At 38.1% G+C, this 72,089-nt stretch overlaps 1 protein-coding gene and 3 long non-coding RNA genes across 6 annotated transcripts; 2 read left to right on the plus strand and 2 right to left on the minus strand.

The window, feature by feature from the left end:
• Positions 1-3,508: 3,508 nt before the first annotated feature.
• Positions 3,509-36,226, plus strand: LOC146509263 (uncharacterized). Of its 3 annotated transcripts, none has more exons than XR_014876477.1 (3): positions 3,509-9,154; positions 31,232-33,255; positions 33,346-36,226. It is a non-coding gene; the product is annotated as an uncharacterized LOC146509263 (long non-coding RNA). The 3 variants fall into 3 exon arrangements; XR_014876476.1 differs by having other exon boundaries at positions 3,509-4,326; positions 8,616-9,154; positions 31,232-36,226; XR_014876475.1 differs by having other exon boundaries at positions 31,232-36,226.
• Positions 10,923-17,110, minus strand: LOC146509264 (actin filament-associated protein 1-like; the record flags this gene model as incomplete). Its single annotated transcript, XM_085174812.1, has 9 exons — positions 10,923-11,730; positions 11,810-12,000; positions 12,081-12,245; positions 12,973-13,102; positions 13,855-14,094; positions 14,879-14,993; positions 15,275-15,420; positions 15,923-16,134; positions 16,942-17,110. Coding segments are annotated over 9 exons (1,584 nt in total), but the record flags the coding sequence as incomplete, so codon positions are not given.
• A 6,205-nt stretch (positions 36,227-42,431) lies between the features above and the next one.
• LOC146509265 (uncharacterized) lies at positions 42,432-45,396 on the minus strand. The gene is made up of 4 exons (XR_014876492.1): positions 43,722-45,396; positions 43,404-43,540; positions 43,095-43,317; positions 42,432-43,004 (listed from the first exon to the last, which is right to left on the minus strand). It is a non-coding gene; the product is annotated as an uncharacterized LOC146509265 (long non-coding RNA).
• Positions 45,397-70,990: 25,594 nt separating this feature from the next.
• Positions 70,991-71,299, plus strand: LOC146509266 (uncharacterized). Its single transcript, XR_014876610.1, has 2 exons — positions 70,991-71,071; positions 71,199-71,299. It is a non-coding gene; the product is annotated as an uncharacterized LOC146509266 (long non-coding RNA).
• Positions 71,300-72,089: the final 790 nt, after the last annotated feature.

The following is a 72,089-nucleotide window of genomic DNA, read 5'->3' on the forward strand; positions in this document are numbered from 1 at the left end:
AGAAATATTATCATTTGGCAGAAATACTATGTTTCGGCACAAATACTCTGGTTTAGCACAAATATTATAACATAGCAGAAATACAATTATATAGCAGAAATGCTATATTTAGAAAGAAAAATATAATATAGTAGAAATACTATGATTTAGCAGAAATACTGTAATCAGCACATATACTGTAACATGACAGAAATTCCTCCACTTAGTAGTAATACTATAACATAACAAATGTTATGATTTGGCACAAAAACCATGATTTGGCAAAAATACTATGATTTAGCAGAAATACTATGATTGAGCAGAAGTACTAAGATGTAGTAAAAGTACTTTGATTTAACAGAAATACAATTATGGTGGAGTAATACTTTAAAATGGGAGAAATATTGATACACACACACATACACAGAGCCTAAAGGGAACAGTATTTGTGCCATGGAGTGTTAACAAGAATGTGAGGTCCATATTAGAAAAGCTGGTAAAATGATAAAAGTTTGCAGAATTATAATAAATGATGAATATGAATTACTGGTCTGTGATAGTGTATTAATTTGTAGGGAAAAAAACACGTTGCCCAATGTGGAATCGAACCAACGACCTTTGGCTTGCAGACCCATGTCACTACCAACTGCGCCACTGGGAAAGAGAGCCGGGTGCCTGGAAAACAGGGTGATGAGCAGTCAGAATGAGATCGCGGTGAGAGGCGAAAAACGCCGTTTTTTGGAGTTACAAAACGTCATGTAACTCAAAAACTAGGTGGACTAGAAGCATAATTCTTGTACTGGGTGAATCAGCGGACTTTGGTGTACTTTGACTGCGATTTTCATTGCTCTTTGTACAACCGTCGCTGAGACATGACAAGAGAAGAAACGGCAGACCTCAGATATGATTGGCTGGCTGGGAAGCCGTGCAGGCTCTGATATGTAAATTTCAGGGCTAAGTGTCTCAGTCCTCACAGAGGATTGGCTGCCTGGGGACCTGGCAGTAATATATAGAAATAGTATGATTAAGCAGAAATACTATAATTTAGCAGAAATACTATAAAAAGCAGAAATACTATATTAAGCACAATTACTATATTGTCACGGTATGGCATGGCAAAACGTGGGGGGTGTGGGGAAGGAGGACCCAGGCGCGGTGCTCTGTGTATAAACAGTGCGTTTATTTACAGTGTGTGGAAATAACACCAAATTCCAGTGCTTTCCCCAGACTCCCGTGTCGTGTCTTCTCCCAGTGTTTGTGCTCTCCGCTCCCGTGTCTCAGCACTCCCCGTGCTGGCTGCTGTCTGGCACTCCACCCCTCTCCTGGGGACACAATAGAAGCAGCCGTCAGGACACATACAATCGCGGGCAAACACACACACTAACCAAGCACAACTGGATGACTGACGTGGAGTCTCACGTAATGATCCCGCGTCGGTGGAAGCTCCAAGACTCTCTTAAGTAGCTTAAGGCTTAAGTAACCAGAACCAAAACAAGCAAAAACAACAAACAACAAACCCTCCCAGGTCACAGTCCCAAAGTCAGACCGCGCATCCCGCAGCGGCGCAAAAAAAAAGCGCCGCTCTCCTGCTCGCCGAGTTCCGGCGCGGGCTCCACCCGCTCACCGAGCTCCGGCGCGGGCTCCACCCGCTCACCGAGCTCCGGCGCGGGCTCCACACGCTCGCCGAGCTTCTCCTGCTCACCGAGCAGCGGCGCGGGCTCCTCCATCAGCGGCGCTGGCTTCTCCTGCTCGCCGGGCAGCGGCGCTTGCTCCACCGGCTCGATGAGCTCCTCCGGCAGCGGCGCTGGCTCCACCGGACCACCGGGCAGCGGCGCTGGCTCCACCGGCTCGCTGAGCTCCTCCGGCAGCGGCGCTGGCTCCACCGGCTCGCCGAGCTCCTGCTCGGGCAGTGCGAGCTCCACCGGCTCGCCGAGCTCCTGCTCGGGCAGGGCAGGTCCGGGTGGCGACGTAGCAGCCGGTGAAGAAGATGGCAGAAGGGTGACTGCAGGCGGTGAGATGACGGCGGTGCCACAGCTGCAGATGTTGAAGCAGCGAGTGGTGTGGAGACCTCTGACGGAGGTGATGTTACCTGCGCTGTCGGCTCGTCCACTGCAGACACAAACACAGATGGTGAGGGAAATGGAAAATTGTCCGTACTACTCACCAGAGCCGACTCTTGAGAAGTTCGTGGATTAGGCTGCGGTGAGGAAAGCCGGCAGCGCGAACGTCGTTTCCGTGTAGACGTCGGGGCCGGCATCTCAGGCTGTAAATACACCAGCGGTCCGGGCCGGTGAGCAGCCTGAGGAGGAAAGTGGAGGTGGAGGGTGGAAAGCAGGAAGTCCAGGACAACAGGATTGAGGGAGTCCACCAGCCAGGGGAATTTAACAAGTGTCTCCACATATGTACAAGCATAGAGCAAACGGGGAAGCAACACCAAAAATACATAGTAATACATATAACTAGTACATAACTGCACAGGGATCCTGGGTTGCTCAGACCCAGAACCCTGACATATATTAAGCACAAATCCTATAAAAAGCAGAAATACTATAATTTAGCAGAAATACTATATTACGCACAAATCCTATATTAAGCACAATTCGTATAAAAAGCAGAAATACTATAAAGAGCAGAAATACTATAATTTAGCAGAAACACTATAAAAAGCAGAAATAGTATAATGTAGCAGAAATACTATATTAAGCAGAAATACTATAATTTAGCAGAAATACTATATTAAGCAGAAATACTATATTAAGCAGAAATACTATAAAAAGCAGAACTACTATATTAAGCACAAATCCTATAAAAAGCAGAAATACTATCATTTAGCAGAAATACTATAAAAAGCAGAAATACTATCATTTAGCAGAAATACTATAAAAAGCAGAAATACTATCATTTAGAAATACTATAACACACACAGAAAGAGAGAGAAGCCAGTTTTTAGGTCAGTCAAGCAGCCTGGGAGCTGCTAAATTTGAATCCACCAATCAGAGAGGCTGTGTACTTTTTCCCGCCAAAAGAGGTGCAGCCGTTTTTACACACACAGCAGAGAGACAGGATTTTTGCAGTCTATTTCTCATAGTGAGGACTACCCTCCAAACAAATGGCCATAATTTCCTAACCGTAGGGGCTAGAACGGTCATTCTTACACCGTTTTGTTCAGAAGAGATGGGGGAATCTTCAAGTGTTGACAATTTATCATTAAAATATGAATTATTAAAGATATTTGACTTGTAATGCACCATAACTGAGTAGAGGCCAAGCGAAAACAGCCTTGACTTGCCATCAAACAACGCTTTCTAACTCTAAATCTATTTGGAGTATCGATATCATTCTTTCACCGTAAGAGACAGCAGGCTTTGGTGAACAGTCATGGAAATTTTCAGGTCTCTGTGGAAATCCATTAAAAAGATATGACGAGAGAAAAAAGTGGTTCATTTCCAGAGTTTGAAAGCTGAAGAAATCTGAGCGAAGGACGAATTTCCTACCCTCAAACAAACGTCTAATTCATGCTCAGAATGGTAATAGGTGAGAAAATAATTCTTGAATTGTGAGCGTCAGGAGGGTCTGAAGATATATCGGGACAAGCCTCATGTCTTAACTTCGCTCCGTTAAGGAGATATGACGATTCGAATATGCCTCTCATTACAGAAATCCAGCAGTGATTTTGAACAAACTCTCCATTGACTTTCTATGGAGAGTTTTCCGGCTTTGTGTTGGTCTGAGGAGATTTGCCAAGATTCTATAAATTCCACAACAATGATAGTGACATTTTCTGAAAGCCAGCAAAAATACCTACGTTTTGATGTATAATTTGTGGAAGTTGAGTGAAAATTGAGCAAGTAGCAAGAAGTTGTTCGGACATGAAGAGAAAATTGCCAAAGGTACAGCAGCTCACTTAGAACCAACTGCATAGCAACCATAACAACGCATGTATTTTGTGAAAAATCACAATTTTGCAACTCAAAACTTAAAGAGGGATAAGATGAAAACGGTAACAGATATGAAAAAGCTGAATCATACATGAATAGCTCAATAATTTGTGAACATTTTAAAGTTTGAATGGTTGTTCTAGGTGAAAGTATGAGGAAGTAGTTAAGTTTAAAAAAAAAGCAAGTTTTAGCAGAATTGCGGAAGTTTTCCATTCATTTCAATGGGACAAATTAAAGGAAAAAAGCTTAATATTTTAAAAAGTATAATAGCAAAAAATACCAAAAGATATAGCGCACATTAGCAGAAATAGCAGAATAGTTTAAAATTTGAACGGTGAAAATCGGCTGAAAATTGTGGAAGTAGTTAAGTGCCAAAAAACGTACAAAAAGTGGCAACTAGAATAATAAAGTATAAAGAACTAGAAAAATTTGCATTTCCTGCGAAAATGCAGTGTGGATGCTTTAAAGCTGAAGCTGTCTGCAAAAACTAGCTGAAAAAGCTGAAAAGTTGCAGAAATTGTAAAAACTTTGCATAAGCAAAGGAACTTTGCTAAAAAGTTATAACTTAGCAGAACTACAATATCTTAGAGGAAACATAATACTTGGCAGAAATACAATAGCATAGCAGAACTTTGCAGAAATATTGTAACTTACCAGAAACATGATAACTTCTCAAATATACAAGAATTTAGGAGAAATAGTATAGGATAACAGAAAGAATATATTTAGCCAAAAATACTTAAACATTATGGAAACACTATGATTTAGAAAAATAGTACAACATAGCAGAAATACTGTGATTTACCAGAGACACTGTGATGAACTATGAATATTGTAATTTTAAATGAATACTATGTTTTAGCACAAATACTATAATTTGACAGAAATACTATCATTTGGCAGAAATGCTATGTTTCAGCACGAATACTCTGGTTTAGCACAAATATTATAACATAGCAGAAATACAATTATATAGCAGAAATGCTATATTTAGAAAGAAAAATATAATATAGTAGAAATACTATGATTTAGCAGAAATACTGTAATCAGCACATATACTGTAACATGACAGAAATTCCTCCACTTAGTAGTAATACTATAACATAACACAAATATTATGATTTGGCACAAAAGCCAGGATTTGGCAAAAATACTATGATTTTGCAGAAATACTATGATTGAGCAGAAGTACTAAGATGTAGTAAAAGTACTTTGATTTAACAGAAATACAATTATGGAGGAGTAATACTTTAAAATGGGAGAAATATTGATACACACAAACATACACAGAGCCTAAAGGGAACAGTATTTGTGCCATGGAGTGTTAACAAGAATCTGAGGTCCATATTAGAAAAGCTGGTAAAATGATAAAAGTTTGCAGAATTATAATAAATGATGAATATGAATTACTGGTCTGTGATAGTATATTAATTTGTAGGGGAAAAAAAATGTTGACCAAGGTGGGATTGAACCCACGACCTTTGGCTTACAGATCCATGTCACTACCAACTGCGCCACTGGGGAAGAGAGCGGGCGCCTGGAAAACAGGGTCATGAGCAGTCAGAATTAGATCGCGGTGAGAGGCGAAAAACGCCGTTTTTTGGAGTTACAAAACATTGTGTAACTCAAAAACTAGGTGGACTAGAAGCATAATTCTTGTACTGGGTGAATCAGCGGACTTTGGTGTACTTTGACTGCGATTTTTATTGCTCTTTGTACAACCGTCGCTGAGATATGACGAGAGAAGAAACGGCAGACCTCAGATATGATTGGCTGGCTGGGAAGCCGTGCAGGCCCCAATATGCAAATTTGAATGCCTGAGCCCTCAGATATGATTGGCTGGCTGGGAAGCCGCGCAGGCTCTGATTTGTAAATTTGAATGTCTCAGGCCTCACAGAGGATTGGCTGCCTGGGGACCTGGCAGTAATATATAGAAATAGTATGATTAAGCATAAATACTACATTTAGTAGAAATACTATGTTTTAGCACAAATACTATAAAAAGCAGAAATACTATATTAAGCACAAATACTATATTAAGCAGAAATAGAACAAAAAGCAGTAATACTATAAAAAGCAGAAATACTATAATTTAGAAGAAATACTATAAAAAGCAGAAATACTACAATTTAGCACAAATACTATATTAAGCACAAATACTATAAAAAGCAGAAATAGTATAATGTAGCAGAAATACTATAATTTAGCAGAAATACTATATTAAGCAGAAATACTATATTAAGTAGAAATACTGTATTAAGCAGAAATACTATATTAAGGAAAAATCCTATAAAAAGCAGAAACACTATATTAAGCACAAATACTATAAAAAGCAGAAATACTATGAAGTAGCAGAAACACTATAATTTAGCAGAAATACTATATTAAGCAGAAATACTATAAAAATCAGAAATACTACAATTTAGCAGAAATACTATATTAAGTAGAAATACTATAAAAAGCAGAAATACTACAATTTAGCAGAAATATTACATTAAGCACAAATACTATAAAAAGAAGAAATATTACAAAAAGCAGAAATATTATAATTTAGCAGAAATAATATATTAAGCACAAATACTATAAAAAGCAGAAATACTATAAAAAGCAGAAATACTATGATTTAGAAGAAATACTTTATTAAGCACAAATCCTATAAAAAGCAGAAATACTATAAAAAGCAGAAATACTATATTAAGCACAAATACTATATTAAGCAGAAATACTATAAAAAGCAGAAATACTATGATTTAGCAGAAATACTATATTAAGCACAAATACTATATTAAGCACAAATCCTATAAAAAGCAGAAATACTATAAAAAGCAGAAATAATATAAAAATAAGAAATACTATAATTTAGCAGAAATATTATATTAAGAACAAATAGTATAATTTAGCAGAAATACTGTATTAAGCAGAAATACTATATTAAGCACAAATACTATAAAAAGCAGAAATACTATAATTTAGCAGAAATACTATAATTTAGCACAAATACTATATTAAGAACAAATCTTATAAAAAGCAGAAATGTTATAATGTAGCAGAAATACTATAATTTAGCAGAAATACTATATTAAGCAGAAATACTATAAAAAGCAGAAATACCTTAAAAAGCAGAAATACTATAATTTAGCAGAAATACTATATTAAGCACAAATACTATAAAAAGCAGAACTACTATTTTAAGCACAAATCCTATAAAAAGCAGAAATACTATCATTTAGCAGAAATACTATAAAAAGCAGAAATACTATCATTTAGAAATACTATAACACACACAGAAAGAGAGAGAAGCCAGTTTTTAGGTCAGTCAAGCAGCCTGGGAGCTGCTAAATTTGAATCCACCAATCAGAGAGGCTGTGTACTTTTTTCCCGCCAAAACAGGTGCAGCCGTTTTTACACACGCAGCAGAGAGGCAGGATTTTTGCAGTCTATTTCTCATAGTGAGGACTAAACTCAAACAAATGACCATAATTTCCTAACCGTAGGGGCTAGAACGGTCATTCTTACACCGTTTTGTTCAGAAGAGATGGGGGAATCTTCAAGTGTTGACAATTTATCATTAAAATATGAATTATTAAAGATATTGACTTCTAATGCACCATAACTGAGTAGAGGCGAAGCAAAAACTGCCTTGACCTGCCCTCAAACAACGCTTTCTAACTCTAAATCTATTTGGAGTATCGATATCATTCTTTCACCGTAAGAGACAGCAGGCTTTGGTGAACAGTCATGGAAATTTTCAGGTCTCTGTGGAAATCCAAAAAAAAGATATGACGAGAGAAAAAATTGCCTCATTTCCAGAGTTTGAAATCTGAAGAAATCTGAGCGAAGGACGAATTTCCTACCCTCAAACAAGTCTAACTCATCTCAGAACGGTAATAGGTGAGAAAATAATTCTTGAATTGTGAGCGTCAGGAGTATCTGAAGATATACTGGGACAAGCCTCATGTTTTAACTTCGCTTCGTTGGGGAGATATGACGATTCGAAAATGCCTCTCATTACAGAAATCAAGCGGTGATTTTGAAGAAACTCTCCATTGACTTTCTAAGGAGAGTTTTCCGACTTTGTGTTGGTCTGAGGAGATTTGCCAAAATTCTAGAAATCCCACAACAATGATGGTGACATTTTCTGAAAGCCAGCAAAAATACCTACGTTTTGATGTATAATTTGTGGAAGTTGAGTGAAAATTGAGCAAGTAGCAAGAAGTTGTTCGGACATGAAGAGAAGACTGCAAAACCTTCAGTGTCTCACTTAGAACCAAGTGCATAGCAACCATAACAACGCATGTATTTTGTGAAAAATCACAATTTTGCAACTCAAAACTTTAAGAGGGATAAAAATAAAATGGTAAAAGATTTGAAAAAGCTGGTTTATACCTGAATAGCCCAATAATTTGAGAACATTTTAAAGTTTGAATGGTTGTTCTAAGTGAAAATATAAGGAAGTAGTTAAGTTTCAAAAACAAGCAAATTTTAGCAGAATTGCAGAAGTTTCCCATTCATTTCAATGGGACAAATTAAAGGAAAAAAGCTTAATATTTTAAAAAGTATAATAGTGAAAGATACCAAAAGATATAGCCGGAAAGAGCAAAAATAGCAGAATAGTTTAAAATTTGAATGGTGAAAATAGCACAAAAATTGTGGAAGTAGTTAAGTGCCAAAAAGTGTACGGAAGCAACTAGAATAAAGTATAAAGAATAAAGAGAAACAGGAAAACAATAGTGTGGATGCCTTAAAGCATCCACACAATAAAGAGAAACAGGAAAACAATAGTGTGGATGCCTTAAAGCATCCACACAATAATAAAGTATAAAGAATAAAGAGAAACAGGAACTCAATAGTGTGGATGCCTTAAAGCATCCACACAATAATAAAGTATAAAGAATAAAGAGAAACAGGAACTCAATAGTGTGGATGCCTTAAAGCATCCACACAATAAAGAGAAACAGGAACTCAATAGTGTGGATGCCTTAAAGCATCCACACAACTAGAAAAATTAGCATTTCCTGCGAAAATGCTGTGTGGATGCCTTAATGCTGAAGATGTCTGCTGAAAAAAGCTGAAAAAGTTGAAAGGTGGTGAGGAGGTGAAAAGGCTGAAAACTTTGCAGAAAAGAGGTGAATAAGCAGAATTTGTGCTGAAAAGAGGTGAAAATTTTGCTGAAAAGAGTTCAATCAGCAGAATTTCTGCTGAAAAAAGCTGAATGAGCAGAATTCTGCTGAAAAGAGGTTTTTGCTGAAAACAGCTGAAAAAGCTGGGATTTGTGCTGATAACAGGTGAAAAGTCTGAAAACTTTGCAGAAAAGAGGTGAATCAGAAGAATTTCTGCTGAAAAGAGATGAATCAGCAGAATTTGTGCTCAAAAGAGTTTTTTCTGAAAACAGTTGAGATTTGTGCTGATAAGAGGTGAAAAGGCTGAAAATTTTGCTGAAAAGAGTTCAATCAGCAGAATTTCTGCAGAAAAGATGGAAAGGAGCAGAACATTGCGCTGAAAAGAGGTGAATGAGAAGAATTTGTTCTCAAAAGAGTTTTTTCTGAAAACAGCTGAGATTTGTGCTAATAAAAGGGGGAAAAGGCCAAAATTTTTGCAGAAGAGGTGAATAACCAGAATTTGCGCATGCAAGCAGGGAACATGTGCGGCAACTGTCACAGGTAGGATTCGAACCTCCGGGTCTCACGGCAACTGCTCAACCCTCTGAGCCAAATGAGTTCTGGTCACAAGCAAAGATATGATAAGAAGAAAAATGTGCACTGTGGAGCAGAAGCTTAAATTAGCAGAAAAGAGGTGAAGAGGAAGAACTACTTTGTTGTGAAATGAGGTAAAGAGACTGAAATTTGTGCTTAAAACAAGTGAAAAAGCTGAACTCTGAAATTCTTCCGAAAGAGCTGAAGAGGCTGACATTTTTCAGCTACTCATTGAGCCAAACTGGTTCTCACGTAACAGAAAAACGGTGAAAAAGCTTAAAATTCTAATAAAAACAGCAGAAGAGGCTGAGATTTGTGCTGATAAGAGGTGAAAAATGCTGAACCAATCAGAGGTACTGCTTCTGTCTGCTTCATCAGGCTGTGTACTTGTATGTATTTCTGCCATGGAGCGTTAACAAGAATCTGAGGTCCATATTAGAAAAGCTGCCAAAATCATAAAACGTTGCAGAATTGTAACAAATTATCAATATGAATTACAGGTCTGTGATAGTGTATCAATTTGTAGTGAAAAAAAATGTTGAACAAGGTGGAATCGAACCCACGACCTTCGGTCTGAACATCCGTTTCATTACCAATTGCGCCACTGGCAAAGAGAGCGGGCACATGGAAAATAGGGTGATGAGCAGTTAGAATTAGATCGCGGTGAGAGGCGAAAAACGCCATTTTTTGGAGTTACAAAACGTCATGTAACTCAAAAACTAGGTGGGATAGAAGCATAATTCTTGCACTGGGTGAATCAGCGGACTTTGGTGTACTTTGACTGCGATTTTCATTGCTCTTTGTACAACCGTCGCGGAGATATGATGAGAGAAGAAACGGCTTCATTTTCGCAGTTTGAAAACTGAGAGGAGGACAGATTTCCACCCCTCAAACAAACGTAATTTATGACTCAACGGTAAGATGACTGTAAAAACTGCTCCGATCGTGAGTGTCAGCAGTGTCTGAAGATGAATTGGCACAAGCCTCATGTCTTAACTTTGCTTTGTTAAGGAGATATGACGATTTGAAAATGCCTCTCATTGGAGAGTCCCAGCGCTGATTTTGAACAGACTCCCCATTGACTTTCTATGGAGAGTTTTAAGACTTTGTGTTGCTCTGAGGCGATTTGATAAAAATCTGTAACTTCCACAACAGTGATAGTGACATTTTCTGAAAGCCAGCAAAAATACCTACGTTTTGATGTATAGTTTGTGGAGGTTGAGTGAAAATTGAGTGAGTAGCAAGAAGTTGTTCGGACATGAAGAGAAACTTCAGGAAGCACCAGCTCTCACTCGGAGTTAATTGCATAGCAACCATAACAACGCATGTATTTTCTGAAAAATCACAAAGCTGCAACTGAAAACTTAAAGAGGCATTAAATGAAAACGGTAACAGATATGAAAAAGCTGAATCACACAGGAAAAGCCCAATCATTTGAGAACATTTTAAAGTTTGAATGGAGTTCCTAGGTGAAAGTATGAGGAAGTAGTTAAGTTTGAAAAACAAGCAAGTTTTAGCAGAATTGTGGAAGTTTTCCATTCATTTCAATGGGACAAAAAAAAGGAAAAAAGTGTAATATTTTAAAAAGTATAATAGTAATAAACACCAAAAGATATAGCTGGAATTAGCAGAAATAGCAGAACAGTTTAGAGTTTGAACGGAGAAAATCGGCTGAAAACTGAAGGAGTAGTTAAGTGCCGAAAAACGCGAGCAACTTGAAAAAGAATAAAGTTTAAAGAGAAACAGGAACTCAATAGTGTGGATGCCTTTGAGGGCATCCACACAATAATAAAGAATAAAGAGAAACAGGAACTCAATAGTGTGGATGCCCCTCATAGGGCATCCACACAATAAAGAGAAACAGGAACTCAATAGTGTGGATGCCTTTGAGGGCATCCACACAATTATATTCTCAGAGAAAGCCAGTCGCGTTGTGTAGCATGACCTCTGACCTTAGCCTTCCTGAGGACATGTCCCCGGACTGCTGAGGGCTTCTGGCTGCCCTGCTGCCGGTAGAGCAGTGAGGCGCTGTTGACCGGCAGCGAGCAGGACTCGGTGTCACTGGTGTCACAGCTGGAGAATGGAGAAGACTCGTGTGTCCGTCGCAGCATTGCTGGTGACTATACAAGACAAAAATATGAAGGAAACATGAGTACACTAACGTGTCAGCACAAACTTATAAAGTAACTTCATACTCACCTGGAGGCCAGAGGAGCCAGCTTTCGGCTCGATGGTGAGGCCCAGGGTGACACCTCCGCTAAGGGCTTTCTTCAGGCTCTCTTTCACCTCAGTTAGCTCCAGCTCCAGGTTCACCCGCTCCTCCTCCTTCAGTTTGCACTGTTCTTCCAACTTCTTCAGGCGCTCTGATAGTGAAATATGTGAGCGTTTGCCTAATGTGAAAGAGAGGAGAAATATTACTTTATTAAACTTGTCTTTTAATGACAAGCACGTTTCTATCTCTCTCTCTTACCAGCCGCTGCCTCCACAGCAGCACGAAGGTCTCTCCTCTCCTTCTTCAGCTGAGTCAGGTGGTTTCTGATTTCCTGCTTCTTCTTCATCAGCTCTTCCTCCTTTGATTGCAGTCGCTTGGCATCAGCCTCCACACGGTTCTTCCCATACTTACACTGGTCCCCATCTACACAAGAAAAGTCGGGTTTCAAAAAGTTAGAAGCCAGAGACTGGGGTCATTTGCTAGCAGAGAGAGAGAGGGGGGGGGATGAACTGCTTAGAAACCCATTGATCTCAGTGCCATACGCAGGAATTAATTGCCAAGCCTATGTTTCAGTGAAAAATACACTCATTGTGAATAACTATGAAGAATCAGTCATATAAACCGCTGCTAATAGTTTCAAATTTAGCACTCTTATCTGTGGTACTCTAAACCCAACATGAAACATTTGGTGTTTGCATTCTGACATTTGGAGGAATTGCAAGCTACACTAAGTGGTTACAACCCTCCTCGTTCACACATTAGGCAAAAAATATTTTTCTGAACCACAAGGATTAACTCGACCACATTTCGCTCTCTTCCAATGAGCTAGGGTCTGTTTCTGCTATCGCGCCTCTTACCCTGGAGTTGGCAGGAGGCTCAAGGCCCACATGCGTCACATGGACTGTCTCGAGTGTAGGATAGGTTTAAAGGCTTTCAGTTATTTACTCCCCTCTACTTAAACCAACTGTAATTTAGATATCCTGCATTTTCCACATTGCTGTGGAACAGAATTTTGCTTGAAAGCAATCAGCGGTGAGAAGCCAGACACACTGTCTGCTATTCCTTACAGAGCAAGACCTGACTGGGAAAGGTGGGTGATATTTCAATTCAAGATGACTTCCTGTTGGTATCTTCAAATCTCAAAACTTACTGGAGTTGTTGCGCTTCAGAGACGCAGTCCCATTTGTGGCAATGACTCCATTCTTCTTTGGCTGGTTCTTTGGCTCTGGCTTCTGTTTTGATGCCACCCCATTGGTTGTTGCTCCCTTCTTTCCCTTTAGCTGAACAAACAGGAAAGACACAATTCAAATGACCCTTCAAATAGATGTTAGCAATGCCTATAAGCTATACACATACAAAACTGTACCAACATGCTCTTCCATAAAAAAAAAAAATAAACATTTCAAAGAAAAATGTGTAACTGTTGTTTATGCCACAGGTTTTCTACTTGGATTGCACTCAATATCACAAAAGTTACAAACACTTTTATTATTTCATTAATTTTCCTACACTGGACTACTGTAATTCAGTTATCACTTTGTTCTAAAAGTTTCACAAAAAGTCTAAGCTGATCCAGAATTATGCAGCCAGATCACTAACTGGGACTGGAAAGAGAGACTATATTTCTCCCATATTAGCTTCTTTTCATTCCTTCCTTTTAAATTCAGAATTGAATTTAAATCCTTCTCTTGCATTATCAGACATATCTAAACAACTGCACCTTATTATCCTAACAGATCACAGGAGACAGTTTCCTTTTCGGCTTCAGGAGACAGGCATCATCTCTACTTTTGTTGTTTGGTGTTCATAATGACACAGGAAGAAAATCAGCAAACAAACTCCAGTTCACACTAGTTTCATGTTGGCCTATTAAATACATAAACATAAGAGATCACTAAGTAAACAAACAGCGAAGGAGAATTAAAAACACTAAAAGTTAAGAGGAGGTTAAAACAAACCCTGAATTGTTAGACAGTTAATATGCAGAAATGCAAAAAGAAACATGAAGGTTATGCAGCAGAGTGTTAGTCACCTGAGCGGAGTCTTTCGTTTTAGAATCAGCAGACAGGAACTTAGAGGAGATTTTAGAAACAGGGGTTTTGTAGTGACAAGCAGAAGAAGATGCAGCAGTAGAAGAAGAAGCCTTGGGAGGACAGCTGGTGACTAGCTTGGGTGAGGGCATGTTCTCATAGAGCTCAGTGTTTTCATAGTGCAATTCCTCTTTCCGCTGGCGCCCCCCTGTGCTGGGAGTGGAGTACTGCATCTCTGGGTCCTTGGGTTAGACCAGGTGAGCATGCAATAAGCAGAAGATTTAAGAATAAGGAGATGCCATAAAGGGGGGGGGGGAGGGGGGGGGGGAATAAGGAGAACAGAAAGGAAGAAGATGATAGCAGCATTACTGCAGTATGTGAAATTAAAGAGCAATTGCTTTGACTTAACAAATTTAGTTTAGCTTCCCAAAATGGAGAGTACTGCTCCACGACTGAAAACATATTTAATGTTTCCTCTTTTTAATTGTTGATGAGCTTTTATCCAAGTCCTATAACGTTAAATCACAGGTTACTCTTTACTCCTTTATTATAGCATCTTTTATGAATAAACAATGTTATATTCTCTGTCTGCTTGTCTTTATTAGTTTTATATCATTATTATCATGCAACAGTGTAATTTTGCTCTTCTTTGGGTGCAGACAGACTCAGCCCTCAGGTTTATATGTAAATCTGTCAGGAGGTCAATGAGTGCAGAAGGTAAAAGCTGTGGTATGCAAGGGGCCCGAGCACCATTATTGCAAATAGCAAAGTACATACCATTACTTGGTCTAATTTGATTTTAGGAAAGAAAAAGATTTTTATCATGCAGGCTCACTGGAACTTCTGAAAGTGTCATAACAAAAATGACACATTTTCCAATAATATGTTAATGATATGCAAAAAATGAAAAGCAAAGAAAGAATCAGCCAAGAGTTTGTAAGCAAACTAGAGGGTGCTGAAGTGAATTATCTCACACTTTTTTCATTGCAGTACATATGCAACATCAGCAAGCAGTTGTGTCCTTACCATTCCATTTATGGGCACATCATCATAGTGTAGTGCCATACCAGTGGGGCAGGCATAGCCACTGACTGGGTTGTCCAGATATGGGTTAGGAGACACGGCACGCTTACTGGTGAAACTAAACATAAAACATCACGATTGAGGCTTAAATATACAGTGCCCTTCATATATCTTCATTACCTGCGATTTTTGTATCTCTTAGTCTACAAAATAGTACAAACTATCGTATAAAAACAGGAAAATGAAAAAAGCCGGACATACTACGTTTCAACATATAAGTCATTGTGAGCTAATGAAATAAGAAATAAAACACATTAAGCACTAATTCTTTAAGAGTTCTTCCAGGTATTAACCAGAGAGAAAAAGATTCATGTGAAATGATGTGGATGCATCTCTCACCAGAAAGACTGTTTGGCAAGCTGGATGACGTTAGCAGTGGTCTCAACATCAATGTAGTCATAGTGCAAGGTGGCTGGGTCTGTGGTAGATCCAGTCTCAGCTAGCAAAACCCCCAACCAGCGACTCATCTCCTCAGAGGAGGAGGCCTGAAGGCAAAAGTCAGAGTTACAGAATATGCAATCCCGCCAGTGTCTGTGAAGAGTTAAATGTTTAAAAAGAGAGAAGGTTTATGATTTAGTGAAGGAGGACAGTAGAAACAGGGTGAGATGGAGGCAAATGATCCCCTAAAAAGACCAGCCAAAACAAGAAGAGGATCCTTATAAACTTTAAATTCCTTATTATTATTATCTGTTTAAATGAAGATAATAATAATTGGATTGTTTAAGGATAGCGTGCAGACTATGTGAGGAAATAGAATCAAAACAAACTGGATGGCAAATGGAGGAAGTTTGTGAAGACCAACAACATTAAACACAAAAATCACTGTGGGTGGAGGAGATATGGAGCACTCGAGAGGAAGATAAAAAATAAGGAGCAATATTTTCCTGCACCAGCTTAAGTGTGATTTAGTGGTGTTTGAGGCATTTCTAATTCCCTCAACAAAGTTTTTTTTCTATGAAAATCTCTCAAGTATGTAATCAAACTCACCTCCAGTACGGCCACTTCTTGGCTGTTACGAAGGAGGCGGAAGGCAAAGGGGTGTTTGTGATCAAGGCCGGGGCTGACCTCACAGCCTCGGAGGGGCAGTGAGGCTATGTGGCTCTTCAGGTCATCCCGGTCCTTGTGAAGGAGCAGCTGGTTGTCCTTGAGGCGGCACCAGCGCTCCCTCCAGCGGTTATTAGAGAGAACATTCAGGTAGCCTGTCAGAGCAAACACAGTCAAGAGGATACCATCTGAAAGAAGCCGTTACAGTGACAATATTTTTACAGGCCTGTCTAGTTGGGAGACATTTTAGTCGTACCTATTTGAGCCTAAATGAAGGAAATAATAAGACATAAAAGGCATTTCTATTTGTTTGTCCATCACTGGTCCTTATTGCACACAATGGGGTTAGCATGGACCCTTGAGTACATGGGTACTTCAGCATCTAGCTAGTGCTACTAGCTACTCAACAAATATCAGCAAACACACAAACTGTTTCTGGGCAGTTTGTCACACATTGTGTTTGGTAGCTAAAGGTACAACTGCTATATTTCCCAGGGAGAGAAAAAATGAGAGATAACTTCACTTTGAGATGGAGAAAGATGTAAGAAAGAACACAAGACGGTGGGGTTACACTATCCTACTAATCTAAAAATGCCAAGAAACACAACAAAAACAGGATGTCCAGAAACATGCACTTCTAAATGAATTTTTAAAAAAAACTTTTAGAATCATTGTTTTATAATACATCTGAAAGCATAAGGAAATCAAAGCAACCTGTCTGAACTGTTTACTTTCAGGACCCTAACATAGCAATCTTAAGAAAAAACTTCCTAGAAGTGAGTTGCACCACTCAGCAGCCATTCTGAAACGCCTCTGGCATTACTTTGAAACATTTTCTTAATTAACCAAAATTCCAAAGATTCATTGGGACATAAATGCATTTATAGACCGGTCAATCAATCAAGATCCATATAAAAGCCATACTTCTACCATGTCAGGATTATTGCGTCTCTCTCTCTCACCACATGTAGGTACGTCTTCTTCAGCTGATGATGTCTGTTCATCTGTGGAGAGCTTCTTCTTTCCAAGTCCAATGATCTTAGTGATTTTCTTACTTGCTCCCTTCCCCACAGTGCCAGTCTTCTGCTCCGACTTTGTATTTTTCTTTCCTTTTCCTGAGAGAACATTTTGAAATTAATTCCTTTTTTACACTGAAGAGTAAATTAGTAAAAAGAACTCTAACAATCCTTGCTGAAGGACTCCTGCAAGCTATGAGGCAATCTATGATCTTGATCTCAGCACAGGAAAATACCAAGAGAGATGTTGATTCAGTTAGGTTTGGATGCTTTTGTAATAATGTAAAAAAGAAGAGAAACCTTAGATTCTACTATAAACAACGCCGAGTTCCGAACGGGTTTAATCAGACCCTTGTGTTCAAAAAAAGCAATGTTGGAGAATTAAACTCATTTCAAAATCCCAACATTCCCTCTGGTCTGAGTGTTCTGATTTGAGCTGCCCTAGTTTCTATTCAAATAGCAAAAGAGAGTTGAATGACTGTGCACATTCTGCTGGAAAGAGGGCTAACGGTGAAAAAAAAGGTCATGAGAGGCTATGTCTGAGTCGCTCTGTCTGTGTAAGGAAAATAGCTTCTGCTTGACTCTCTTGCTTTGCTGATACTCTGGTCTGTGATGTATCTGAATGAGTGTAAATGAGAGTGAGAGAATATAAGAAAGACAAAAGAAAGATGTGTGTTTTAATGTGTTTGTATCTCTACACTAGAAAGGAAAAAAAAACTTGACTTTTGACCTCTCTCTACTGTCAGACATCGAAGTAAAACAGACAGTGGAGAACAAGCGGGGGAGGGAAATATAAAGCATTCCCCTTCACTTATGTCATAGCCAACGTCTGGACTGACTCTAAACACACATGTGTACACAGAGATCTGTATAATCACTGAGGCTAGTTTGCACTTGCACTTGCACACACACACACCCATTAATACTTAACAGGAATCAGCACCTGGCTGCTAAAAACAATGAATAGCAGTTCAAACTGATATGATATAATGACAGCAACTCCCTGTGTTAACTTCCTCTTTGCAGTCAAAAATTCCTGATTTGGCATTTTTCCCACATTGCATTTTCCTCAATGCAAGATGACAATTACCATGGCAACTGTCTTAATTAAACAGTAAGCTGTCTGCAGTCAATTTAAGATGCAGGGTCTTTCTTGCAATAACAAAAGAATACAAAGACACAATGCAGGGCTGAGGTGGAGCGTAGACACACAGTTGTAAAAGTAATTTTAAAAAAAACTCTGATCAGGCTAATTTAATTCCAGTAAATCAGCTTTTTTTGTTACCTGCCATGGAAAGAATGTGGCTGATTAAGATTAAGAGAGTTCTTGGACTGAATAAGAGAAGGAGCAAAGGATGAGAACTACTAACTATTTTTTGGCAATTATTACAGCTGATGATGTTGCTGTGACGATACTGCATGATTAATATATGTGAATTCTGCTCCAATCAGTCAGAGAAAAACCACATCCAAAACTTCCTGAAGTCTTTAAACATGGTTTGCAATACATTTTGGTGTAACAGAAGTCACATTAATAGTCGCCAATGTTCCCTCTAAGCTGCGCACGTGCGCAATTGCGCACTGCTGGCACGGTCTTTGCGCACAGAAAATCTGCGTTGCGCACAAAAAAATCCAACCTGAATTGAAATTAAAATTAATACTTTAACAATTCTGTTTTGCAGTGTTAGTCAGTAAGTGACTGGCTGCTCCCGTATGGGATTAGAACGATCCCACCTTATACCATACTCCAGCCAATATTGTGATTCACGTTCGTATACGCAGCCAATCAACGTCGCTGACAGGCTATGACAGCGTCCTTATGTGCCGACACCAGTAGTGATGGGATTTCCGGCTCTTTTTAGAGATCCGGCTCTTTCGGCTCGGCTCACTAAAAAGAGCCGGCTCTTTCGGCTCTGAACCGGCTCTTCAGGTTGTTTTGTTGCTTTAATTATTTAATCATTAACAATAATATAAAATTATGCAGAAAAGGAATTACTAATGTAAAAAAAAGTGGTTTTATTTATATATGTTTATATATGGCCCCTAGAGACAAAGCACGTACACACTCTAAAGCATATACAAACTCCAAAAAGCACGTACAAACTCCAAAACACATTTCTAGCGTTTACTGAACTTCCAAAACAGAGCTACCCAGATCACTTAAATTACACAATTGAAAGCATGTGTGTATTGTTTGTGTATTTATAGACAAGCACTCATATTTATTCAAATAATTAAAAAAAAAATTAATTTACCTGTTACTACCACACACCAAATCCGGTTGTTGATACTTCCTGGCTTGTGTAGCCACTAGGTAACAAAAGCTCAACACTGCGCCCTAGCATCCTGGAGCACTTCTGTTGTCTTTTGTAAGTGCGTCTGAGTTTTTATGCGTTTTGGAGTTTGTACATGCTTAGGAGTTTGTACGTGTTTTGGAGTTTGTACGTGCTTTTTCTCTAAGGGCCACCATAAATATACTTTATTTATTCACTCCACATAAAATGTAATAAATAAATCATATAATACAAAGAACAACTATTTACATTTTAGACTTTTAACTATTTAAATTTTCAGCTTTTTCCTTTTAAACAAATTTAACGTGAAACAACACAAAACACTGCAAACCACAACACAATTAAATATAAATTAAAATATTAAAACAAAAAGAAGATGCACATTCTCTGTCATATGGGCCTGCATGATTTCTGAATCCTTTATCATCTGCAACTGAAAATAGTGGATGATTATGTGGGATTATGATATTATTTTATGCCATGTTATACCCCTAATTAAAGATTGTGAATTATTATGTAGTTTTAGTTTGCATTATGCTCCTGAATTAGAAGAAGGTGATAACTATTACATTTGGTAAACTGATTTGCATTACATTAGACTGCTGATTTATTGTGAATGAATGATATTGTTTTGTGATGCATTATACTGCTGAGTTAGAAGAAAATATTGTTCACAGAAAGTCATCGCCTTATTTGTCTGATTAGAAGAGAACAGAGCATACTGCCCCATCTCATCAGGAGCAGATAAACAGGGAGCCAAGGTCGTAGCTTAGGCGCTGTATGAGAAAGAATGTGAATGTTTAGGCTTTTATGATTAGGTGGGGGCCACTAGAGGCTATAAGAGTTTGATCAAGGCTCCACCATTTTGAGATCTGATGCTGTCTGCTGTATGGTGTCTATCTGCCACGCGTGTGTTCATTAAATCATCGTTTGACTTGACCCGGCCGGACCAGTGTGGTTATTTTGGGTTTTCCTCCTGTATCCATCCCCAATATTTGAATCCGTAACAGTTTTGGGGGCTCGTCCTGTGGTATTGGGATGGAAGTTTTGGAGGTTTGGACGGTCCGAGGTGGTTGAACGGGCAGGCACGAGCCAGTGGTCTGACGTGAGTGGGCAAGCCGGCACATTTAAAGGTGAGGCACAACCTGTTGAATGTAAATCCAAACTGTGCCAAATTGGACTGTATAAATTAAAAGTCTACTCACTGAAATTACTGGTGAAGGCCTGTTTTGATTTTGATGAAAAATCTCATGAGTTTTGAAACTTGAAATAAGCTTAAAGGTAAAAATACTGAGTTAGAGTCTCAGGTAAAAGTAAAAATACTGAGTTAGAGTCTCAGGTAGTTTGATAGGGAATTGGTCATTTTGTGAGTTAGAGTCTCCATTGGTCTAAGGATTGCATCTGTGTTGGTCATTTTGCGAGTTAGAGTCTCCAATGTCCATAACGTTGCATCTGCCTCAGTCATACTCTTGTTTTTTGGGTGTTGTCTGTTGTTTAAAAGTATTATAAATTTTGTGAGAACGGTGGTTAGAGTCCACTAGGAGGCGCAGTGCTCAGAGGTAACGCTTGCCAAGGCCAGGGACGCCTAGGCCTTGTCCTCTTGGAGGGATAGTCAGTTGGTCACTGTGGAGCTTGGGGCACTCCAGAATAACTAGGAGTTAGAGTCTCCTTACCGTGTTGAACGGTATCTGCGCTTTTTTGGGCACTGTAAATTGAGTTAGGGATTTTAGAGATGAGGCCAGATACAGTTAGAGTCTGATACTGGTTAATTGATTACAAAAAAGTTGGACTTTCTTCGGTTGGACCCGTTAACTTAAATTTGTCAAAATTGTGTAGGCGCTAAAACTTTCAGGCCTGAGAGTGATTGTAAATATAAGACGTCTTTGTAAAATAATAGAGAGTTGAGTGTGAAACGAGGCTGTGTGTGTGACGACAGTGCACTGCAGCGCTGCGAGCTATTTTGTGTGAACATGCAAATGAGGTGGCTGCTGTGAAGCCCACAGAGGACTTCCTGTTTAGCGTGTTATTGAGTTTTATATACGTATGATTTGCAAACAATGATATATGCCTGTAATTAAAACGCTGATTTTGCTGATTATAATATTACAAATAAAGTTTTGAATGACTACGGTGAATGTTTAATGTTTGGCTGGGTTTTGATATGGGAGAGACGGCTTCGCAGCTGCTGGGGGTAAGTGACCGGAAACTTGCATGCCCATAAAAGGCAACTGCCTGACTGTGTGAACTATGCACCAAGAGAGAGAGAGAGTAAAATCTAGGCAGATGAACCAAATGGATGTTGTAAGAAAAATAGTAAATGAATGTTTTAGTCTCTTAATACAGGTGGATTTCTCTCAACCTGGAGACCTGAGTACAGCAGCAAAAGGATAGATTAACAAAATTGGGACGACACACAGGCCAAGCTCTGGCTTAAAATTTTACAGCTTGACCTCTCACTTTGTCCCTACATGAAAAAGAAGCTTAAAGGACATCTTCTCCTCCAGTTATCGGCTACCATCACTGGAAATTTTCAGGCAAGTTTTTCACTGAATTGTTTTTGGCACCATGTGTCCCTGAATCTCACAAGCAAGCTCTAATTCCTGGCTGAAGACATGGAATGCTGTTATTTAAGGTGGGAGATCAAAATTTGGGAAACAAAATTAAAAACACACACAATTAGAGAAATGCCTTGTTGGAGAAAAAAAAAAGTTAAAATAACCCACCCAAAAACTCACACACACGCAATGAAGAAACAGCTTACATTCATGAACACGTGAAGATTTTCCAGCAAGCTTAAAGCAGCTAAACTTAACATACACCTGATGTTAAAAGATAAAGTTTATCCACTACTAACAAATAAACTCTCTGGGTTGCAGGACAACTTGACTTCAAAAAGAAAGACACTGGTAAATCACAAACCAGTGATGAAACAACAAATTTAGTGGTTAAAAGAGTCAAATTGTGACGTGATTACTATACCTTTCTAATGTGACGTTGTTGTCCCTCACTCTCTTTCTCTCTGGCTCTGTTCCTGTGCTACTGCAAGTGTAACTAACGCCCCTCCCCCCTCTGCCCAGCGCAAAGTACAGGCCGCGCGTGCGGAGTTTAGCAGAAAAAAGGGCGAGAGAGAGGGTGAGAGAAAGAAAAAAAAAAACCTCACGGCTCCCAATAAGGAGCCGGCTCGCATCGTTCACTTCAAAGAGTCGGCTCTAAGAGCCATTTCGTTCGCGAACGACCCATCACTAGTGTTGATATCTGTGCATTCCTGTATTATCCTTCTGTGTTACACATTTTGATGTTTTTTTTCCTCGCTACCTAGCCTGACCTGTCTCCCCAATGTGATGTTTGTGTATTGTATGTACGGTCGGCAAGGTCTGTCATCTCGGTTGTGGGCAAAAGACCTCCAACTGACAAATAAAGGCTATCTCTCTCTCTCAAATAGATGAAAACCTGTTTAGCATGGTGATTGAGGACTCCCAGCCATTTAGCATTGTGGAGGACAAAGGATTTAAAAGATTTGTTAAATCATTAAATCCTAGCTATGTTCTCCCCACTAAAAAGGCCATAAAAGCAGTGAAAATGTATTTTTTTACAGAATAAAATGTGGGCATGACTGAGCCTCAGTCTGTAGCTGTCCATACCTCAACATTACAAAAGCACAACCACTGTCCACACCCCAACCACACCTCACCTCACAGTAAATGATCATTTCCATTTTAAGCATTTCCAAATAATAATTTTCCATACTGCCAGTATAAATATACACAGTATACTGCCATCACTACAATATACATGTTTTACACACTCCTTTTGTTGTTGACATTTACAGGCTGTGTGCAAAAGGTCACACTCTTCAAATTCATGCCAACTAATATTTTTACGTCCAGTAGGTGTCCTACTAGAGCAAATGAAGCTTCAAGACGCTTTGCGCTGGGGTGAACCAATTGGATGAAAAGCTTCAGTGCTTCATGAAGCTTCATCTGCCCATCACTACTACCAGGGGACCTAGAAGGGAGAAATACATCGCCCACGGAGGATGCCGAAGCACGCTCCAATAGACGCACACACACAGTACTCTCAAGGTAAGCACTCTTTCGCACACACACACAACAAGTGGAGATCAACGATCACCGGTGTCACGTCTGCACAGCTGTTTTATACGTAAGCTGTGGGGCGTAGCCGGGCATGCCAGAGTGTCTTAAAGAAATATCCACACGCCACGACCAAGGGGGGGGTCGTACCCCGTACACATGGAATATGTAACGGTGTGGAGAGATAGTCTCGATATGCTAGAGAACTGTCACTATACAGAGATGTGCTTCTGAATGTGGATGATGTGTCTTCTGATTTTGTAATTAAAGTTATGCTTGTGTTAAGTGATGTAAACAACCAATCGATCTACACTCTTCAGACGTCAAAATTGATCATTCGATTTTTTATGACACAGTAATGGTAAGTGTTCCCACCTACTACTCTTTGTAACTTAACGTGATTCTTCCATTTTCGTGTTTTGGACATGATTTTGGAGTCCATCTTCGCAGTAGCGATTGACTGCAAAAAAAACCCTACCGGAAATGTACAACTCTACATCTGGTCTTAAAACAGGAAGTTAGCATTTTCTTGTCAGGGTCTATTGTGTCAGAGAAAATCTCATGTCCTCTTCATGCAGCTGAGTACATTCAGTTTTTAAAACCGAAGCTCTGCAGGTCTGAGATCAGTGGCTTTCTGAACCACTAAATTGTGGTACTGTTAATGCTGATATATAGTGACACCAGTTAAATGGATGATACCTTTGACTTTTTGTCTTTAACTTTATCAATTAAACAGCTGAAGCTTTCACTGACAGCACATGTGATACTTTAACTTTTGTACTGTTTTCATCAGTTAATTTTAACATGTGAAAATGTTGGATGATCGGTCTGCTGTCACTGGGTGGAGCTGAGGTCTGAATCTGAGGGCAGCTCCTGCATTCACAAAGGGAACAGAACCATCACAAACTGAAATATAAAGTTTATCCCTCAAATCTGAAATAAAGCTGATCCTCCCTGTCCTCACACACTCACATTTTTTTTAGTTCTACATTTCTGCTGACATATGAGCTGTTTATTTACAATGTGCAAAACCTTATATACTATATTTACCTTTGACCTGTTGGTGCTTTTTGCATGATGAACTGCAAAGATGAGATGATGGAGCAGGTTTCAGGCCCGGTTCAGTCTTCTGCTGCATAGTAGACAGCAACATGCAGAGGTATTATAACTGGTGTTTGAGCTGCTGCTTGAGAATTGGACAACAAATATTAACGCTTTCAATTATTTTTCTCAAAGGATGTAAGCTGTAAGCACTACCGGACATCTAACGCTGTGAACAATACCTCATTAAGATTAATTCAGACTGTTTTTTTAACTGAAACTAATTCAGTAAAATAAATACACAGAGTCAGTACTAAAAGTTAATCAGTGGAAAAATTAAACAAATTTTAACTTAAGCTGCCAAATGGCCATAGCCAAATGGCCATAAATAGCAAAAGCTATTTATGTACTGGTCCTTAGGGACTAGCAAAGCGCTATACAAATACAGGCCATTTACCATTTAATCGATAGTGAATGAGTTATGAGGTGCTACTGCAGTGCAACCTTTTTTAAACTTTGGTGTTACTGTCTTTACAGATGTGGCAAGAGACAGAAAACGTGCTGCTGTTTGCACATATTTAATAATCAGCTCTGCACAGGAGCTGTAGAGTCCAGCCTGTTGCTCTTACAGTATAATACTCATAATAAACGTACAGTAATGGTTTTTCTCAGGATAAATTAATTAACCTGCACAGATGAGCTAAACGAACTTTACAAAATTAGTTATTTTTTATTTTAGTCTGACGCCAGTACTGCAGCCAGACACAAGGGGGCAGTAGAGACATTTTGGCTTCATTTCTGGGGAGTTATCTGACTCATGTGAAAAGAGACTTTTTAATATATTTAAGATGACAATAAACGAAGCAGCTATAACTCCTCCAGACAGTTACATTGAATTCTGTGCTTGAATAATGAATTGTACAATACATGATGCATTTCTAAGTTCATTTACGATTTCATGTTTTAAAATTATTTTATTTATTCAAACATTCAAACAACACTAAAGTAATTTATTATTTAACAAGTTAATTTAAAATAAAAAAAACGTTTTAAATGAAAATTTTAAACCTTATTATTACTATTAATAAATACTTCAAATCACAAAAAATTAAATTCTCAATATAAACCGCATTTGAAAAACTATTTTCGAATTCTAAATTAAAACACAGATTTTCAAAATCATTTTTAAAACACAATTTAAATGGATAAAAAAAAAAAAAGATTTATTTCTGACATTTAAAATGGCGATTTGTGCCTCTCATTTGAAAATCCATTTCCCTTTCCTGTAAACTCGCGGATTAGCTTTTCAGATTAGCCTGCCTGGATTTTTCTACACAGCTGTGCACTGCCAAAAAGCGTGTGTGCTTGAACAAAGGCCATTCAGCTGCGGGCTTTACACTCTTGCCCGACATGGATATATGAAGAATGAAGGAGCTCTCCAGGGAAACGTAGTGCGCCTGTGGACTCAGCTTGACCACCTGTTGAAGGTAGTTTGATACCATGGCTAATTCTAGCATCACCGCATGTAGCCCTGCTGTTCTAAGAAAATATTACCCAGCTGAACTAGCTAGCATTATCTCCAGTCTTAGCAGAGGACAGTGACACTATTATTTTAACTGGCAAAAGTTGATTCTATTCATCTTATGTACCTTTTTTGGATGAGTGACAAAATGTTTCTCCCACTAAAAAAGATAAGACTTGATGAACAGAATCAACTTTTTAAGATTTCCTTACCTGGATGATTGAGCATACATCAAGACACTATTGATTTAAGTCCATAAGTGTGCGCAAACATTTCTTGCCTCTTGATTTAAATTTCTGAATCTAAAAAGTGAATGCATTTAAAGCAGGAACTGCACACCTAGCCATCAAAAGGTTGGTGAACTTAGGGTACTCATACTACTGTAGGGTCCTGTTAAAAAAAATCACACAAGCATCACATCACCTCTGGTTATATTTTGTAAATTACAATCATAAACTATACATTCCAGTCATCCACTAATCAGTATTTTTTTGAGTAAATGGATGTCACTGATAAATCAGTAAACATCCATCACTACGTTCTCACTATTAAAAAGTACAATTATTTTCTAAATAGATTCATTATTCTCAGTCAGCTACACACAAACCAAGCTATCTAAATCTTGCTGGGTTTGATGGCTTGATAGAATTAATCAAAAAACAAAAATTGGAAGAAAAAAAAACTTCCATTTTTGCAAAATATACATTGAGAAAATTTCTGCTTTTGTCTGTGTCAACAAAATTAAAATAATTGTGAACGTACACTGACCATCAAAGAACAACATAAAAGCTTCTTCTGACATGAGAATTGTAGAACAGTGAAATCTACTACGTCCTGATGAAGCTCTATAGACTAGCTCTACCATACACATGACTAAAGTGAAACTCGACTGACAAATTTAAAGAAAATTTCCAACTCTGACTCTGTCACTAGAAAATTTCAAACCTCTTACACTTTTAATGCTAGGAATGATGATGGATTCTGAGTATTGGATGTGCATAACCTGTAGAACACTGGAAGGAACACTTCCAGAAATCAATGTCTATGAAAAGTTTGTATCTAGATCTATCTACAAATTCAGGTTAAAGCTCTAACATTTAAAGAAGAAGCCAGATGTGAATAGGTCTGGAAACACTGCCATTTGCCCTGGGCCAAAGCTCATTTAAAACGATTGGAAAACTGTTCTGTGGTCAATACATTGCTCTGCTTTTGAAAAGAACCAACAATAAGGCACAAAGTCCAAGACCGGTTTGTTCGGAGGTTTATTAATTTATGTACAAGTGTGCCTGTCCCCGAGTTGGAGACTGTCTGTGATATAAAACAAGAGAAAATGTATATGGTGCAAAAGAAAAAATAAAAAAAATTCAAAGCCCTCCTGCCCTTCTACAGTACTACATTTACCAAGCTATGTACAGCAGGTTCACATTTACTGACATCAGACATCCTTTTTTGTTGCAGGTCAACACTTGCTGACCACCATCTCTTGTCCCATCTTCAAGCTAACATGCTTGTAAAACCTTAGGGATATCATTCAGGCAGGAGACAGGAAATATTTACATCACCACGAACCAGTGAGTGTCTGTGTGTTCAATGAGTTCCAAACTGAGTGCATGCTTTCACTACATCTGTCAACACTCCCCATAAAGTAAATTAGCCTTATATACATAGTAGCAAAGCTTAGGCAGTGAAACATCGTCCAAAAACAACAACAACAACAACACAAAAGAAACACCATTATCAGTGTGACACTGATGAATGTATGTGTGTTTAACAGTGTGGAAATCAAACTCACAGTCTTTGATTGAGCAGAACACACAGCAGTGTGAGTTTACAAGTGCCCCCCTTTTAGTCAGTGTAATGTTGAAGGATTTGCAATGTGCCATGAAGACATCTCTGAGCAACACAAGCACACACACACAGAAAGAAGCGCAAGTTCTCCATTAACAATACAACTATTACAAAGCATGGATGATGATGCTCTTAGTGAGGCCTTAATTAGAAACATTTTAATAAACATATAGGCTGTATAATATGTATTTTATTTGGGTCTGTCACCAGTATGGCCTTTCTTGATAAACTGGTCTGATTTGTCATATTTTCAATTTTAACTTTCACCAGTGAGTGAGAGTATGGACTGCAGGCAGGTACTCTTAAAAAATGTCACCTGACTATATGTTGTTCGTAAACTTGTTTACATCATTAATGGTGCCTTCACAGAATGAGCGAGCTTCCCATGCCATGCGCACTAATTTCACTTTGTTATAGCCAACCATGTTACTATCTAATCTAACTGTAAGGCATCCTGTTGTTCTTTAAGCGTTACACCTTTCCTGTCTTTTCTGCCCCGCCTACTCTTTATATTAACAATGTTCACATATTTCACCACATATTAAAAAAAAATCTTATATGTGAAATCGAATATGTAAATTTAACAGGTTATATTTATATTTGACTCAGCATCTAATCTACTTTCAGTTAGTTGGTCAGCTTTCTGTTCATAAACTTCTCTAAACTGGCAGAAAAAGACATCCTTTTGGAAGTTGTCCAGACCACACATGTCTGTATTCAGTCATGGTTGTTTTAATGCAAAAAGAAAAGCTGAAACAAACAGAATAAACAAGGAACTTACCAAACCAACACAAACTTACCATCGGATTACCCATAGCAATAAAGTCACAGATATAAAATATGGACATTCATATTAAAACACGCTTCAAGTGTGATTCATCATGATCTGTGTGTGAAAAGGTCTTTAGCTTTTCAAACACTTAACACAATTAACAAAATCTTCTGCTAGCCATGAGTCGGTGTTTCTGACAGTTGGGACAATTGTATTTGTACTTCTTCAAACATCAATGAGAGAGGAGCTACATTGTTGCCAGGCTGGTGTGTGTTACAATTATTGTTACTACAACAGAGGCATCATGACTGATGACCAATTATGTTGTGGGAAAAGGGAGAGTGAGCAGAGCCACAAACTCTACGAAAATACTTTAAATACGTCAACATAAATAAACACAGGGAAGCTAGTATTTCCTTTAACATTTACAAATAAATACTTGGTTTTGACCTTGGACCTTTTTAACTTCAAATGGCTGGAACACATTTTGAAAGGAAAAATAAAGACAGGTGTTTGCTTGAAAAGATGTCAAAGCGGAAAACACAAGTTGCACAAGCAAGTACACTGAACATGCTCAATAGTATAAAAGTTTATGTTGTGGTACTTACAGTATACTCAAACTAGGCATGTGTTTTAGTACATGTGAATGCTATGCATGTATCCTCCTCAGCACACCTTCTGACGGTATTTTGTTTTTTTGTTTTTTAAATAAATATATACACAATTTCAAAAAAAGAGATTGGAGGAAGACGGATGCAAGGGTGTATGTGATGGGTTTATGTGCCGGTCTTCTGTTCCCATTCCTGCAAACAAACACAAAGACTTGGTTTGCATACTTGTACACAGATTGCAAGTATTTGCATTTGCTGGGATTCTCTCATTTGTTTACTACCTCAATGCATTTTTCATTGCTAGTCAGTACCAAATTAAATGAGCAGCTACATCACACTTATGTACGTGTTTGTGGAGTACCTAAACTCACTCGCTTGTAGTTCACTGAAGCATGCAGTGAAATACAAACTTTATTAACCATCTTTATTAGCCTCACTGGTTATCTAGTTGGTGGAACTCCTCTGTGGACCTTGACACACACACACACAGCTGTTCTCTGCACTGCAGGAATCCTGAACCATAACGCTGCTGACCCGATCATTCTTATGCAAGTTGTTATGAGCTAACTCACACTGTTTCCACTGCTACCACACAAGTTCAAGACAAATGTAATTAAAATTACATATATTACATATGACTAAAAGAATGGGGATACTAACGTTACATTCATATTTAAATATGTCGATATTTTAGGAGTGACAAAACCATCTTAAGCCGAGGAATGCATCTTTTAGATGTATCAGAGCCTTTCAGAAGGTTCCAAGAAGTTGATTGCTTAAAATACTCAGCCTACTGTTTTATAACAGCCACATCACACAAAACAGGGAAGTCAAAGAGAATAAAACCAGATTTCAAAAACAAAAGACCCTGTCCACACCAAACAATGGATCAAACAATGTGCTTCCAAAAAGGTCCCAGCATAGTTTAAAGTTTTGCAAAAGACAGAGCTAGTCAGAGATGTAAAGTTAAAGGCACACTAGAAAAATTTGCATTTCCTGCGAAAATGCTGTGTGGATGCCTTAACGTTGAAGATGTCTGCTGAAAAAAGCTGAAAAAGTTGCAAAGAGTTGTATGGTGGTGAAGACACTTAAAATTCTGCTGAATACAGGTGAAGAAGCAGAAAATTTTGTTGAAAAGTGGTGAAAAGGCTGAAAATTTTTCAGAAAAGAGATGAATCAGCAGAATTTGGGCTGAAAAGAGGTGAAAGTTCTGCTGAAAAGAGTTCAATCAGCAGAATTTCTGCTGAAAAGAGTTCAATCAGCAGAATTTCTGCTGAAAAGATGTTTTTGCTGAAAAAAGCTGAAAAAGCTGGGATTTGTGCTGAAAAGTGGTGAAAAAATTTAAAATTCTGCTGAAAAGAGATGAATCAGCAGAATTTCTGCTGAAAAGGGTTTTTTTTTGCTGAAAACAGCTTAAAAAGCTGGGATTTGTGCTGAAAAGTGGTGAAAAAATTCAAAATTCTGCTGAAAAGAGTTCAGTGAGCACAATTTCTGCTGAAAAGAGTTCAATGAGCAGAATTTCTGCTCAAAAGAGTTCAATGAGCAGAATTTCTGCTGAAAAGAGGTTTTTGCTGAAAAAAGCTGAAAAAGCTGGGATTTGTGCTGAAATGTGGTGAAAAAATTTAAAATTCTGATGAAAAGAGGTGAATCAGCAGAATTCTGCTGAAAAGAGGTTTTTGCTGAAAACAGCTGAAAAAGCTGGGATTTGTGCTGAAAAGTAGTGAAAAAATTTAAAATTCTGCTGAAAAGAGTTCAATGAGCAGAATTTCGCTGAAAAGAGTTCAATCAGCAAAATTCTGCTGAAAAGAGGTTTTTGCTGAAAACAGCTGAAAAAGCTGGGATTTGTGCTGAAAAGTGGTGAAAAAATTTAAAATTCTGCTGAAAAGAGTTCAATCAGCAGAATTTCTGCTGAAAAGGGTTTTTTGCTGAAAACAGCTTAAAAAGCTGGGATTTGTGCTGAAAAGTGGTGAAAAAATTCAAAATTCTGCTGAAAAGAGTTCAGTGAGCAGAATTTCTGCTGAAAAGAGTTCAATGAGCAGAATTTCTGCTGAAAAGAGGTGAATGAGCAGAATTCTGCTGAAAAGAGTTTTTTGCTGAAAGCACCTGAAAAAGCTGGGATTTGTGCTGAAAAGTGGTGAAAAAATTCAAAATTCTGCTGAAAAGAGTTCAATGAGCAGAATTTCTGCTGAAAAGAGGTTTTTGCTGAAAAAAGCTGAAAAAGCTGGGATTTGTGCTGAAATGTGGTGAAAAAATTTAAAATTCTGATGAAAAGAGGTGAATCAGCAGAATTTCTGCTGAAAAGAGTTCAATCAGCAGAATTCTGCTGAAAAGAGGTTTTTGCTGAAAACAGCTGAAAAAGCTGGGATTTGTGCTGAAAAGTGGTGAAAAAATTTAAAATTCTGCTGAAAAGAGTTCAATCAACAGAATTTCTGCTGAAAAGAGTTTTTTGCTGAAAACAGCTGAAAAAGCTGGGATTTGTGCCTAAAAGTGGTGAAAAAATTCAAAATTCTGCTGAAAAGAGTTCAGTGAGTAGAATTTCTGCTGAAAAGAGTTCAATGAGCAGAATTTCTGCTGAAAAGAGGTGAATGAGCAGAATTCTGCTGAAAAGAGTTTTTTGCTGAAAACACCTGAAAAAGCTGGGATTTGTGCTGAAAAGTGGTGAAAAAATTCAAAATTCTGCTGAAAAGAGATGAATCAGCAGAATTTCTGCTGAAAAGGGTTTTTTTGCTGAAAACAGCTTAAAAAGCTGGGATTTGTGCTGAAAAGTGGTGAAAAAATTCAAAATTCTGCTGAAAAGAGTTCAGTGAGCAGAATTTCTGCTGAAAAGAGTTCAATGAGCAGAATTTCTGCTGAAAAGAGTTCAATGAGCAGAATTTCTGCTGAAAAGAGTTTTTTGCTGAAAACACCTGAAAAAGCTGGGATTTGTGCTGAAAAGTGGTGAAAAAATTCAAAATTCTGCTGAAAAGAGTTCAATGAGCAGAATTCTGCTGAAAAGAGGTTTTTGCTGAAAACAGCTGAAAAAGCTGGGATTTGTGCTGAAAAGTAGTGAAAAAATTAAAAACTTCTGCTGAAAAGAGTTCAATCAGTAGAATTTCTGCTGAAAAGAGTTAAAAACGTTTAATTGTTAACTGAAAGAAATTTTGCCATAAGCGGGATTTGAACCCGGGCCTCCCAGTCTGAGAATGGATGCTCATCTCACTGAGCTAAAACACAGGTCAACCCGGCAAGGAAAATCAGTGAGGCCACTGATAATGTGGCAGAAAAGGGCAAAAAATATTGCAAAAAAAATTCAATATCTCAAAAAGTATAGAAGTTATGAGCACCAAAAGTCATAGCAGGAAAGAGCAGAATTTTTTAAGATTTGAACGGTGAAAATAGCATGAAAACTGAGGGAGTAGTTAAGGTCCAAAAAACGGAAAAAACGGAAGCAACTTGAAGAATAATAATAAAGAATAAAGAGAAACAGGAACTCTGCCCTATGAGGGCATCCACACAACTAGAAAAATTTGCATTTCCTGCGAAAATGCTGTGTGGATGCCTTAACGCTGAAGATGTCTGCTGAAAAAAGCTGAAAAAAAATTTCGGCCTGAGCAGGATTCAAACCTGGTCCTTTTGGTCTCAAGGCAGCTAGTCATCTCACTGAGCCAAACTTATTCTCACAAACAACAGGTGGAGAGACTGACAATTCTGATGAAATGAGAAGAAGCTGCTGAAAATTGTGCTGATAAGAGGTGAAAAGGCTGAAAACTTTGCTGAAAAGAGTTGAATGAGCAGAATTTCTGCAGAAAAGATGGAAAGAAGCAGAAAATTGCGCTGAAAAGAGGTGAATGAGCAGAATTTCTGCTCAAAAGAGTTTTTTCTGAAAACAGCTGAGATTTGAGCTGAAAAGAGGTGAAAATTCTCCTGAAAAGAGTTCAATCAGCAGAATTTCTGCTGAAAAAAGCTGAATGAGCAGAATTCTGCTAAAAACAGGTTTTTGCTGAAAACAGCTGAAAAAGCTGGGATTTGTGCTGATAAGAGGTGAAAGGTCTGAAAACTTTACAGAAAAGAGGTGAGTCAGAAGAATTTCTGCTGAAAAGAGGTAAAGAAGCAGAAAGTTGCGCTGAAAAGCGGTGAATCGGAAGAATTTCTGCTCAAAAGAGATGAATCAGCAGAATTCTGCTGAAAAGAGGTTTTTGCTGAAAACACCTGAAAAAGCTGGGATTTGTGCTGAAAGGTGGTGAAAAAATTTAAAATTCTGCTGAAAAGAGTTCAATCAGCAGAATTTCTGCTGAAAAGAGTTCAATCAGCAGAATTTCTGCTGAAAAGAGTTCAATCAGCAGAATTCTGCTGAAAAGAGGTTTTTGCTGAAAACAGCTGAAAAAGCTGGGATTTGTGCTGAAAAGTGGTGAAAAAATTTAAAATTCTGCTGAAAAGAGTTCAATCAGCAGAATTTCTGCTGAAAAGAGTTAAAAACGTTTAATTGTTAACTGAAAGAAATTTTGCCATAAGCAGGATTTGAACCCGGGCCTCCCAGTCTGAGAACGGATGCTCATCTCACTGAGCTAAAACACAGGTCAACCCGGCAAGGAAAATCAGTGAGGCCACTGATAATGTGGCAGAAAAGGGCAAAAAATATTGCAAAAAAAATTCAATATCTCAAAAAGTATAGAAGTTATGAGCACCAAAAGTCATAGCCGGCATTAGCAGAAAGAGCAGAATTTTTTAAGATTTGAACGGTGCAAATAGCACAAAAACTGAGGGAGTAGTTAAGCGCCAAAAAGTGTACGGAAGCAACCAGAATAATAAAGGATAAAGAATAAAGAGAAACAGGAACTCAATGGTGTGGATGCCCTTTTAGGCATCCACACAACTAGAAAAATTTGCATTTCCTGCGAAAATGCTGTGTGGATGCCTTAATGCTGAAGATGTCTGCTGAAAAAAGGTGTTGCCCTGAGTAGGATTCGAACCTTGCCCTTTTGGTTTCAAGGCGGCTAGTCATCTCACTGAGGCAAACTCATTCGCACAAAGAAGAGGTGGAGAGACTGACAATTCTGTTGAAATGAGCAGAAGCTGCTGAGAATTGTGGTGAGAAGAGGTGAAAAGGCTGAAAACTTTGCAAAAAAAAGGGGAATCAGCAGAATTTCTGCTGAAAAGAGGTAAAGGAGCAGAAAGTTGCGCTGAAAAGAGATGAATCAGCAGAATTTCTGCTCAAAAGAGTTTTTTCTGAAAACAGCTGAGATTTGTGCTGATAAGAGGTGAAAAGGGTGAAAATTTTGCTGAAAAGAGTTGAATGAGCAGAATTTCTGCAGAAAGGATGGAAAGAAGCAGAAAGTTGCGCTGAAAAGAGATGAATCAGCATAATTTCTGCTCAAAAGAGTTTTTTCTGAAAACAGCTGAGATTTGTGCTGATAAGAGGTGAAAAGGGTGAAAATTTTGCTGAAAAGAGTTGAATGAGCAGAATTTCTGCAGAAAGGATGGAAAGAAGCAGAAAGTTGCGCTGAAAAGAGATGAATCAGCATAATTTCTGCTCAAAAGAGTTTTTTTCTGAAAACAGCTGAGATTTGTGCTGATAAGAGGTGAAAAGGGTGAAAATTTTGCTGAAAAGAGTTCAATCAGCAGAATTTCTGCTGAAAAAAGCTGAATGATTAGAATTTCTACTGAAAAGAGGTGAATGAGCAGAATTCTGCTGACAAGAGGTTTTTGCTGAAAACAGCTGAAAAAGCTGGGATTTGTGCTGAAAAGTGGTGAAAAAATTAAAAATTCTGCTGAAAAGAGTTCAATCAGCAGAATTTCTGCTGAAAAGAGTTCAATCAGCAGAATTCTGCTGAAAAGAGGTTTTTGCTGAAAACAGCTGAAAAAGCTGGGATTTGTGCTGAAAAGTGGTGAAAAAATTTAAAATTCTGCTGAAAAGAGGTGAATGAGCAGAATTTCTGCTGAAAAGAGTTAAAAAAGTTTAACTGTTAACTGGAAGAAATGTTGCCATAAGCGGGATTTGAACCCGTGCCTCCCAGTCTGAGGACGGATGCTCATCTCACTGAGCTAAAACACAGGTCAACCCGGCAAGGAAAATCAGTGAGGCCACTGATAATATGGCAGAAAAGGGCAAAAAATATTGCAAAAAAAATTCAATATCTCAAAAAGTATAGAAGTTATGAGCACCAAAAGTCATAGCCGGCATTAGCAGAAAGAGCAGAATTTTTTAAGATTTGAATGGTGCAAATAGCACAAAAACTGAGGGAGTAGTTAAGCGCCAAAAAGTGTACGGAAGCAACCAGAATAATAAAGGATAAAGAACTAGAAAAATTTGCATTTCCTGCGAAAATGCAGTGTGGATGCTTTAAAGCTGAAGCTGTCTGCAAAAACTAGCTGAAAAAGCTGAAAAGTTGCAGAAATTGTAAAAACTTTGCAGAAGCAAAGGAACTTTGCTAAAAAGTAATAACTTAGCAGAACTGCAATATCTTAGAGGAAACATAATACTTGGCAGAAATACAATAGCATAGCAGAACTTGGCAGAAATATTGTAACTTACCAGAAACATGATAACTTCTCAAATATACAAGAATTTAGGAGAAATAGTATAAGATAACAGAAAGAATATATTTAGCCAAAAATACTTAAACATTACAGAAACACTATGATTTAGAAAAATAGTACAACATAGCAGAAATACTGTGATTTACCAGAGACACTGTGATGAACTATGAATATTGTAATTTTAAATGAATACTATGTTTTAGCACAAATACTATAATTTGACAGAAATACTATCATTTGGCAGAAATACTATGTTTCAGCACAAATACTCTGGTTTAGCACAAATATTATAACATAGCAGAAATACAATTATATAGCAGAAATGCTATATTTAGAAAGAAAAATATAATATAGTAGAAATACTATGATTTAGCAGAAATACTGTAATCAGCACATATACTGTAACATGACAGAAATTCCTCCACTTAGTAGTAATACTATAACATAACACAAATGTTATGATTTGGCACAAAAACCATGATTTGGCAAAAATACTATGATTTAGCAGAAATACTATGATTGAGCAGAAGTACTAAGATGTAGTAAAAGTACTTTGATTTAACAGAAATACAATTATGGTGGAGTAATACTTTAAAATGGGAGAAATATTGATACACACACACATACACAGAGCCTAAAGGGAACAGTATTTGTGCCATGGAGTGTTAACAAGAATGTGAGGTCCATATTAGAAAAGCTGGTAAAATGATAAAAGTTTGCAGAATTATAATAAATGATGAATATGAATTACTGGTCTGTGATAGTGTATTAATTTGTAGGGAAAAAAACACGTTGCCCAATGTGGAATCGAACCAACGACCTTTGGCTTGCAGACCCATGTCACTACCAACTGCGCCACTGGGAAAGAGAGCCTGGCGCCTGGAAAACAGGGTGATGAGCAGTCAGAATTAGATCGCGGTGAGAGGCGAAAAACGCCGTTTTTTGGAGTTACAAAACGTCATGTAACTCAAAAACTAGGTGGACTAGAAGCATAATTCTTGTACTGGGTGAATCAGCAGACTTTGGTGTACTTTGACTGTGATTTTCATTGCTCTTTGTACAACCGTCGCTGAGACATGACAAGAGAAGAAACGGCAGACCTCAGATATGATTGGCTGGCTGGGAAGCCGTGCAGGCCCTGATATGTAAATTTCAGGGCTAAGTGTCTCAGTTCTCACAGAGGATTGGCTGCCTGGGCACCTGGCAGTAATATATAGAAATAGTATGATTAAGCAGAAATACTATAATTTAGCAGAAATACTATAAAAAGCAGAAATACTATAATTTAGCAGAAATATTATAAAAAGCAGAAATACTATATTAAGCACAAATACTATATTGTCACGGTATGGCATGGCAAACCGTGGGGGGTGTGGGGAAGGAGGACCCAGGCGCGGTGCTCTGTGTATAAACAGTGCGTTTATTTACAGTGTGTGGAAATAACACCAAATTCCCGTGCTTTCCCCAGACTCCCGTGTCGTGTCTTCTCCCAGTGTTTGTGCTCTCCGCTCCCGTGTCTCAGCCCTCCCCTTGCTGGCTGCTGTCTGGCACTCCACCCCTCTCCTGGGGACACAATAGAAGCAGCCGTCAGGACACATACAATCGCGGGCATACACACACACTAACCAAGCACAACAGGATGACTGACGTGGAGTCTCACGTAATGATCCCGCGTCGGTGGGAGCTCCAAGACTCTCTTAAGTAGCTTAAGGGTTAAGTAGCCAGAACCAAAACAAGCAAAAACAACAAACAACAAACCCTCCCAGGTCACAGTCCCAAAGTCAGACCGCGCATCCCGCAGCGGCGCAAAAAAAAGCGCCGCTCTCCTGCTAGCCGCTCTCCTGCTCGCCGAGTTCCGGCGCGGGCTCCACCCGCTCACCGAGCTCCGCCGCGGGCTCCACCCGCTCACCGAGCTCCGGCGCGGGCTCCACACGCTCGCCGAGCAGCGGCGCTGGCTTCTCCTGCTCGCCGGGCAGCGGCGCTGGCTCCACCGGCTCGCTGAGCTCCTCCGGCAGCGGCGCTGGCTCCACCGGCTCGCCGAGCTCCTGCTCGGGCAGTGCGAGCTCCACCGGCTCGCCGAGCTCCTGCTCGGGCAGTGCGAGCTCCAGCGGCTCGCCGAGCTCCTGCTCGGGCAGTGCGAGCTCCATCGGCTCGCCGAGCTCCTGCTCGGGCAGTGCGAGCTCCACCGGCTCGTGGAGCTCCTGCTCGGGCAGTGCGAGCTCCACCGGCTCGTGGAGCTCCTGCTCGGGCAGTGCGAGCTCCTCCGGCTCGCCGAGCTCCTGCTCGGGCAGGGCAGGTCCGGGTGGCGACGTAGCAGCCGGTGAAGAAGATGGCAGAAGGGTGACTGCAGGCGGTGAGATGACGGCGGTGCCACAGCTGCAGATGTTGAAGCAGCGAGTGGTGTGGAGACCTCTGACCGAGGTGATGTTACCTGCGCTGTCGGCTCGTCCACTGCAGACACAAACACAGATGGTGAGGGAAATGGAAAATTGTCCGTACTACTCACCACAGCCGACTCTTGAGAAGTTCGTGGATTAGGCTGCGGTGAGGAAAGCCGGCAGCGCGAACGGCGTTTCCGTGTAGACGTCGGGGCCGGCATCTCAGGCTGTGAATCCACCAGCGGTCCGGGCCGGTGAGCAGCCTGAGGAGGAAAGTGGAGGTGGAGGGTGGAAAGCAGGAAGTCCAGGACAACTGGATTGAGGGAGTCCACCAGCCAGGGGAATTTAACAAGTGTCTCCACATATGTACAAGCATAGAGCAAACGGGGAAGCAACACCAAAAATATATAGTAATACATATAACTAGTCCATAACTGCTCAGGGATCCTGGGTTGCTCAGACCCAGAACCCTGACATATATTAAGCACAAATCCTATAAAAAGCAGAAATACTATAATTTAGCAGAAATACTATATTAAGCACAAATCCTATATTAAGCACAATTCGTATAAAAAGCAGAAATACTATAAAAAGCAGAAATACTATAATTTAGCAGAAACACTATAAAAAGCAGAAATAGTATAATGTAGCAGAAATACTATAATTTAGCAGAAATACTATATTAAGCACAAATCCTATATTAAGCACAATTCGTATAAAAAGCAGAAATACTATAAAAAGCAGAAATACTATAATTTAGCAGAAATACTATAAAAAGCAGAAATACTATAAAAAGCAGAAATACTATATTAAGCACAAATCCTATAAAAAGCAGAAATACTATAAAAAGCAGAAATACTATATTAAGCACAAATACTATATTAAGCAGAAATAGTATAAAAAGCAGAAATACTATAATTTAGCAGAAATACTATAATTAAGCACAAATACTATAATTTAGCAGAAATACTATAATTTAGCAGAAATACTATAATTTAGAAGAAATACTATATTTAGCAGAGAGAGAAGAGAGAGAAGCAAGTTTAAAGGTCAGTCAAGCAGCCTGGGAGCTGCTAAATTTGAATCCACCAATCAGAGAGGCTGTGTACTTTTTCCCGCCAAAACAGGTGAAGCCGTTTTTACACACACAGCAGAGAGGCAGGATTTTTGCAGTCTATTTCTCATAGTGAGGACTACCCTCCAAACAAATGGCCATAATTTCCTAACCGTAGGGGCTAGAACGGTCATTCTTACACCGTTTTGTTCAGAAGAGATGGGGGAATCTTCAAGTGTTGACAATTTATCATTAAAATATGAATTATTAAAGATATTTGACTTCTAATGCACCATAACTGAGTAGAGGTGAACCAAAAACTGCCTTGACTTGCCCTCAAACAACGCTTTGTAACTCTAAATCTATTTGGAGTATCGATGAAATTCTTTCACCGTCAGAGACAGCAGGCTTTAGTGAACAGTCATGGAAATTTTCAGGTCTCTATAGAAGTCCATCAAAAAGATATGACGAGAGAAAAAAGTGGTTCATTTCCAGAGTTTGAAATCTGAAGAAATCTGAGCGAAGGACGGATTTCCTACCCTCAAACAAACGTAATTCATGGCCAAATGGTAATAGCTGAGAACAAAATTCTTGAATTGTGAGCGTCAGGAGTGTCTGAAGATATATCGGGACAAGCCTCATGTCTTAACTTTGCTTCGTTAAGAAGATATGACGATTCGAATATGCCTCTCATTACAGAAATCAGGCGGCGATTTTGAACAAACTCTCCATTGACTTTCTATGGAGAGTTTTCCAACTTTGTGTTGGTCTGAGGAGATTTGCCAAAATTCTATAAATTCCACAACAATGATAGTGACGTTTTCTGAAAGCCAGCAAAAATATCTACGTTTTGATATATATTTTGTGGAAGTTGAGTGAAAATTGAGCAAGTAGCAAGAGGTTGTTCGGACATGAAGAGAAGACTGCGAAACTTAAAGTGGCTCACTTAGAACCAACTGCATAGCAACCATAACGACCCATGTATTTTGTGAAAAATCACAAAGATGAAACTCAAAACTTAAGAGGGATAAGATGAAAACGGTAACAGATATGAAAAAGCTGAATCATACATGAATAACCCAATAATTTGTGAACATTTTAAAGTTTAAATTGAGTTTCTATGTGAAAGCATGAGGAAGTAGTTAAGTTTCAAAAATGAGCAAGTTTTAGCAGAATTTTGGAAGTTTCCCATTCATTTCAATGGGACAAATTAAAGGAAAAAAGCTTAATATTTTAAAAAGTATAATAGTTATAAATAGCAAAAATCATAGCAGAAATTAGCAGAAATACCAGAATAGTTTAAAGTTTGAATGGTGAAAATAGCATAAAAATTGTGGAAGTAGTTAAAGTGCAAAAAACGGGAGCAACTTGAAGAATAATAATAATAATAATAACTAGAAAAATTTGCATTTCCTGCGAAAATGCAGTGTGGATGCTTTATAGCTGAAGCTGTCTGCTGAAAATAGTTGAAAATAGCTGAAGAAGCTGAAGAAATCAAAGTCAGTGTTTTAAAAGTTGTTGAAATTTTAATAACTTTGCAGGACAACATCAAGTTAACAAAAATGTAATAACTTAGCAGAAATGCAATAACTAATAAACATAACAATTCAGCAGAAATGTTGTAGTTTACCAGAAGCCACAACTTAGCAGAAATGTAATAATTTAGAATAACATAACTTAACATAACATAACATAACAAACAAAAGTAGTGTAACCTAGCAGAAATAATATAATTTAGTAGAAAATTAAAAACTTAGCAGAAATGTAATAATTTAGAATAACATAACTTAACATAACATACTTAACATAACATAACAAACAAAAGTAGTGTAACCTAGCAGAAATAATATAATTTAGTAGAAAATTAAAAACTTGCCAGAAATATTACAACTTATCAGAACTGCTATAATTTTGCAGAAATGTAATAATTAGGCAAAACTGTCAACAGATAACAACTGAAAAGGCTGAAGTAACCTCAAAGTTACTTGTTTAACTGTGAAAAATTACCAGAAACATTAGAAAAGGAAGAAAATCACCCAGCAGATAAACTGATGTGGAACAAAACCAAGGTAAAATTGCAGAGTTTACACAGCTGGTGAAATCTAAAAATGGCAAAAAAAAAAAAAACCCAAAACAAAAACAAAACCCACACAAACAACATTTAGGTAATACAAGATGCACAAGATGCTGCGGTCAGAGATAAAAACACCCAAAAATAATGTTATTGAAATGCCAAAGAGTGGCAGAAAGTTTAGAAAGTAGAAAACCAGTAGTAGAAAAGTAGAACATTCAAATATTTTTAGAAACATATGATACAAAATATTTACTCAGTTGTTTCCAATGATTACAATAATGGCATACAGAAATAAAAATCCCATTTGGGACAAACAGAATAATATTAATAGAAAATGCAAATCAAATGAATCTAACATCTATACAAACAATTGAAGCATCTGTTGGAATAGTGAACATATCCTTGTTTGCCATGTTTATGTTTATGGCCCTAAGATGCGCAGACACATGATAGGCTATTAACTGCAAAAATATACACATATATAAACAGCAAGTGAAGGACAAAAATACATCCTCTGATTTGCTGGAGTTTTGTGTAAATACCATTTGGCAAGGATAAACAACATGTTCCAATGCCACATTAAAATTTTCATAAGCTTCATTTTTTCAATTAGTTTACAGTTTCCTGATTTGATGATAAATCTGTACCGAAATGAAGTCCACATTGTGATATATTTGAGGTGTGGAGAGTCACACAGCTGAACAATCGATGTGCATATTTAAAGAAACAGGAATCAAATAAAGAACATTGTTGTGGAATAAATTACACTGAAAAATAATCACTGCTTTGCGTTAGAGAGTGACTTATGATGAGGTATTAATTGGGTTAACTTTACCTCTAACAGCTTTTCACATAGTGCTGTGACCAGGGTGAAATCCATCATAAAGTAACTGTAAACAGTAGAACCATTAGCATGAATGTTATGGTTCTACCCTGATCAAAACTCAAGTCAGCTGTGTGACCTGATATAAAATGATAAAGAGGAACACATATAAATGACCTTTATGAACTTTTCAAAATGACTTTATATGCCTGACCCATTATCTATATATATTAGAGCAGATGTGGAAAACCACTGTTAGACCTACTCTATACTAATGTAGTTACTGACACCCCATACTAAGGCAGGATTCATACAAACACACATTATTTATTCTCTTAAACACTTTCTTTTTTCACATTTTGAGATTGTGTAATCTCTATAAAGAATACGTGTAATGGTTCAATAGATATAGTTATTTAAATGTCCATAATAATCACATGATCATTTTTGTACATCCTACAATTCAAGATTTAGAGCTGTGTGTTTGTATGAATTCAGCTTGCTATACTTATAGACTTAGATATATTAATCCACTATTTACCCAAACAAGTTACATTGTTTGGGTAAATAGATTGGGTTTGTCCTACAAAATAATTATTCAACAATAAAAAAAAAAAACACAAAAAACATCTGCACATTAATCCAGAGTTCAGTTTCATATGTCTGATATTGTTTGTTAAATCTGGTGACACAAACACAGTCAAAAATTCATTGCTAGCGTGACATGTGGTCCTTTTTGCCTTTGACCAATGATATGCTGGTTACTTGGACCAGTTTAGTATTTGCTGTCACAGAGGAATGTTAACCATAAATCCAAAAGACAAAACTGAAAAAAAATGTTAATTGCAAACATGTTTTTGCTTAGTAAAAGGATTGAAATTACATGGAAACTGTCACCTTAAAGCCTCATTGTAAATATCATCACAAACAGATGTTTTCCACACAGTTAACAAAGCTCCACCACATCCGATCACTGCATATAAATCTAAAAGAAAACAAAATTTTTTTTTAAAACAATAAAATTAACACAAGGGAAGACTTTTGATTTAATAACTAAGCTTAAAATAAGTGTTACCTTTGAATATTTGTGGGAAAAATCTGATGCTACCCCAAGAATACAAAGCCACACTGGAAACGATGACAGGCTTGCAGCCCTCTGTCTTCCTGGAGTGAGGTGCCTGATCAGTAGCAGTGAGTTGACAGAAGTCGGTGTCTGTAAGAGTGGCCAAACACTGATACTCTGTCCACTTGTGTAGAGTCTAAGAAGCTGGAATGCAGGCACACTGTACGAGCTTGTTCTAAAAAATACAGAAAAAGGAACATTTTATTTGTGTTAAGGCTTAAAAACTACAAATAAGTTATACAATGAACAATGTTGAAATACCTTATAGGTGCTGCAGGCCACATAACCAGAATCCAGAGCAATCTCACACTCACATGATGGTGAGGAAAGACATGAGCTCTGCAATGAGGTTTGAATGTCTCAGTTGGGACACTGAAGAACTCAGAAGACAGCAATACCTGCACAGAGAGACAGAGTAGAAAAAGCATAGATTTGTAATCCATAATGTGAATTAAAACTCAAAAAGTGTCAACAAGTATAATCATTTGAGTGTGGAATTATTTGTGCAATAAACAGGATTTAAATTAATTAATTGAATTAAAAACACTGACATTTTTTATCAAAGATAAAGAATCATACCTCTCTCTGCTCTGAGGATCACTGAGCATCTCTGACAGGAAATACAGTTTCCTCAGTATGAGTCATCATTGATGGTCTCAGAGGTGTGTAGTGTGGCAGCATGATGATGGTCTCCAGATCAGGCAGGAGGTCAGGTGATGGGTGTGTCATCTTCTCCATTGAAGACACACTGGTATGGCAGTTCATAAAACAGCAGTCTCTGTGTGGCATGTAGTTATCTGTGCAGTCCAGCACTGATGGATCAGGTTTGGCTCAGCAGTTCATGAAGATGGTGTTAAGATGTTGTTGTTTCAGCTGAGGATGGTGAAGTTTGAAGGTTTTCCCACAAAGGAAACAGGACTGTGTGTGCCCTGTCTGAAAAAAATACATCTACAAAACATAAAGTGCTTTTAACACCACCCACCCTCCCCACCCACCCATCTCAGCCCCCAAGTGTCTATGTAATGCTGGTATGGGGTGTCAGTTACTAAATCTAATTAGTGCGTCAGAAAGCGGGGGCTACACCTAAAGCCCCCGCTTTCTGATGTCTTTGTTTATTAGCAGCTTTTTCCAGCTGCTCAGAGAATTCTGACTTGGCCTTTATCCACCCAAACCCAAACCCACCCGGATAAAGGCCAAGTCAGAAAATGGATGCAGAAACTTTCCATGTACTTCTAAATCAGTTTTTATACATATTCTGTAAGCTGTAAAAATGTTTTTCTCTACATAATGTATCATCATAGACATCTCTGGTAGCCTAAAGATAGTTTAAAACCTTTACATTTTTTTACCTGTAAAACATGATAAGCAAAACCTCATTCATCCCAAAAACATTTGATTCTACAAAATTTACTATAATCAAGAAAATATAATTGTCTGTATTTATTCATGTGACCCATAATAAATACCTGCATTTATCTGGAATTTATTTATTTACTATTTCATATTTGAAAGCCCTTGGAGGGGAAGATCTTGTTTGTTGAGATACAAACGTCAAAGTAAAAAAAGTATCAAAAAAGGAGATGACAATTAACATCCATGAAAAAATGCATTAGTAGATTTAGTCATTTAAAACATGAGAATAAAAAAAAATTATGTCCGTTTAATACTTTTTGCAGCATATTTCAGATCTGAGGTGCATGATAACAGAAAGCAGATCTCCCGGCTCTGCATGAAGTACAGCCATGATTTGGTGAAATGATTAATAACATTGCAATAAGAAAGGGTCTTCTTACAGACAGAGTAGGGAAGACAATTTTTTCAATGAAAAATCTTTTTCATGCTCTACAATCAGTAAACTCTGTAACAAACATGATCTGTAATTGTTTCAAAACTCACCACACGACTTCATGATTGGCTTGAGGACAGGACACAAAACACAGGGTTGTGGTAACTGTAATATGTTCTCAGAACACCTGAATGGAGGCTTTTCTGTGGCTGAGAAATAAAAATCAGGTCAAGCAGGGTGTTCTTGTCTGTAGTGGCAGAAGTGATCAGCTGTGAATACCCTCTAGATTGAAACTGCTCCAGAATCTGTTTTCTTCCACTCTGTAACTGGTTCTCATTAAAATCTCCACACACAATTATTGGGTGACAGTCCATTATTTCAAGTGAATCTAAAAGACTTACCAGGTTTTGCATGAACGGTGTCAAACTGTAGTCTGGAGGTCTGTACACAACCACAATGAGCGCAGGGAATGGAGCCTGAACCTTCAACACTAAAAACTCAAGATCAGTGACATTATGCAGAAACTGTTTTACCTGAACCTGAAAATGATTCCTCAAATACACAACAACTCCACCACCACTTCTGCTGGCCATGTGAGGAAAGTTTGTGTAGGACACATGTCTGTTGCGTTTGAACATGGTGTAGCCGTCCAAATGAAGACTATCTGCAACAAAGGAGCCTTGGAGGTGAGACTCTGTGAGACACAAAACATCTGCTAAACACATTTCATGATGACTCTTGATGTCGCTGATGTGAGATGGCAAACCCTCTGTATTGTGTTGGATCAGTGTAAGAGTGTCAGGTCTGCTGGCTGTTTCTCTGACCTGAAGAAGAGGCATCATTTCCTCAACGCTGGCTTGTCTCATGGTTTGGAGCACTGCAGTTACCTCGGGATTGGCGTAAATCTTTTTCTCATCCAAGTCCTGTAGATAGAGTCCACTGAGAGACGTCACCCTGCTGAGAGCAACATAAGCCATACCTGGTTCAAAAATGTTCTTCATTGAAACTACAGCTGTCTGTGTTGTAAGACCCTGGGTTTTGTGAATTGTGCAGGCGAATGCTAGCTTTACAGGAAACTGTCTGCGTACCGCTCCTTTAAACTTCAGACTCTCCTCTGCTCTCTCAATGTAAACCAGATCATCAGATGCTGCATTAGCACTGCGGTTGTGTCTTACATAGGCTGCCGGTTGTCCATTCTGAGGCCCAGTTTAATTATTTGTCCATCATTTTCAGATCTCACCACCTTTACCAGTATACCAAAAGCACCGTTGACCAAACCGTTTAGTGTGTCCAAGTTTCTGGTCAGCATCACTCGAGCTCCTTCAGCGACGTTCAGAGTGTCGGGTAAATCATTTCGCCCACCTGTAAATGGTTTGTCTCTTCGTGCCATTCTGCCTGTACGTTTATCCTTCTGGAAATCGTCTGCAGTGATGATTATGATGTTTGAATGAAGCTTCTTCAGGGTATCTGTGTTATGGGATTCCACATTCTTGTTGGTGGCATAAATGTGTAAGACCTCAGTTGGACATTCTTCTGGTGCAGTCACAGCCTGTGACAACAAATCTCTGTCGCACTGAGAAAGCTCATCTGTCTTTTCTTTGACTCTAATCCTGTTCAACATCTCTGCAAAGGCCACATCATCTTTCTGACGCATGATCTCGGTTAGAGTGATCATCTGAAAATGTTCCTGCCATAGGTCAATCTGTTCTGGATCGTAAACACACAGAGGTTTAGACTGTCGCACTGGTGGCAGCTGGTAAAAATCTCCAACAGCTAAAACTGACATTCCACCAAAAGGTCTCTGAGTGCCTTTGATTTGTTTCAGTCTTGCATCCACATAAGCAAAAAGGGGTTTTGAAACCATCGAAATCTCATCAATAACAATAATTTCTGCATTCATCAACTCAGATCTGACTTCATCCAGTTGATTACCAAGTCCTTGAATGGGTGGTTTCAGACTCCTGGGTAGTTTCAGTAGAGAATGTAATGTAGAGCCATTGATAGAAAAAGCTGCTGTCCCGGTAAATGAAGTCAGTAAAACAGTTGGATTTGATATGTCAGCTTCTTCTGCATTAGCAGGCAGTCTGCTCAGGATCTTTGATGCTTCAGAGTGAATACACTTAATCAGGTGTGACTTTCCAGTTCCCGCACCACCGTTGATATAGAAGAAAAATGGATCTGGGTTCAAACCACAAACTCGCTGAATACACCAGTCTCTTATGGCATAGAACACGCAGGCCTGCTTCTGGTTCAGATTCTGATACATGACACGTACCACAGCTGGATCTACTGCAGGTTGTTCTCTGATGGCTCTGATCTCTGTTACAGCATCAGACTGACGACTGTAGTCAGGGACATTCTCCTGTTCGTTCTCATCATCAGAATGTCTCTCAGGAAGATTCTCATCACATTGCAGCCTCACAACTTCAGATTCAGGAGCCAGATTACACCATTCATCAATCACAACATCCCTATTTTGTTCAAACTCTTCCAGTGCACTCTCAATATCCTCAGAGTTCTTCTCATACTTGTCTTTATTTCTTTTCACAATCCTTTTCACAGACTCACTGTGGTCTGAACATGGAAGTCGTACACAACCTGAGTTGTAGAAGGACTGATAGGTTTGGAACCCTTGTGGTTTCAGTTCCTGCTCTGATCTGTGTGGAAGGTAAAGCCTCAACAGTCGTCCATAATATTGCTCAGGATCTTTTTCTTGTGAGCAGTGGTAATACCTGATTATAGCTGGTTTATCATTCTTTCGCCTTTGTACAAATCCAAGCTGGTTTAGAAGAGGAAGCACATCTTTTCCTTCATTTGGACCACTCACCAACCTGCACAGCGCAGCAAAATCAGCCAGCGACATTTCCTCATATTCTGGTGTCTCAGGTCTGCATTTGTATTTATCACTCAAACTTGTCATCCAAATATTACAACTGTCATGTGTTGTGGTTTCCAGATAGCTCATGGGGCGACTCATTTTTACTGGGTTATCATCTGTTGGTACAAATACAACACTGCGGGAACATTTTTTCATTTTTAGGCCACAGACTCGAGTCACACACTCCTGTGCACTGATTTCTCTCTTTTTTGAGTAAGCCTGCATCACAGCTCTCATTTCATCACATTCATTGACCGTGTTCTTTGCAGAGTTATCAATAACTGTCTTCAGGTATTCAGAGAGGCCAGATTCTTTCTTCGTTATATATTTACAGAGGTATTCTATACATGAATAGGCATTCAAAATTAATGAGACATCTAAATTTGCGTTCCAGGCTTCAAGCAGGTGTGGGTTGTAATTGTTGATCCAACAGTCCTTTGGGTCACGTTTCAGAATCAGCGCTGTTTTCTTGTTTATGTCTTGGAGGCATTGTTCATACTCATTCATTGTCAAGTTGCATCGTGACAGAATCTGCTCTATGGTGAGCGAAGCAGCTTCAGGTTCCTTCAGCAGGTTCATCAAAGGTCTGAGTTTGGCTTTTGCAGCTTCAGTGTCTGAATCCTCATCCTGTCTCACAATCATTGTTCTTGTGGCTGGTGGTTTTGGAAACCCAAATCTACAACCAGAGTTCACACTCTTAAAGCATGTTTTTGTGTGGCTTTTGCTGTGCTTTTGTAGTTCAGTGACTTTTTTGTGCAGTTCAGGTTGTTTTTCTGGATCAGGGAGTTGAGCTGAGATGTATCTGTCCACAAAGTCACAGACAGTTTGGTCGTCATCCACATCTACTTCTACCTTTTCTCGAATCCACAGCAACATGTGTATATGCGGACTACCTCTGTGCTGGAACTCAACTCTGTAAAAGTAATCAATGATTTCACCAAGGGGCTGTGCAGGAGAAAAAAGCAAATCTCTGAACAAAGCCTCAACACGCTTATCAAACATTCGCATGGTGGTTACTGGATTTGATCTTAGAATTTCACACTTTTCTGACCAGTCCAGGGCTTCAAAATCAACCTCTTCACCTTGCTGTCTCTTTATTGCTTGAATCACTTCAGGCCATCTCATCTCAGCAGCAGAGAAAGTGACAAAGAACTGAGGTGTTCCTATTTGACGAACCATACTGAATAAATCTCTCGTAGTTTTCTGCCAGTAAGCTGGAGTTCCTCTGAGTGGCTGCATAAATCTGATTGCATCTTTATTTCTTACCAGCTTCTCTACTTCTGTCTTACTTTGTAACATTCCTGATGTGATTTTGCGTCCATCTTTGGTCATAGTTTTACCTTTCCTTAGCTGTATTGTCATGCTGGAATTAGCCAAGTGTATTTCAGTGACAAACTGTGAGAAAAACAGGTAATTTGTGTCTTTAGCAAATCTTGCGTCAATGTTGAAAAGCCTTGACTTGAAGTAAGCACTTGGTGTGAGTTTAAGAAGTCTCTTTTCATCCAGTGTATTCTGACCAGTAGGAAACTGCACAGGAAATGCCATCGCTTCCAAATGAGGAGTTCTGAAGAAGCTAACAGGATTGTTTCTTTCTGCAGGAGCCACACAATATGTGTTATCAGTGAAACAGAGAATCTCTTCTGAAATGTCTACAGGCTGCAGACAACTTTCTAGAGCAAAACCTCCATTGTTCAAATCACTTTCTGGTTCATCTGGATTTTGTTCCTCTGGTTGTTCATCACAGGATGCCATATTAATATCATGGTCACTTTCAGACTCACCTTCGAACAAAAGGGCATCTTTTTCATAGTTGTCAATTTCCATTAAATCTGCTTCATCATAATCATCGCTTCCCATGCTGGCTTCATCACTGCTGTCATCATCAGGTAACGTTGGATCACAAAGCAATGCATCATCTCTGATAACAACATCTGTGTACTGTGGGTGAATCTGTTTGAGTTTACGCAGAGCTTCAATGAGTTTAGACCAGGTGACAGTCTGGAACAGCTGATGGCCTTTGTAGCACAGTCGTCTTTTCAGCTTGATCCTCATTATCTGTGATTGGCTTCTGAGCCTTGGTAAACAGTCAACTGTTTGTTGGACTTCAGATGGTACACACACCACATTACCACGTATGAGTCTTTGTCTGCCCTTTGGAAGTGGAATAATCTTAGCAAATGGTATGCATTTGGCAATCAGATGTCTCTCCAGAATGTTGAGATCACACAGTTCAGCTGGAATATCCTGCAGTTCTAAACCGTTAATAGCAGCAAGCCTTGGCATGCGTCCACTTTTGAGGGAACTGTGACACGTGTGACAGATATACTCCTTTTTTCTCTCAACAGGAAAGCTGCAGTGATCATTACATGCTTCATCACACATATGAACAAATTTACCAGTAAGACACTGTTGAGCTACAGTTTGGTGTTTTGAGTAATTTTCTCTTTTGCAGATTTTCACCTGATTAGGAAAAGAAGCTTTTAGACAAACAGTACAAACATAAGATGGTGCTGACTTAATGTTGGATCTGAAACGAGATATGGCCTCATTCATTAAACTGTTCTCTGGATGAGACTGTAAACTTTCAGCTGGTCGATGTATCTGACGATATTTTCTTTTTATGTTCATTGCACATCTGATATTATGGATCTGTCTAAAAGAAAAACTGTTCCAATATTTTACTCTCATTCGTTCTCTCATATTGTCCTTGTGTTGCTGCTGAAATTGTCTCTCTTCTCCATAACGCTTAGTGATGTAACTTTTTTTTTTCTGTCTAAATTCTACACTTTCCTTATATAGGTTAGAAACATATGACCTCATGTAAGCTTTATGTTTCTCTCTGAATCCAGCACAAGTTCTGTAATTTCTTCTTATACGTTCCTTCTGCTGTTCTTTGAACATAGGAGATTGTCTATAAGATTCTTTATATGTTTTTCTCATATGTTCCTTCTGCTTTTCTCGGAAAATGGGAGATTCTCTATATGTTCTTGTTATACGTGCCTTCTGCTTTTCTCGGAAAATGGGAGATTCTTTATATGTTCTTGTTATACGTTCCTTCTGCTTTTCTCTGAATGAAGAATCTTCTTTATACATCCTTATGACACGTTCTCTTTTTCTCTCTCTAATTTTAGCACTATCTCTATAGATTTTTCTAAAATGTTCTCTCTGTTTCTCTCTATATGTAGCATTGAGTTTACACAGATTATTTTTGTACACACTCTTCTTCTGTCTGTGATCAGGATCATTAGACTTTCTACTAGAATCTTTTTTCTTTGCCTTAAAGCTTTCATCAAAAGTGTACATCTGCCTTTCTTTCTTTTTCTGATTTTCCTTTCTCTGTGGTAGTTTTTCTTGGACCAATAGTCGTCTCCTAATCTTTCTCCTTTGCTGTTTATTATGCTTCAACAGTTTATGTGAGAGTTCCTCTGTTGTCTTAGTTAAACAGGAGGCAGTGTTTAAATCATTCTGAGGAACAGAATCTTTTGTTACCTGAGTGTCTCTTACAGAAGATGCAGAGGTTTCTATTTCCAAATAATCAGAAGGACGATTGTTCAGCTCAGCAGCTGGCTCATTTGAATAATCCACTCTGGATGACATCACTTCAGTAGCTAAAGTGTCGGTCACAGTTTTCTGTGTCTGCTCAGTGGATTTTGGGGTTTCAAATTCAGGTTCATTTAAAGCTGGTGCTGGAACAGTTGTAGCTGTTTGTCTGCTTTCATCAGCATTTCTTTGGTCAGCAACGTTTTCACTGTGGAACTCAACAGGCTGTAGCTCATAAGTGCAGGTTGGTGCGATGCTAAACATTCGGTACAAATGTTTGATCCTGTCAATCATGTCGTTAAGACGTGTGAATTTTAACATAACTGCAGTTCCACCACTTACACCTAGTGACAATGGCATTCCTGTAGACTTACGTGGGTGAGGGTCAAAGTATGCGTATTCACCTGAAGTCAGCCTGCAAACTGCGATGACTGTTCCTCCCATGACTAGCAAAGCGTAGCGAAACTCTGACGCCAAACACTGTAGTCCCTGTTCCAGGCTCGGAAGATGATCTGTACCATCAAATGTGCCATAACGAGCAAACTGAGACATATCGACTTGATACTCGTGTCTGCGGCTGGTGACCACTGTGGGAAGCTCATCACAGGCTAGAAACACGCTGTTCACAAACCTCTTTCTGGCATCTGAATACACGGCATGGCCTTTGTCCAACACACGGTTAAGATCTGCTCTGGTAATGAATTCATCCTCGTGTAAGAATGACAGGAAAACCAAACTGTTCGCCATGCATTGCTGATTCCTGTACTTTCCATACTTAGCAGAGGCCTGGCTTCGGGATGCACAGATGCTACTCACTCGTGGACGACTTTCACTGTTTGTAACCTGTACATGAGACGGTCCTGGAGCTTCTCCATCATGCTGCGTTTGCAGAGTTACCTGGGGTTCAGTCTGGATTACCTGCTGTACTTTAGCATTTGGCACAGATGATGAGCAAACACCTCTCTTTACCACATCTGCATAAGACACTGCGGCTGTCTGAACGCTGCTCTGCACTTCTGGACTGGGAATACTTGTAACAGACACATTTACCTCCTCACCGCTCTGAGAAACATTTACCTGTTCTTTCTGCTTTTGCCATCTAAGCTTCTGGGACTGCGACCTTTGACCTTTTCTTGGCATTTTATTGAAGTACAAACTGGACCTTTTATGTATTTATACACAAATGTAAACAAAACTCAACCTGTAAACACTGAAAAACTAATGACACCTCAAGTTTCTATTAAATCAGAGATTTATCAGAATTGATGTAAAAGGCTGACTTAAATACAAACTCAATATAAAAGTTATTTAAAGTTCTTTGAAAACACTTTGGTCTGTTTTATTGTAGCTTTTTCAAAAACTGTATATTATTACTTCTTATATTTTTTTTTAAACCAGAATGGATAACAAATAGGTCTATAGTTCTGTAATGTAATATGCAGAATAAATCTCAACAATTAATCAACAGGCTATAATAAAACTTTTAAGCTTTTAAGTAGACTTTGTGTAAATCTTTCAGATATTTAAAATTTAAAGCAAATATAAGGAGCTGTGATGGTGCGGTGATCAGATGACAGGCAATGGGGATTCTTCAGCTGGATGTTCTGCAGCAGTCAGGAAACAGGAAGTCTGGGTTCTCAGGTCAGCCTCTAGATGACAATTGTAACTGAATACTTACACTGAGTGACAAAAATGGGTTTGTCCTTAAATAATAATAGTATAAACTTGTAGTCAAATGTTATAGCCAATGAAACAGACTTGAAAAATGTATATGAATCAAATTTAATATTTATCTGAATACAGCAGTCTGAATGTATGTATTACAAAATAACCAGATTATCTTACTACAAATAAATCTCAACAAAGGTGTATATTTTATATAATTTATCCAAGTAATTGCACTTGTAAGCCAAACTATCACTGTTTATTTCAAAGTGTAATGCAAAATTAAAATGACAAATGTAGGGCTCTGTAAGTAGTTTCTACAGTGAGTTCTACTGTACTGTATATTCAACTTTTTACTTGTAATTTCCAGCAAAATGAGTGGATATGAGAGAGTTTAACAACAGGAAAGAAGGAGCAGTGAGAGCAGAGATCTCTCAGATTTCTGAAAACAGATCGACGAAGTTGTGGTAACTTCAATTTCCAAAAACTTGGTTCCTTGTCAACCTTAGATTTCTTGTCAAACTTCGATTTCTTGTCAACCTTAGATTTCTTGTCAAACTTCGATTATTTGTCAACTCAGGTTCAAGCTTGTCAAAATTAGATAGAGCTCATGGCGGAGAATGATAGAAGATAGAATGGCTTGTCAACAAAGATGGAGCAGGGAGAGGGAGAGTGATAGGACAGACTGAATTGCTTGTCAACGATAGAGGGAGAGGGTTTTCTGCAGCAGGTCACCTGTAAGACAAAAAGGGACTGGAATTAGGCATATTTCCAATAAACATGGCTTTCCAGTATTTTTCGGACTATAAGTCACACTTAAAATCCTTTAGTTTTCTCAAAAATCAACAGTTTACCTTATGTATTAATTCTGGCTGTGCTTACTGACCTCAACCCAATTTTATGTGCTACACAGCTCTCAAACCTGTCAAAATGTTTTAGTATGACTTTGGAAAGCTACAAAGCTGCAGCGCTTGATGGATTGTTGGAGCATTACAGCTACAGTAGTCAGCAGCCTCGCCGAGTAATTCGTATTGTGCTTAAACATAATATTATGGTGTGTGTATGAGGACCTGGCATCTGTTTACAGACATGCGTACAAAGCAGATTTCAAGCCGATCAATCAATGAAGAATTTGATAGATTTGTGGAAGAGGACTGAACAGAAAAAGATTGTAAGTGTACAATCTTTTATTCTAAGTACTTTATACATATAAAAAGTGTATTGTGTATTGTACACATATAAAAAGTGTATTGTTATGTGTTACCACTGAAAAATGTTGAGAGTTACTGTGAATGAGTTGAATAGTTTGAGTTATCTGAATATTTGGTTAGCTGCATATGCCTTATAATCCGAAAAATACAGTACACACAGGGCTTTACATATTGAAGAGTTCCACAGTACATTATTGGACTGAACTGATTGAAAATGCTCAAAAATGGTGGTGGAACTATTCTAAAGAAACTTTTACATTCTATCAACACAATAAAAACAAACAGTGTCTATAAACTTAAACCAAGATGTGCTGAGATGTGCTGCTGTTGAGAGTTATTGTAAATGAGTTGAATAAAGTTTGACTTATCTGTTTTGTTTGGCTTAATGTGCCTTAGAATTTAGTGCGCCTTACAGTCCGAAAAATACAGAACATATATATCATTACACACTGAAGAGTTGTACAGTACATTATTAGATTCAACTGAATGAAAATGTTTAACATATGGTGGTGGAACATTTCTAAGGACATTTTTGCATTCTATTAACACAATAAAAACAAACAGAGTCTGTAAACCAAGATGTGGTGCTACAGTAACTTACTATAAACATTATATGGTCAAGCTAAACCCACACAATGAAGTTAGAGCAGACAGTTTCAGACTACCTGCTTTAAACACTTCACATGCACTCAACTCACATGTTCCTAAATGCCCAAAGGTCTCAAATTCCCGTTTCTGTGTGTACTTACCTGGTACAACAGTATATCATAATGTCTGGGGAGCCGTTAACATAAAAGTAACAAATAATTTACTCAGTATGACATTTGGCAAAATGAAAAATTTGGAGACAGATGACTCCTATACAGCAGTTTCTACATTTTTCAGTCAAATATGGGGCATGTTTAATACACACTCCGCTAAATCTACAATAAACAAACAAACAATAAACTTAGCATGGCCGATATTAGGGCCTAATTAAAAATGTAGCATGATGATAAGAGAGATCTGTAAGTCTGGAAATGTTTACATAGACTTTTCTAGGATTTGATGATTGCCAAGAGCTGTGCTCACTCACTGCACTACACTGAATCTCCTATAATGAGAAACATTTCCCCGCATTGCACCTCAGACAAACCTTTACTTACCAGACTCGAGACGATCAGATCAGCAGTCTAGAGAAAGGAAACAATTCATCAGATCACTGTTTGATGATTCAGACTGTTGAGCCTCTTCACACACAATCCAACTTACAGTGACACAAATTAACTAGTAAAATTCTCAATTTATTTAAGGCTTTATGAGCTGAATTTAATTGCAGAGTCTCAGATGGCATGTTTAATAACATGTTAACATGTTAATTAACATGTTTAATAAAAACATTCATACTACAGAATTGCAAAGAATAGGCACCAATATTTGTTGGCACAAATGCAGGATATACCAAATATTTTCGTACACAGAAGCTTTGTGGCTCCAACATTTTCTATCACAAGTCAGTTCTAATAACATGTGAAGAACGACAACTTTTAATCTCATTTCAGATTAAAAATGTTGAATACAAATTAATTATTTAAATCAGAAGCAACAGAAAACCACAACAACAACAGTGGCACACCATTTTTCTAATGAAAATTTCTTAAAATATTACGCTAAAAAGTCATTCCATTGTACTTGTTGCTAACAATATTTATGTTTTGCAGTATATCCCTTTTTGGCAACATTTATATTTAATTTTAAAACATTGGCTTTAATATACCTACTCACAACTGTACTTCTCTTGCATTTTATTATTGCTTAAGCATTTAAGCTATCACTTACAGTCACTCAGGCAAAATACTTCTAGTGTTTCGACTTCATGCTAATTCATAAGTGGGATGAAAGAGACAATAAAAATCGATAGCTGTGGTGCTCTTAAGTGTTTAAGGTACCACCTATACTTACCTAAAGCACTTTCATAGTTTTGTTTGATACTTAAATCCACAAACATAAGGAGAAATCAAACAACTGCATAAAGATATCTCTGACATTTAACTATGTTTGGACTTGATAAGCCATCAAAAATTAAAATCAGAGAAAAATGGGCTATTAAACTTCATTGACAATTTCAGGGGCAGTCAGTGGTCCTGTGTGGGGGCTTTGCTGCTACAGATTCTAAATCCTGACTATTTGTTTTTGCCCATGAGTGAATGGCAAGATGACACAGGTAAATTACTAAACATTACCATTACTGTCTACTTACCAGCAAAGGCAAAACCAAAGATCTGTTCACTCTGTGTAACAAAAGACAAAGAACAAAAATACAGGATCAGACAACTCCAATCAGCATTAGAGTCAATACTGCATCACTCTCTGTAGTCAAAAAGATTCCGGAAACTTCTTTGTTTACCACAGCTGGAATACAAACAACAACTCTCCTCTGTTTTTCTTTAAAGATTATCATCTTCATAAAAGGTAATATGCAGTTTTATTCATTTGCAATAAGCCACACAAGTTTCTGATTCATGTAATGCTCCAAAATTTAGGTTCGATTACTTAAGAGAGTAGATATCGTAACCAATGATTTGCAACACCTAGCACTGCACACTTTATCAAATGGTGATGTCACAATTTAAAAGTAGGTAACAATCACAAATGATAGCTTGTATGGAATGTTTGTAGGTTTTAACATTTGAGGTGGCCTGAATTCAAATTCTATTAACACAATAAAAACAAACAGAGTCTATAAACTTACACCAAGATGTGCTGCTACAATAACTTACTGTAAATATTACATGGTCCAACAAAACCAACACACTGAGGTTAGAGCAGACACTTTCAGGCCTACATCACAGGTTCCTTAATCCCCAAAGTTCTCAAATCACTGTTTCTGTGTGTACTTACCTGGGACAACAGTACATCATAATATCTGGGCACACAGAAACAGGGATTTGAGATCCGTTAACATAAAAGTAAACAATACTTTACTCAGTATGACTTTTGGCAAAATGAGAAATTTGGAGATGGATGGTTCCTACAAAGCAGTTTCTACATATTTCAGTCACATTTGGGGTATGTTTAATACACAGCCATAAGCACTCCAGTAAATCTAGGACGTACTTATAATGGCGGATTTAAAGGCCTAATTAAAAATGTAGTATGATGATAATTTCTTTGTAGATCATTTAATCATAAAATACAGAAATGAGTGCTGTATCTGTTTTAGATCTGTTTTAGATTTTTTTCAGTCATCAACAAAATCTTTAATTAAAAGACTAATTCAAGGAGCAGTTTTCAGACAGTGACTTAATTTAATGAAGGGAAAGAAGCTTTGGAAATCCACAAGGCCCTACTTGAAGACTTAATTGCACCTAAACTGCTGTTCATGAGCTGCTCTAATGTGAAATAATATGTGCTGCTACAATAACCTACCGACCTCTGTAGGTCTGGAAATGTTTACACAGATTTTTCTAGGATTTGATGACTTTCAATGATCACCAATAGCTGTGCTCACTCACTGCACTACACTGAATCTCCTATAATGAGAAATATTTCCCAGCACTGCACCTCAGAAAACCCTTTACTTACCAGACTTGAGACGATCAGATCAGCAGTCTAGAGAAAGGAAACAATTCATCAGATCACTGTTTGATGAGTCAGACTGTTGAGCCTCTTCACACACAATCCAACTTACTGTGACACAAATTAACTAGTAAAATCCTCAATTACTTTAAGCTTTTTTAAGTTTACTGTAGTCTAAAGAGGAGATAATTTAACTGCAGGGTCTCACATGGCTACAGCAAGTGTAATAAAAGCATTATTACTACAGAAATGCAAAGAACAGGCGCCAATATTTGTTGGCACAAGTGCAGGATACACCAAATATTTCCTACACAGAAGCCTTGTGGCTCCAACATTTTCTACAACAGGTCAGAGCTAATAAAGTAGCAAGTAGTAAGAAAACCAAAACTTTTAATGTCCTTTCAGGTTAAAAACATTAAATACAAAGTAATTCTTGAAATCAGAAGCAACAGAAAACCTCATCATGTTTTGTTAGTCTGATATGAATATGCAAATCCTAAAATACATGTAAATATTGACATGTTACAATAACAGAGGTGCAGAATGTTTTGTGATTAAAATTAAATGTATTAAAATATTACACTAAAAAGTCCTTTCATTGTACCAGTTGCTAGGAATATTTATGTATGTTGCAATGTCCATTTTTGGCAACATTTCTATTTAATTTTAAAACACATTATATTCACTAAATAAGTAATAAACTAATTAGACACACTGGTTGTAATGGACCTAACAAACACCTCTGGTTTTCTTCGTTTTTATTATTGTTAAAAGCTATTACTTATACCGAGTCAGGCAAAATACTTCCACAGTGTTCTGACTTTAATGTAATACATCAGCAGAATTTGAGAGACAATATAAATCAATACCTGTGCAGCTCTTAAGTGTTTGAGCAACCACTTATACTGACTCCCCTAAAACAATTTCATTGTTTTGTCTGCTACTTAAATCCACAAACATAAGGAGAAAATGAACAACTGTATAAAGACATCTAACATTTAACTATTTTTGGATTTGACTAACCATCAAAACAAAAAATTGAAATCATACATAAATGGGCTATTAAACTTCAGGGACATTTTCAGGGACAGTCAGAGGCCCTGTGTAGGGGCTTTGCTGCTACAGGTCACAAATCCTGTGTTTTTGCCAATCAGTAAATGGAAACATATCACAAAAAGTCAAACTACTGTATGTAAGTCGTCAAATGTGCTACGCAATGCCAGGTTCATACTGCTTCAGTTACAATCACTGTTTACTTACCAGCAAAGGCAAAACCAAAGATCTCTTTCACTCTGTGTAACAAAAGACAAAGCACAAAAACACAGAATGAGACAACTCAAATCAGCATCAGAGTCAATACTACATCACTCTGTGTAGTCCAAACAATGACAGCCGCTACTAAGTTTTAAAATTACTCTTATTAATCTTTCTGGGCCACAAAATAAACTTTTAACATATTTTAAGGTGAGAAAGTAACGGTGTAAATTACAAATATCTGCTTGGTTTATCAAGACATCGCATATTTGTGTGCCGACGTTTTCGGAGACGTCTGTCACCCACCGGCTCGACAGCAAGCCGGGGGGGGGGGTTCAATGGTCACTCCAGCCGGCGAGAGCAGCGGACTCCCGGCTTCATCGTTTTCAGACCCCCGCTCTTTCACTACTCAGGTTAAACATGATATATAAGTCACTTGGATAACTTAAAATGTAATTGTTTGCCTTTTTTCGGTGTTTTATTTGTTCTGGAGTAAATTGGTTTGGCTGAGATCAAAGTTATTACATTATTAGATTAAATAAAGCTTTATTAATCCATCGGATGGGTTCCTCCGGGATTTTCACACAGCTCAATAAACGTTAAATGGTCGATAATTTACGCCAGTGTCCTGTTATATTTTAAATAGCAAGGAGCAGAGGCCGAGTTTATTAAACGAGACAGCGGTGACGCAAATCTTAAGGTTAGACCGTCCCAGCCTCGCGCTTCCGGCCTTCTCGGTCTTTGAAGGACCTGGCCTACGTAGACCGCGAAGGCCGGGTCCTCCGAAGGATGCAGCCGACGTTTTGTGACACAGCTAATGGCGGTAAAATGGCTCCTTTGAAGTTGCCGACCCTGCTGCTTCAGCAGCTAATCAGTGGTTCTAAAATGGCGGCTCATTATCTTATGACATAAAGACTGAGGCCGTTTTAACTGACTGATTTGTGAAGAGGAGAACTAACTTCAGCTTCCCTTAGAGACTCAGAAACACTAAGACACCGAATGAACTAAATACAACACAATAACTGTATTAAACAATCAAATGAATCATATTAATTTCACACTGGGCCCATAGCAGCTAGGCTAGGCGTTAGCGCTTAGGTTGTTAGGGTTAGCATACCAAACACTCCTTTTAAATACTAAAATTACAACGTTTCACTAAAAAAGCAGTCATTGTGTTACTTTAACATGACTTATACTTCGACTGGCTTTATAAGTCACTAACAACAACTGGGTAAATCACTATAACAGCTTATAGACATTTCATTTCAGAGAAGAGAGACAAAGAAGCAGAGCTTACCGGCAGGGATATAGCAGAGAGTGGGCGGAGATTCAGGAGTCAACCAGAGACGTGAAAAAAGAGGCATTCATGGGTAGTGGGAAACTCCGCAATTACACAAATTTGACATTGAAAACGTGAAAAATATATGTAAATTTAAATATTATTATACTAGATTTTTTTTGCAACAAAAAACAACTAGCAGAAATTTAATTCTATAAGTTTAATAAGTGTTTCAAACAGGATTCTTTGAATTTGAAATAATGGTTAAAATACATAAATAAACATAAGGTCATTATGTTAAAATGTTCTGTATTATGATAGATTTATTTAACTGACTGCAGTAATAAGAACAGTCTTCTTCTGAACACCAACGCCAAGGAGCTGGTGTTGGTGATCGCCTAAGCATCCTCACAGGACATTCGCTGCAGAGGCTCATCTCACTCCACTGCAGGACTCAAGAGGTTCAGGAGGTCCTTTAACCCCACTGCCATGAGACTTTTTAACAGCGACTCCTGACATGTTCATTGCACATTTATTTCTTTTATTCTAATACATATTGGTTGTAATCATATGAATTCTGAATTGCTTTAAAGCTGAAGCTGTCTGCAAAAACTAGCTGAAAAGTTGCAGAACTGCAATATCTTAGAGGAAACATAATACTTGGCAGAAATACAATAGCATAGCAGAACTTAGCAGAAATATTGTAACTTACCAGAAACATGATAACTTAGAAATAGTATGAAATAGTATGATTAAGCATAAATACTACATTTAGTAGAAATACTATGTTTTAGCACAAATACTATAATTTAGCAGAAATACTATAATTTAGCAGAAATACTATTTTAAGCAGAAACACTATAAAAAGCAGAAGTACTATAATTTAGCAGAAATATTATATTAAGCAGAAATATTATATTCAGCAGAAATACTATAAAAAGCAGAATTACTATAATTAAGCAGAAATACTATAATTAAGCAGAAATACTATAATTTAGCAGAAATACTATATTAAGCACAAATACTATAAAAAGAAGAAATACTATAATTTAGCAGAAATACTATAAAAAGCAAAAATACTATAAAAAGCAAAAATACTATAATTTAGCAGAAATACTATAATTTAGCAGAAATACTATAAAAAGCAGAAATACTATAAAAAGCAGAAATACTATAATTTAGCAGAAATACTATATTAAGCACAAATACTATAAAAAGCAAAAATACTATAAAAAGCAGAAATAGTATAAAAAGCAGAAATACTATATTAAGCACAAATACTATAATTTAGCAGAAATACTATAATTTAGCAGAAATACTATAATTAAGCAGAAATACTATATTAAGCAGAAATACTATATTAAGCAGAAATCTTATAAAACGCAGAAATACTATAATTTAGCAGAAATACTATATTAAGCAGAAATACGATGAAAAGCAGAAATACTATGATTTAGAAATACTATAACACACACAGAAAGAGAGAGAAGCAACTTTGTAGATCTGTCAAGCAGCCTGGGAGCTGCTGGATTTGAATCCACCAATCAGAGATGCTGTGTACATTTTCCCGCCAAAACAGGTGCAGCCGTTTTTACACACGCAGCAGAGAGAAAGGAATTTTTGCAGTCTATTTCTAATTGTGACGACTACCGTCCAAACAAATGGCCATAATTTCCTAACCGTAGGGGCTAGAATGGTCATTCTTACACCGTTATGTTCAGAAGAGATGGGGGAATCTTCAAGTGTTGACAATTTATCATTAAAATATGAATTATTAAAGATATTTGACTTGTAATGCACCATAACTGAGTAGAGGCTAAGCGAAAACTGCCTTGACTTGCCCTCAAACAACACTTTCTAACTCTAAATCTATTTGGAGTATTGATATCATTCTTTCACCGTAAGAGACAGCAGGCTTTGGTGAACAACCATGGAAATTTTCAGGTCTTTGTGGAAATCTATCAAAAAGATATGACGAGAGAAAAAAGTGGTTCATTTCCAGAGTTTGAAATCTGAAGAAATCTGAGCGAAGGACGAATTTCCTACCCTCAAACAAACGTAATTCATGGCCAAATGGTAATAGGTGAGAAAAAAATTATTGAATTGTGAGCGTCAGGAGAGTGTGAAGACATATTGGCACAAGCCTCATGTCTTAACTTCGTTTCGTTAAGGAGATATGACGATTCGAATATGCCTCTCATTACAGAAATCCAGCGGTGATTTTGAACAAACTCTCCATTGACTTTCTATGGAGAGCTTTGAGACTTTGTGTTGGTCTGAGGAGATTTGCCAAAATTCTATAAATCCCACAACAATGATAGTGACATTTTCTGAAAGCCAGCAAAAATACCTACGTTTTGATGTATAATGTGTGGAAGTTGAGTGAAAATTGACCAAGTAGCAAGAAGTTGTTCGGACATGAAGAGAAAATTGCCAAAGGTACAGCAGCTCACTTAGAACCAACTGCATAGCAACCATAACAACCCATGTATTTTGTGAAAAATCACAATTTTGCAACTAAAAACTTAAAGAGGGATAAGATGAAAACGGTAACAGATATGAAAAAGCTGAATCATACATGAATAGCTCAATAATTTGTGAACATTTTAAAGTTTGAATGGTTGTTCTAGGTGAAAGTATGAGGAAGTAGTTAAGTTTCAAAAACAAGCAAGTTTTAGCAGAAGTGCGGAAGTTTTCCATTCATTTCAATGGGACAAATTAAAGGAAAAAAGCTTAATATTTTAAAAAGTATAATAGCAAAAAATAGCAAAAGTCATAGCGATCATTAGCAGAAATAGCAGAATAGTTTAAAATTTGAACGGTGAAAATCGGCTGAAAATTGTGGAAGTAGTTAAGTGCCAAAAAACGTACGGAAGCAACTGGAATAATAATAAAGTATAAAGAATAAAGAGAAACAGGAACTCAATAGTGTGGATGCCTTAAAGCATCCACACAATAAAGAATAAAGAGAAACAGGAAAACAATAGTGTGGATGCCTTAAAGCATCCACACAATAAAGAGAAACAGGAACTCAATAGTGTGGATGCCTTTGAGGGCATCCACACAATAAAGAATAAAGAGAAACAGGAAAACAATAGTGTGGATGCCTTAAAGCATCCACACAATAATAATAAAGAATAAAGAGAAACAGGAAAACAATAGTGTGGATGCCTTAAAGCATCCACACAATAATAATAAAGAATAAAGAGAAACAGGAAAACAATAGTGTGGATGCCTTAAAGCATCCACACAATAAAGTATAAAGAATAAAGAGAAACAGGAACTCAATAGTGTGGATGCCTTAAAGCATCCACACAATAAAGTATAAAGAATAAAGAGAAACAGGAAAACAATAGTGTGGATGCCTTAAAGCATCCACACAATAAGAATAAGAATAATAAATCCGACGAATAGTAATAAGTGTGCCTCTTGGCATAGGCACACTTAATAATAGCTATGTATGTATGTATGTACGTATGTACATATATATATATATATATATATATATATATATATATATATACACACACACACACACACATTTTACAAATGAACATTATGACTAATGATTAGAGGTGTGAAATTCGAAAAACACCTCCTGAATGATATGTAACAAAAAAGCATAATAATTTTAAACAGATTTTCAGTTTTCAGATTAGACTTCAGACAGAATACCATGATGTCATAGTGCCACTGGGGGACAAGAAGTCAATTTTCTTATTCATTACAGTTGCCATGGCAGATCAAAACTTTAAATTTATAAATGCTGAAACAAGTCATTTTTATTAGTTGCTAGGCCCTAAAACTCACTATATTAACACTAGAATCTGCTTTTTAACAATAATTAGTTGCCCCTCCATTCTGTATTAAATAGTATTTCCCTAACGAATGTTGTGATGATATCTGAAACCTCATCAGTAGCAAGCACTTACCGCACTCCCTCTGTGGTCTTTCTTGTTTTGGGTTTGGCTGAGAGCACAGCCATCTTCTCAACAGGGCCAGGCTTTATCCCCTATTACAATATGGAAAAAAATAGTTATAAAATATAAAGTACATTAAAAATATTGCGATGATTGCACTCACCTTAACTCTTTATGCCACTGTTGTTCATCTTCAGTGCAGCTCAATATCGGGGGAACGACTTGGACTTTCAACTGCGAATAGTGTGCAGATTGAAACAGAAGAGCAACACAATGGTTGCACAGAGCTTTTCCAGCCAGCAGTTGCACAGGCAGCGAATCTTTTATGACCACCTACAATGTACAATGTTTCAATGTATTTAATGTCATCAATTAATATCCTTAGAAAGAATTATCCATGTTTGCCCGATGCATTTATTTCTGAACACCTCCCTGATATGACAGCCTGACATGATCCTATGATACATTATGCACTATATACACTAAACACAATTTCTCACTGCCTCTTTTTCATGATCATACGCTGAGTTTGTGAGATTTCTATGTTTTCCTCATAGATCTGAAGCACTCTGCCCTGACCACCACCTCTCCTGAGCCCTGATCTTTGTCAGACACTGTAGAAAAACAACAATTTCAGTAAAGTTAGTACTAGAATAACGTGTTAGTTGGTAAGTATAAGCATAGAAACATATATAGACCCTTAAAGCAGACATTCTCATAAAAAAAATCTAATGTTAAGTTTTTATGTTTGATGAGTGTAGCTCGATTGGTTGTTTACATCACTCAATGCAAGCATAACTGCATTACAAACTGAGAAGACACATCGTCCACACTCGGAAGCACATCTCTGTATAGAGACAGTTCTTATGATTTAAACAGGCAAATGTTCAGCATGCAAACTACGGGTGAACAATAGTGATGCCAGATGTTTCCCCCATTATGTATTAGCAAGCACAGTTAAATACACACATACACAGCATGTCAACAAACCGTAAAAAAGCCCTATATAAAAATAAATAAATGAATGATTGCTGTTAAGGGTCTCTACATATTAGTATTTCCGAAGGATATGTTGTGACTTACCTTCAAAATTATACAGATACTGACAAATATACAATTTGAATCCCTTTTCTCTTTTTTTCGTAGGTGCAGGGGAAAAAATATCGACAAGTCGATGAACATCATTTACAGTTATATTAGGTAAATGACCAAGACATCTAGAGAAATGTAAATCGGCGCTTAATTCATTCATTTGGTTAACTTGTTTTGGACCTTAAACAAGGCGCGAATAGGACACCGGAAAGAAAGCTCCCCACAGGAGTTTCCGCACCGGAAGTAGCATATGCTAACGTGCACATAGTCAATTCATATTGATCATTTATTATAATTCTGCAAACTTTTATGATTTTAGCAGATTTTCTAATATGGACCTCAGATTCTTGTTAACACTCCATGGCACAAATACTGTTTCCTTTAGGCTCTGTGTATGTGTGTTTGTATCAATATTTCTCCCATTTTAAAGTATTACTCCTCCATAATTGTATTTCTGTTAAATCAAAGTACTTAGTTGTGTAAAGCGCTTTGAGTGCTCAGATGAGTAGAAAAGCGCTATATAAGAACCAGTTCATTTACCATTTACCATTTACTTTTACTACATCTTAGTACTTCGGCTCAATCATAGTATTTCTGCTAAATCCTGGTTTTTGTGCCAAATCATAACATTTGTGTTATGTTATATTATAACTTATTACTACTAAGTGGAGGAATTTTCTGTCATGTTACAGTATATGTGCTGATTACAGTATTTCTGCTAAGTCATAGTATTTCTACTATATTATATTTTTCTTTCTAAATATAGCATTTCTGCTATATAATTGTATTTCTTGCTATGTTATAATATTTGTGCTAAACCAGAGTACTTGTGCTGAAACATAGTATTTCTGCCAAATGATAGTATTTCTGTCAAATTATAGTATTTGTGCTAAAACATAGTATTAATTTAAAATTACAATATTCATAGTTCATCACAGTGTCTCTGGTAAATCACAGTATTTCTGCTATGTTGTACTATTTTTCTAAATCATAATGTTTCTGTAATGTTTAAGTATTTTTGGCTAAATATATTCTTTCTGTTATCTTATACTATTTCTCCTAAATTCTTGTATTTTTGAGAAGTTATCATGTTTCTGGTAAATTACAATATTTCTGCCAAGTTCTGCTATGCGTTTGTATTTCTGCCAAGTATTATGTTTCCTCTAAGATATTGCAGTTCTGCTAGGTTATTACATTTTAGCAAAGTTCCTTTGCTTCTGCAAAGTTTTTACAATTTTTCAACTTTTCGGCTTTTTCAGCTAGTTTTTGCAGACAGTTCAGCTTTAAAGCATCCACACAGCATTTTCGCAGGAAATGCAAATTTTTCTAGTTATATTCTAGCTTTGCTTTATGGGTTTTAGGATTATTCTTAGTTTAAGTTCTCTGGGTGGGGTTTGGTTAGAGTTTTAGTGTTCTGGTTTTCTGTCTGTGTTCCATAGTTGCTGTCTCCCCTGTCTGCTGTATCCCCACGTCCAGTCAGTGTCTGTGTCTGCCCTGGTCCCACGTCTCTGTTCCCTTTGTTATAGCGCTTGCCTGTGAGTCTGTGTTATGTTTCCTGTTTTACTTTGAAAGTCCATGTCTCATGTTAATGTGTCTGGTTTTGCTTCCCCTTGTCTCGTTAGGCCTGATTTGCCCCAGCTGTGTCTCCCTCCTGTTGCCCATTCCTGATTGCTCCCTCTATGTATTTAAGCCCTGGGTTTCAATTTGTCAGTGTTGTGATCTACTCTTATCTACCCTCACTTATGCTGTATGTTTTGTTTTTCCTGCCTGCGTTAATGTTTGTACTAGTGATGGTGAGATGAAGCCTCATGATGAACTGAAGCTTTCCACCCAATTGGTCGACTGATGGTTCGAAGCATTGTGATGATTCATTTGCTCTACTGCGCCATCAAGTGGACAATTCAAGTGAAGGCTCTGTGATTATAATGATGTGTAAACCTCTAAACTGAATAAATAAATTGTTTTCTTGGTTATTTATCCTGAATATTGTCTCAGTATGTGTGATACAAAAGAGAAAGTGGAAACTATCAGGACAGAGTTTTGGTATGTTTGTGTAACTGTTAGCCTCAGACAGTCAGTCAATAGTATAATTCAGATCATAGATCAGTACTTTTGCATATTTTTATAACTATAAAAAGAAAGCTGACACTTTCGAGACTTTATCTAATGTGTAAGCATCACAGCAGATGTCTTAGATTAGAATCAGTGAGCTGTCGGCTTTCAGCCCCGACCGTGTCCGTGCTGTCTGGTGAGAAAGGCGACATTTCACTGAGTCTGACGCGTCAGCGCTTTGTGTTTTTGTACGTCTGCACGTCTTTGTGCAGAATTGGTGTACCTGCTCTCATTTACTGTTTTAGCTGTTTGGTGGTGGTTGAAATGTAGTAATATTTATATTAAAAATCGATTCAGAATTTTAATGAATCGATATCACGTTATCCAAGCTAGAATCGATTTTAATCGATAATCAAAACCCGCTAGTACCTGTGTAATCATGCTTATGTACATCTGGATAATGACACAAACTAGTATTTGGCGCTTCACTTTTTAATAAACTAAAAGACAGAAATCAGATTATAGGATCTGTAGTGTTGTTTATTTATATTATGGTGCTTATCATTTGTGATATTTATTACTGTGTGCATACTTTATTAGGAGAGATAAAATAAAAAAAAAAATCTCTTCCTTCCTGATTCCATCGATTAAGGAAATGCTCAAGTAACTATGTAACACGTACGTAATCCAATTCCATAACACAGTGTGATGGGAAATCAGCTGTGTTTTTCTGTCCATTTTATTTCGAATCTGGCGCGAACCGGTGAACCAGTCCCTGAATCAGTCACGTGGTACGGACTGCCCGCGAGGCCTCGAACGTCACTGCATACGTAATCAAAGCAAGCCTCGATACGCGCTTCACAGACACGCCCCCGAGATTACCCAACACAGGATTCGATGCTTCGACACACAGGACACATCACTAGTTTGTACTTTGGAAGTTTGTTACTTTGAGTTCAGCATTAAAGCTGTTTTTTGAGTTCACGTCTGTCTCCGGAGTCTGCACTTTGGGTCCTATCCCTGTCTGCACACAGCCATTCCTTAACAGAAGATCGCGACCAGGACATGGACCCTGCAGACTCTTCACCCTTCGAGTTTAACGCTGAGATGGAGCGGATGATTAAGCTTCTTGACCGCATTGCCCAAGCCAAGGATTTGAAGACATTGCGGTTGGGCTAAGCGCAGTAGATGCTGTCATTCAGAGCGACACTGTGCTGGGCAGCTCCATAGCTGCCTGGACGGAACAAGTCAGGGCTGGCGAGCTTGCTCTCTCTATTTCCACTTCTACTTCTTTACCGCTGCCCCAGGACAACACACACTCTCCACCTGCCTCAACGCTGCCACGGACTTTCTCTCCTTCCTCACGCCAGCCGGGACCTTGTTCGCCTGTCCATTCGCCTGCCTTTTTTCTGTCGGCTATGTGGTCGGAGGATGAGGAGGAGGTCTCCATTTCTCCACCGGTTCCCTCTTCCAGAAGGAAACGTCGCCCTCGCCACTGCCACTCTTCTCCCCAGTCTTTTGCCTCTGCTGGAGGGTCCGAGGGGCCTGTCCAGCCTCCTTCCTCCGCTGGGGGGTCCGAGGGACCGCTTCAGCTGCCTGGGGGGCACTCCGAAGGGCACTTTGGGTCCTATTCCTGTCTGCACACAGCCGTTCCTTAACAGTAATGTGGATGGCATTAGACAGTAGCACAGGCCATTGTGTATTGTGGATGGTATGAGCCACCAACACTGTCCCTGGTGAAATATGGATGGTATTGGTCAGCACCACATACCCTGGTGAAATGTGTTTGGTATTGGCCAGCATCACAAGCCCTGGTGTAATGTGGATGATATCAGCGCATATAACAGTGAGTAATGCACTGTCTTGGCGAAATAAAGCGTTTTTGTACAACTTCATATAAATAGCTGTAAGTTTATATAGAAGACTCAGACACACATATTTATGGCTTAATCTTATATAATTCAATATTCTGGTGCTGAGCAAACAGGTTTTGTAGCTGTTTGAGCTAAGATTTTCAAATTATTCACTTTTTCCATCATCATCTGCTCCTGCGTCATGCAAATGTTGACCAATCTGCCTCATGACTGTCTTCAAGACATCCCCAAACTGGTGCCCGCTGCGATCAGCAATATGCTTGAGGTAGTTGGGAGGGGGACTGCTGCTGTCCTCCGTGGCGGCGTACTCACAGGCCAAAGCTGTGACGTGGAACACAAGGTCAGCAACAGTTTTAGAACAGGAAGTGTATGGCAGAAGCGGCTCTAGAGTTGTAAAAGCAGTGGTATCCACAAACTCAGTGATCAGGTTTTTAAAGAAAGTACTCGCAGGATAATTTACGTAAAAATGACGCTTAAGATTACCATAAGTACGAGAGTAATCAAGTATTTCGTTATCAGCTTTTGTGTTAGACACACCGGAGATCATAACAGACTGTGATATATTTATGCCGGAAAGTGCAACTGAATCCATTTCTGATTTTCAGCCAAAACGAAGTAATTAAGTAAAGAAAAATTGTATTCATGACCCCAAAATATTCACACACACAGGCTCCTGGCTGGCTTGCCACTTGTAACGCGGTTAAAGGACCAGGGCGCCTGACTGCAGCTTCATAGACAATGAGCTTTCAGAAGTAGTCTCGACTATGGAGCCTGAGTGTGTGAATAAAACACAGGAACCCAAAAATAGACCTCAAAAACACACAGAATTTCTTGCTAGCAAGGGCAGCCTAGAGTGAGACTCAGAGACCCGCCCTGAGGACTGCCCTGGTCCTTTATTTATACACTTCAGTGAGCGTTTGTTCCATACATTGAAATGTGGAGGTGTGTGTGTGTGTGTGGCCAGAGTGTGACCCCATGAATGACTTCCCTAAAACTGCTGGTCTGGAAAGTCCAGCAGTCCACCTAAACAAAAAGCACTTAAACTAGAAACAGATATAACTACGTTAATCCTACCGTAAAACAATAAAACAAGGTACGAACTTTCCCATGCTCCCAGGATGTGGGGGTGAAAGCCAGAACACCCTGGAATGTTACAGACTTCCTAGGATGAGACATGCATTCAATAAACATAAATGGTTACATGCAGTATTCTACCATATACAAACTTATATCATTAAAAGATTATACTGACTACTAAGTACAATTTTCCATTGACACTTTGTTTAGGGCGAATTCCCCCATTCAAATGCATGTAATCGTAGGATACGAACTGTCTTGACCAATGTAACAGGGCGGCCCTTAGCAGCTGGAAACACAGTGAGATGGACCAAGGCAAGTGTAGTGGAACAAAAAGTATTTATTTTCTATACAGCTCTCCTTACAATAATTAACTTGTCGAGCTTTTTCACAGCACACAAATCCACCTCTAATGACAACCGGCAGCCTTAAATATTTTCAGCTGTCACAGACTTAACCATTATTCCACTCTCAGGTAAGTTATTAAATCCCAACCTTCCACCACAGTATACAATATATCAATAAGAATAAATAAATACATAATACATTTCACATTTACATATTAATAAATATTTCACACTTTAATATTACATCAAACCCAATATTATAAAAACCCAGAAACCCAAGCACAAAAAGATTCACCACACTCTTTACCAATGGTCTCTCCCGGAACCTTTAAATGGTGTCTGGACCCCCAGGGAAGCATTTGCCCAAACACCTTGAAGAGGACACAGGCAAGAAAGGTGAGTAATCATTATCTTACACTTATTTGCACCACTTTTATCCCTAGATTTCACACACACTTACATTAGTTTTCCTTACTGGTAAACCTTAATCACAATTTCAATCACCATTCTTTTCTCCTGACAGACAACCACCACATTCCTTGATGAGGAGCAGCTGTGCAGGATCTGAAATAAGGCTACCAACTGATTTTAAAATTCCCAATAAATAGTCAATAAATATTTAAACTTCTTGTGTGCAAATGTTTTACTGTGCAAATCCATGCTTAAAGTGCAATGCTAAATAAAGTGCTTGATAAGGTTCTTTTAATAAAGTGAAAGGTGTGCTCTAAAGTGCTATACAGATAATATAATATAAATAAATATAGGAAGGGAGTCCGCTTCCTTACAACCAAATAAAGCATTTTTGTACAACTTCATATAAATAGCTGTAAGTTTTGATAGACGACTAAGACACATATTTATGGCGTTATCTTATATAATTCAATATTCTGGTGCTGTGCAAACAGGTTTTGTAGCTGTTTGAGCTAAGAAAGTTATTCACATAATTAAAAGTAATACTTTGTTTCGGGCGAATTCCCCATTCAAATGCATGTAATAGTCAGAAACGTATTGTCTTGACGAAATAAAGCGTTTTTGTACAACTTCATATAAATAGCTGTAAGTTTATATAGAAGACTCAGACACACATATTTATGGCTTAATCTTATATAATTCAATATTCTGGTGCTGTGCAAACAGGTTTTGTAGCTGTTTGAGCTAAGATTTTCAAATTATTCACTTTTTCCATCATCATCTGCTCCTGCGTCATGCAAATGTTGACCAATCTGCCTCATGACTGTCTTCAAGACATCCCCAAACTGGTGCCCGCTGCGATCAGCAATATGCTTGAGCTCCTTGAGGTAGTTGGGAGGGGGACTGCTGCTGTCCTCCGTGGCGGCGTACTCACAGGCCAAAGCTGTGACGTGGAACACAAGGTCAGCAACAGTTTTAGAACAGGAAGTGTATGGCAGAAGCG

Source organism: Neolamprologus multifasciatus, chromosome 10 (assembly GCF_963576455.1).
Source record: "Neolamprologus multifasciatus chromosome 10, fNeoMul1.2, whole genome shotgun sequence".
Taxonomy (NCBI): Eukaryota; Metazoa; Chordata; class Actinopteri; order Cichliformes; family Cichlidae; genus Neolamprologus; species Neolamprologus multifasciatus.